Source organism: Typha angustifolia, chromosome 9, assembly GCF_048772165.1.
Source record: "Typha angustifolia cultivar Huaian chromosome 9, ASM4877216v1, whole genome shotgun sequence".
NCBI lineage: Eukaryota > Viridiplantae > Streptophyta > Magnoliopsida > Poales > Typhaceae > Typha > Typha angustifolia.
The window spans coordinates 9,436,551-9,508,639 of NC_133247.1; the positions used below are offsets into that span (position 1 = coordinate 9,436,551).

The following is a 72,089-nucleotide window of genomic DNA, read 5'->3' on the forward strand; positions in this document are numbered from 1 at the left end:
CTCACCCTTAGGGGGGTGGGTCTAGATCTTACAAGGGTCTCTCTGCTCAGCTAGGCTGGCAAGAGAGTGAGCAAGAGTGCTATTGCATCTACTCGTAAAGAGTATCTTGATACCCCATAGCTTGTGTATCCACCATCTGCATTTTTTGACCACATTTAGGATCTTCCAGCCAATATCCAAATCTCCTACAGCATTGACCACTTTAACCACCGTTTGAGAGTCACTAAAAAGCCAGCACCAAGAAGTCACTCTCATGTTGTGGATTTCTTTCGGACCTTCCAAGAGTGCCATTGCTTCCCCCATTTTTGTGTCGGAGCAGTGATTCAAGAATATAGATTTTGAAAAACCCCTAGACACACGTATGTATCTAACCTCTAGGCAATGATATTTCTCGTTCGCTTAAGTAAAAGTCGGAAGAAATATTAAAAACGAAAGTAGAGATGAACGCCAAGATTTTAACGTGGAAAACCCAAACGGGAAAAAATCACGGATCCAAACTCGAATCAAAACCAATCACTATGATAGTAGCAGTTACAAGACTGACTCACAAAACAACCCGTCGATCCAAACGACTTTGTTCCTCTCAGTCTTGATCGCTAGAACCCACGATTCACTGTTTCTTGTGATTGAAGTCCAATCTCAGTAGCCCTCGAGATTGATCTTTCGTCTAGATAGCCCTTAAGACGAAAGATTAAGATTTGTAGATGCGAAGGACCTTGTTTGTTGAAAAATCGATGTAGCCTCCAAAAAGTCTCCTTGAATAATCTTCTTCAACTCCCCTAGGTTAGGGCCACACTATCCTTACATATGATCTCCAAGATAGAGCCAAATCCAAGTCATATTCGTACTCACGAAAATCCAATAAATTGCAAACTTCATAGGTGCGTTCGAACGCGGCCCGAGTGCGTTCGAACGGCCTGACTTAATCTCAGGTGTGTTCGAACGGGCCCAAGTGTGTTCGAACGCGACACCTTGAATTTTTCAGGTTGTGTTCGAACGCGTTTATGAACGCTGCTCTCGGTCTGTGTGAACGCAGTACCCGCGTTCGAACGCGTTTGTGAACGCGGCTCTCTGTCTGTGTGAACGCAGTGCCTGCGTTCGAACGCGCTTGTGAACGCGACTCTCTATCTGTGTGAACGCAGTGCCCGCGTTCGAATGCGCTTGTGAACGTGGCTCTTTGTCTGTGTGAACGCAGTGCCCGCGTTCGAACGCGCTTGTGAACGCGGCTCTCTGTCTGTGTGAACGCAGATTTTGTGTTCGAACGCATTTGTGAACGCGACGGCTTTTCTCCAATGATCTTGCAATTCTTCACACCAGTGATATTCTAGACTTGTGTAAAGCTCATATACATGAAAAAATACACTTAGAATATTTTGTACAAAATTGCCAACAAATAAAAAACCTAACAATCTCCCCCTTTGGCAATTTGTGACAAAACACCTAGGTTACAAGATATTACAATGACTTCAAACTGAGCAATCAACAAGTCTAGAATATTTTGCACATCAATCCCTGCAAGGAAACATATACCAATCCAAGATCAAGTGAAAATAACTTGAAATAAAAAAATCAAAACACAAGTTATCACAAGAGCAAAAATTTAAACAGACAAAGATTAAACACACGTTATCACAATTACTTCAAGTTAAGTTCAAATGCCAACGACACTAAGACAAAGCAAAGTTTAACCATCAAGTAAACTCCACTAAACTCTCCCTATGCCCATACTCCCCCTACACACCTAGACACCTAAACACTAAGACACTCTCCCCCTTTTTAGCACAAATGCCAAAGACTAGGAACTCGGAGGAAACTGACGATGAAGAATCGTCAACACGGAATCAAGTATAGTTCCCTGACGGACTTGCTCAGTACGTAAATCATTCACCGCTGAATGGAGATCCTGCACTTGAGTACAAAGTTGATCGAACTGGTCCGAGTACTGTGGTAACTCCCCCTCAGTGGGAGATGAGTCATCGGCAGAGCTATCATCAGAACTGTCGAGGTGCGATGACCTACCAGCGACGGAATAGGATGGTTTGAGAGGAGACGATTGGTCATGAGCTTGACTCCGCTTCAGAGTAATCCGATCCAATGGTTTCTATGAAGTAAGAGAAGGTTCCGAAGCATCCACTCGCACCCCACTCTGAATGCACAAATTTGTAAGAAAAATGTCAAATGGTAATCCCTCACGAGGTGCTTCTTTCTGTGCAGCTGAGAGAATCGAATCATAGATCACTGCAGCTAAGTCAATAGAGACTCCCGATAACATGGCATGAAGAAGAAATGCACGATCCAGACTAATACTGGAATGTCGAGTCTTGGGGGTAACATTGTACAGACAAAAGAGGTGAAGCATGCGAGCCACAAATGTCAGCCTTGCATACGGCATCATGTTACCTTTGCAACGTTCCCCTTTGATCAGGACTGTACCGGCATATTCATTTACATCTGGGAGTGGAGCAGACGTCGGATACTAAAACTCACCATCAGGCAGACTCAGTTCAGCACGAATAACATCAGAATCTAGGTATATAGATACACCACGAACAGTAGAACGTATACAGTGATCGAAAATCATGGCATTACTAAAGAATTCTCGAACAACTTCCACATAAGCAGTCCCGCTCATCCGACACACTGATAACCATCCTCGTTCAGTAAAGATCTGTTCAATCCCCAACTCAGAAAAATCAAATATAACCACGGGTCTTTCACAGATAACAGGACGGGTGCCAAAATTATGTTTGTAGCGACCTGCAGCCGTTGTTGAAGAAAACTTGGGAGCCGAGGATGGCGACGAAGGCAGCCTTGGATTCTTGGTCACTATCATTTTTTTAGGCATTCTTGAAAAGAAAACACGTTGCAATATTCAATACATGTCCAAAGCAACCAAAAAATAGCAAGAATTCCAAAAAAAATGGTAGAAACCATGAAGCCGCAAAAGGAAAAACATCTTTCACTTGAAAAACGCTAAGATATCACGTTCAATCTCACAAGAACCATCAAGAGTTTAACATTAACGTGATCAAAAGTTGAGAACGCACAAAATCACTCAAGATCAAGCTTGATTATTGAATAAAAAAACTAAGAAAATAATGGATGATCATACATTGCAAATGTGAGGAGAAACTCAAAAATTTGGTTTAAGAACACTAGATCCGGAGGAGATCTATCCCCAAAAAGGATTTGAAGTGAAAAATTCGATGAAAAACACCAAGATCTTGAAGATTTGAGAAGGGAAAAATAAAGGGTTTTTAGGGTTTGGAGAATGGAAGATGAAACCCTTGGGTTCGGACGCAATATTTAAAGAAACCACGAGTGCGTTCGAACGCACCAGTCCGCGCGTTCGAACGCGCCGCGTTCGAACTCAAGAATCCTCGTTCGAACGCCCTTTCTTTTTTTTTTAAACTAAAAACAAGTTACAAATCTTTTTGGATATGCACTGCTAGAATTCCAAAATATATTCAAGACATAGAATATGACAATCAAATAAAATAAGTCATACAAGATCAATCAAATCATCAAAAGCATATTATAATCAATTCGAATGCATCACTCAAAATTACATTAATCTTAATTGATCATAACGATATGCATATGCAAGATGAGCATAGAAAACATGAACCAATCTTCTTAAACAAACTTTACTATATAAACAACAATGCAACACAGTAGTCAAACCGACTTAGTATAGAAATTTTACACTTTTCGACTTATTCTCCATAACACAACAGGAAATTTTCCTGTATTTTTTTTTACTGAAATATATAGGTGCAATTATGGCTTTCACACATGAGTAGGTAGCCCTTTTCTTGTAGTACAAATCAAACGATGTGCAAGAAAAAATTCACATATATCATTTTTTTAAAATTTGCAAATAATGTACTGAGTCAAACTGGACTCGAAATAAGACGGCTTTCACACTAACTCATTGTAGCCCTTTTCATTGATCTTTTATAAAAATATATTTGATAACTAAGCATGAGGTCAAACTGTGCAAATCAAAGTTAATAGAGAGCTATTTAAAAAAATATTCATGATATCATGCTCACACAAGAATACACATACGTTATGAGGTATTAAAAATTTATTATTATAGAAGTCGAGGGAGGGACAAAATCAAAAATTGAAACAATATACTACAAGATGACAAAATTGACTATAATAACTCATAATCAAAAGAAAAATCATATTTTTATGTCAAGAGTATATTATTGAATCTAGGAGTGCATCAATTGTTTTTATTTTTATTTTTTTTTGATATGACAAAAACTCTCGACAAAACTGAAACTAAAACCAAAGAAAATTTCAGAGTAAAAGAGAACCTAAAAAAAACGAAAGAAACTCGCAAACTAAAAAGAACACAAATCCCAATAAAATCAATCCAAAGCACAAATCCCTAAAGAAGTACGAAGATACTCAAATCTCGGTAAATTCAAAGGTTTTGTAAATAAGTCACCCAACTGTTTCTCGGTCTCAACATGTTCTAGTGCTATTGTTTTGTCTTCAACTAACTCGCGTATAAAATAATGTCGGATATCAATATGTTTTGTACGCGAGTGTTGAATAGGATTTTTCGATATATTAATAGCACTCATGTTGTCACAATAAAGCACCATAGTATCTTGTTCAATGCCATAATCCTTGACTATCTGTTTCATCCATAGTAACTGAGAACAACAACTTCCTGCTGCAATGTACTCGGTCTCCGTAGTAGATAAATATATCGAGTTTTGTTTCTTACTATGCCAAGCAATGAGATTGTTTCCAACATAAAAACATCTACATGAAGTACTTTTTCTATCATCACATGAACCTGCCCAATCAGAATCCGTGTATGCCGATATGATAGCACCCGAGTCATAAGTAAACCAGATACCTAAATCAACTATGCCACTGACATATTTTATGATATGTTTCACAGCAAACAAATGTGACTCCTTAGGTTCAGACTGAAACCTAGCACACACACCGACACTAAATGCAATGTCAGGTCTACTAGCCGTTAAGTACAAAAGGCTACCGATCATGCTCCTATACACTGTTTGATCAACACTTTTTCCTGACATGTCCTTACCTAGTTTGGTAGTTGTACTCATAGGAGTTCTAGCATGTTTTACATTTTCTAAACCAAATTTAGTCACAAGATCCTTAGCATACTTGATTTGAGCGATAAAAATCCCTCTCTCCAATTGAGTAATTTGAAGCCCTAAAAAGAACTTCAACTCATCTATCATACTCATCTCAAAATGACTATGCATGAGATCTGCAAACTCCTTAGCTAATAATTGACTCGTCGCCCCGAAGACAATGTCATCCACATATATTTGTGCCACAACTAAACTCTTGTTTTCACGTCTAATGAATAATGTCTTGTCCACTCCCCCTCGAGTGAACCCCGCATTCACTAAAAAGGTGGTCAACTTCTCATACCAAGCTCTTGGAGCTTGTTTTAGCCCGTAAAGAGTCTTTTTCAATTTAAAAACATGAGAAGAAAATTTTTGATCTTCGAAACCCTTAGGTTGTTCCACATAAACATCTTCATTCAGGATACCATTCAAGAAAGCACTTTTAACATCCATTTGAAACAATTTAAATTTTAAATGACAAGCAATGGCAAGCAGTATACGAATAGACTCTAATCTAGCAACAGGAGCAAATGTCTCATCAAAATCTATACCCTCAACCTGAGTGTATCCCTGTGCTACTAGTCTGGCTTTATTTCGAACTATATTGCCATATTCATCACTTTTATTCTTGTAAATCCATTTTGTTCCAATGACATTCACGTTCTTAGGTCTAGGAAATAAATACCAAACATCATTCCTAGAAAATTGCTCTAATTCCTCATACATAGCATTAACCCAAGAATCGTCTAACAATGCTTCCTTCACATTTTTAGGTTCAAAAGAAGATGTATAACAAGTAAATGATACCTCACTTTGGATTTGTCGTCTTGTCTTAATTGGTTCATTCACGTCTTCGATCACTTGTGATAGTGGATGATTTGATTTCACTCTAACAGACGGTTCCGGTACGTTGCAGTCATTTTTGTTCATTTCAACTTTGTCCTCGTCCTGATTCTCAATTTTCAGATCAAGCTCCTTTCCTATTTCTTCGTAATATGTATCTACAGAAACAAAAATAGAAGTAGCTTTAGTTAAGTTAGTCGAGGATTCATCTATCATAACATTAGCAGATTCCATAACAGTAGAAGTGTCAAGATTAAATACTCTGTAGGCTCTACTATTATTCGAGTACCCCAAGAAGATGCCTTCGCTACTTCTAGTGTCAAATTTTGTCAAATATTCTCGATCATGCAAGATATAACATTTACTACCAAAAACTCGAAAATATTTAACACTAGGTTTCTTACCTTTCCAAATTTCATAAGCAGTCATATTTGTACCTGGTCTTAAATAAACACGATTTATCACATGTACCACTGTATTGACCGTCTCTGCCCAAAACCTTTGAGTAACCTTTTTAGCGTGAAGCATAACCCTAGCCATTTCCTGCACAACTCAGTTTTTTCTTTCAACAATCCCATTCTGTTGTGGAGTTATAGGAGCTGAAAACTCATGTTGAATACCAAGAGAATCGCAAAATATAAAAAAATTTTCATTTTCAAATTCTCTACCATGATAAGAACGAATCCTAACTAGGGTTGTAGATTTTTCATTCTGCAATTTTAAGCATAGTGATTTAAAAACATCAAAGGTTTCAGACTTCTCACGTAGAAAGGCAACCAGGTATATCTGGAGTAATCATCGACCATTAAGAATATATAGCGTTTACCTCTAAGACTTTCCGTTTTTGTTGGACCCATCAAGTCCATGTGAACTAATTGTAGCACACGGTCAGTGATAGCTGTATTTACCTTCTTGTGTGAGATACGAATTTGTTTTCCAATTTGACATGAACCGCACACTCTTTTTGACATATCTTTTATCTTAGGTATTCTTCTTACCACTTCATGTTTGGACAGAGTAAATAATTCCTTGTGATTCACATGTCCAAGACGTTGATGCCAAAGATCTACAATGTCGAAAGACGCACTGTTACATTTCAGTTTATGTGAAGTTTCAACGACATAGTAATTATCAGATATTCTAGATCCATAACATATAATATTACCATCATGATCTAGAACAGTACAATCATTTTTGGAGAATTTTACCTCATAATCTTCATCACAAAATTGACTGATGCTCAGTAGATTTGCTTTCAAGCCCTTAACATAAAAAACATTTTCGAGACTAGGAATCCCTAGAGTACTTACCTTTCCTTTACCGATTACTTTTGATGAATTACCATCTCGGAATGTCACAACTCCCCCTTCATGTTTTTCAAGATTAGAAAATAACGACTTGTCATCCGACATATGTCTTGAACAGCCACTGTCTAAATACCATAAATCAGAATTTAAAGCTTTCAAGGCTGTATGCACAACATAACATTTCAAATCACTTTTCTTGACCCATATGGTTTTTGTTTTCATCCCATAAATGAAAGCAGTTATAGGTTTTTGCAAAAATTTACAATGAGGTCGAATATGCCCTAGAATGCCGCAATGATAGCATGTCGGAACAAACCCTTTTCTACTCACCTTTTGTCGAGGAGTGTGACTAAAGTTTACCTTTGGTGCCGTCAAAGATTCACCAGTTTGTAAATTCAACTTCAATTTTGAAGGATTCATCCAGGATTGCTTTGAAAATGCGATTGATGGCTTCAGGTATTCTTCCTTTTGTAAACCTGCAGAAACAAAAATAGTTTTATTATTATTTGAGTTACCAGTATATCCAACACCATACTTGTCTTTTCCAAAGATCTGAGCTTTTAGAATCTCGTCCAGTTTGTTCTTCCCTTTTAGAAATGTAACTTCCTTATGCAATCGCTCTAGTTCAATTTTATCAACCTTCATTTTATTTTTTGCATTGTCAAGTTGTTCAGAAAGGTCTTTAACACGTTCAAGCTCCAATTTGTACTTCTCCTCAAATTGAATTCTTTCTGGTTCAATTTCCTTGAGTCGTTGAAGTAGTCTAAGATTGCTTTTCTTGAGTTTAAACGACTCCAAGTACAAGTCATTATATGCCTTTTGAATTTCAGATTCATCTTCCTCAGCTGGTAGCATATCAAGATCATCTGTACTATCAGTATCATCAACAGAGTCAGTATTAAGCTGAGAAGAGGCAAAGGCTACAAAGTTTTCTTCGTCTTTTTCAGAATCATCATTAGATTCATCTGAATCATCCCAAGTAACTTTCATAGCTTTGCCCTTTCTCTTAAGATGATTAGGGCATTCTTGTGCGATGTGTCCAAAACCAGAACATTCAAAACATTGAACTTTATTCTCAGAATTCTTATTTTTCTATTTGACATTGTTGTTGCTACCACCTGTATTCGAAGTCACAGTATTCTTCTTTTTCACAAAAGCTTTGCTTTTTTCAAACTTTTTAGTATTCAACTTATTTGGCTTTCGAAAGAATTTATTGAACTTTTTGACAAACATAGCCAACATCTCAACATCTAAATCACATTCATCTTCAGACTCCTCTAAATTTTGTTCAATAGTGGATAGAGCTATCCCTTTGGACTTCCTCGGTTTTGAAAGACTGGACTCAAATGTTTGTAGATTTCCTACCAATTGTTCAACTTTCATAGAGTCGATGTCCTTACTTTCCTCAATAGCTGTAACTTTCGCCTGAAACCTTTCTGGAAGAGACCTAAGGATCTTACGGACAATTCTATTTTCAGGAATTTTCTCTCCTAGGTCAAAACTGGAGTTGACTATATCACTCAACTTTGCATAGAACTCATCAAATGTTTCATTCGCCTCCATACGTAGGGTTTCAAAATTAGTAGTCAACCTCTGAAGTTTCGAAAGTTTTAACGCCATAGTACCTTCATGAGTTGTTTCTAAGATCATCCAGACTTCTTTTGCTATTTCACAAGTAGATATTCTTCTAAATTCTTCCGAGGAAACACAACTAAAAATTGCATTTATTGGTTTGTAATTCCAGCCAACTTTTTCATAATCTATTTTATCCCATGACTCAATCGGTTTCTCAACTAACTCATTATTCACCATGTACATTGGTGGACTCCAACTGTTCATAATGGCCATCCATACTCGCTCATCTATAGACTTCAAATAAGCTATGATCCTAGCTTTCCAATATCCATAATTTGATCCATCTAAAATAGGAGGTCTAATAGATGAGGGTCCATCTCTATGAAAATCCATGCCTATTTGATCTCTCTCAAAGGATGAGAGAACCTACTCTGATACTAATTGAAAAACCCCTAGACACACATATGTATCTAACCTCTAGGCAATGATATTTCTCGTTCACTTAAGTAAAAGTCGGAAGAAATATTAAAAATGAAAGTAGAGATGAACGCCAAGATTTTAACGTGGAAAACCCAAACGGAAAAAAATCACGGATCCAAACTCGGATCAAAACCAATCACTATGATAGTAGCAGTTACAAGACTGACTCACAAAATAACCCGTTGATCCAAACGACTTTGTCCCTCTCAGTCTTGATCGCTAGAACCCACGATTCACTGTTTCTTGTGATTGAAGTCCAATCTCAGTAGCCCTCGAGATTGATCTTTCGTCTAGATAGCCCTTAAGACGAAAGATTAAGATTTGTAGATGTGAAGGGCCTTGTTTGTTGAAGAACCGATGTAGCCTCCAAAAAGTCTCCTTGAATAATCTTCTTCAACTCCCCTACGTTAGGGCAACACTATCCTTATATATGATCTCCAAGATAGAGCCAAATCCAAGTCATATTCATACTCACGAAAATCCAATAAATTGCAAACCATTTCTCTCCACACTGATTCTTGCTCGAATGAATTTGGACCACCGAGAGGCTTCTTGGGTTTCGCCAACCATTTCTCTCCCCACCCTTAGAATCAGCTTTTGAGCGATGGAGGGTGAAAGATATTCCTTGAATAATCTTCTTCAACTCCCCTACGTTAGGGCAACACTATCCTTATATATGATCTCCAAGATAGAGCCAAATCCAAGTCATATTCATACTCACGAAAATCCAATAAATTGCAAACCATTTCTCTCCACAAGGAATGTGGACCACCGAAGGCTTCTTGGGTTTCGCCATGATCAGCTTTTGACTACACCCAAAAGGTGTAGTTGGTGAAGGACCAACTATCAATAGGGGAGTTAGGTGCAAATGGGGCTAGGATGAAGAGATCCATGTAGAAAGTCCATGGAGTTCCAAACTAGACTCTCCATTTATCTTTTTCCTTGTTAAAAGAAATTAGGAAGATGTTTTTGCTAGCTTCAATGAACTCCACAGACCCTTCCAAGTTCCAGGCCCGGGAGAGAGCATTCCTCAGGCCTAGAACATTGCCAGCCCTATCTGAGATGATCTTTCCAACCAGACACAGGTTGGGGTTTTTGTTGGGTAGAATATTTTCTTCTACAAGAGGAATGGTCTCCATTCTTTCCTCCTGGAGGAGGGCCGAAAATTTCTTCACAAGGTCATCGTCTATAGACTCCATTGCAAGTCCAAGGATGTAAAAGAAGTGGAAACCTTGTCAGGCGGGGAAGCTGATGCTGAAGGAAACTCCAAAGTCGGAGAGATGGAGGGTGGGTTGCCAAAACCCAAATCCCAAACGGAGGAGAGGGAAGGTAAGGTCAGAGATCACCAAAGATGCTAGCTCCAGGCTAATGCGGGAGGATTAGTAACAAGAAAGGTTGCCATTAAGGCTATCAGGTAAACTCTCCTAGGAGAGAAGAAAACTGGGGTGGGAGCCTCGGATTGGAGGAGACTAACACGACTCCTTTTTGACTTGTTTCTAATGTCCGCTATTGTTAATGATATCTTAATTATGACTAAGGTTAGACAAGGCAATGGTGATGTTATTAATAGTTTTTATTTTCTCGAATTACTAAGTAATTACCAATAAATTGGATAGCAAAAAGCAAGTTGGCATTTATTTCAGCTTTACAAAAACTCAGAAAACTCGAATAGCAAGTTGAGTGAGTGGAGTCAAGACTCGACGAGTATTGAGTGTAATATTGTTCTTTTCTTTTTCCTCAGTCCAAGCTGGTATTCAAAAGGCAAGCAATCATTGGCATTTACGGAGACTAGCAAAAGGGGGAGGGGGGGGGTCACAGGGGGTTAAACAACCCCCCCCCCACCCACCCACCCTCCCCCGGTATTCCCCATCCGAGGGAGGAGACGAAGGGAAGGCGGAGAAGCTGATGGGCTGCGGCGGCGTGGCACGAGGCCGGCGGCACAGCGTGGGGACGGCGACGGCATGGGTCCGGCACAGCACGAGGCCGAGGAGGGGAAGGAAGAAGGGAAGAAAGGAAGGAGGGGAAGGAAAGCTTACCGGAGGGGGGGGGGTCGGCGAGCTCGGCAGCTTCGGCGGCTGGCGGCAACCACGAGGAAGAGAGAGGAGAACGGAGGGGCTGCGGTGAGGGAAAGAAGAGATGAGGGAGATGGGGGGAGGATGGCGTGCATGGCAAAGGAAGGGAAGAAGAAGAAGAAAAGGGAAGGGTAGGGTGGCAGGCTGACAGGCTGATGCACGTGCTTGGCACGTGCGTTAGTCCGGTTTTTTTTTTTTTTTTTTTATAAATTGGGGTGTTACATCTACAGACTTAGAGTCATCTATTGATTTGAAAAATGTTTCTGATGCACTTAGTTTAAGTCTTTTTTTTATTACATTAGTTATTTATTTTTATTAAAATAAATTTTCTGTAGGTCACATTCGAATGCGGCCCCAACCACGTTCTACCGTTTTTGCGAACACCTGTACCAGGTTCGCAAAAATAGAACATGAAAAGCTCTGATACCAATTTGTTAGGCTCTAATACCAATTTGTTAAAGCTCGGATACCAAATTGATGGGATCTAGAACCAAAAGATCGGCAACGGAACAATTCCTTAAGATCTGAATTTATTGTAGGAAGCAGTTTGTACAACCGTGGAAACATATTCGTTAGATATTCTTCGATAGTTAGAAAATTATGAAACCAATTGGGTTGGATCTGTATCTTCCTAATCTACAACTTTCGTATTTACGCCCTTCACAAATTAAACTGTAGTAGGGACGAAAATATGGAATAACATTGGTGATGGTGGTGGTGACGTGTGGAGTGGATGTTAGGGTTATGGATGGGTATGGAGATGAGGGTGGATTGTGGAAGTGATTAAGGGAAGTAGACGAAGGGAAAAAAGTGGTCGAGATCTCAAAGAAGAGGTGTGGCTCAACAGTTGAGGGAAGCGAGGAGAACCTTGCCAACGGTAGAGGTGGAAGGATGGTGAAAAGGGAGGATGGAGGAGTCTAAAGAGAAGATAGGAGACAAGAAATCAAGAATCCAATAGCAATGTAAAGTTGGGTGCTATCCACATATTTATAGAGGCTAGACAACAAGTCCTAAAACAATATGAAACCCTAACAAACCAACTAAACAAGTATTCCTTATCTTCTCTGAATACCTTTTAGATTAAGCTTTCGTTTTGTCATAAATATATTCGGAATCTAGAGAAGTCATGAATATCAAAGTTGTAGATCTAGAGATTATCGACCTTATACAACTAGTTTGATATTATTTGGATATGTGTCGAATATTCTACAAATATGTTTCCGAAACTGTGCAGAGTTGGATTTAGCTAATTAGATAAAATCCTAACTAAGTGTATTAGCCCACCACGCTTCCCCCACCTTGCCCTCAAGGTGAAAAGTCTGGGAAATACTCTAAGATATCTGTGTCAAACTCCCATGTCACTACATCGGATGACTTGCCAAGACACTACTAGAATCTCCATCTCTAATCTCGTACCATGTCGTCGTCGGCGCCTGACAAGTACACGAATTACCTCTACAATCTCTATCTCCTTCAGTGGCTTTTGTAGAACTGGTCCAACAATCTCATTATCTCTAATGCACTCCCTCAGCAATAAAACATGGAAGACAGAATGCACTCTCGACCCCTCTGGTAGCTCCAAACGATATGCAACCGGACCAATACACTCCAATACCCGAATACATCCACGGTCTAGCAGCAAATCGCCTCAATTCCCCAACTCTAGATGGCGCTCTAAATAATACATCACCTCCTGCAACAATCTCAAAATATCTGGGTCAGATGTACATGCATACCTTAGCTCATCAAGGAAGGGAAAAGTAGGAGATGAATAGGCTGCAAGCTCGGCGGTATCAGGTTGGCGTGATAGTGCATCCGCCGCTCTATTTTCCTTTCCCTTCTTGCCAACTCCCGTCTTTCTTTCGAACCAGCAACACCGACGATGAGTAGGCACTTCTACTCAGTTGAATAATCCCTTGCTCTAGCATTTCTATCACCAATTTTCTGATCTCCTCCTTCTGGACATGAAGGTACCGATAGGGTCGAACATTTGCTAGTTTAGCCCCTAGAATGATCTAGATGCGATGGTCATGCTGACGGGTCAGCGGTAGTCCTCGAGGCTCCTCGAAGAGATCCTTGAATTCCTGCAGCAGCTCTTGCATGTCAACGGGTATTTCCCTTGATGGTGGATGTTTTGGTTCAGCAATAGCCATTTACAATAGTACAGCTCGGTCCCCTGCACATGGAAGTCCCAAAAGTGGTTGTAACGTCGGCCCTTGTCGCGGTTGGTTTCCATCCAGCAGTACTCTTCGACCATTTCTCCGAAATGTAAGTGTGAGATTTGAAAAATCAAATATTACGGGCCCCAAGCTTTGAAGCCATTGGGTCCTCAATATAATGTCGACACCTCGCAAGGCCAATGGATAAAGATCCAATGTGAAAGTTTGGCCTTGCACCTTCAATTCCACACCTCCACAAATGAAATCAGCTCACAAGGTGGTGCCATCTCCAATAGTCACATCGAACCCTTCCGTGGGTTCCAACTCGAGCCCAATCTTTCTAAGGAACCTCTTATCAATGAAGTTGTGGATGGACCCGGTGTCGATCAAGATTCTCACTGTGGTTTTCTTGACTACACTATTCACCCGTAAAGTCTTTGGGGGCGGTTGTCCCTGAATAGGCATGGAGGGATATTTCGACTATCATGTCCTCCACGGTTGCTCCTTAGCTACTCCTCCTTGCTGTCCAGCCACACCATCATCTTCAGCTACAATCTTATCATCTATCTCCTCCAATCTGTCTATTAGCATCACCGATCCCATCGGTTTAACGCAGCGATGTCCGGGTACAAACTTCTCATCACAACGAAAGCATAGGCCTTTGGCTCTTCATTCCTCCACTTGAGCAGGTGTGAGTGCTCATCCCAGACCTCTAGGTACGTACTTCACATCTTGGAGGCTTCAGGGGTGCTCGAGGAGGCACCATTGCAGCAGCAGTTCTTGGTGCGCCGATAACATTTCCTACCGCTATTGTTGGTTGAACTAGATTACGGCTTCCTTGGCTCGTCCAGTTTTGTTTGAGGTGTAACTTCATGGCTTGATGCTTGTCTTCTATGAGTACTGTATCGTCGAAGGCCTCCTTTAAGGTTCTAGGCCTTAAAGCCTTCACGTCGGCTTGTATGTCTCCCCGCAGCCCGGAGATGAAGGTGTTGCGTAGTTGTTGATCCGTCCATGGAGGTTGGCATCGGCTACTTATCCTCTCAAATTCTTCTTGGTATGCCCTAACCAGGATCCTTTGCACTGTCTTTGAGAGGAGAACATCGAAGTCCTCATACCCCGATACTCCAAATCATCTCGTGATATCGGCACAAAAGTCACCCCAAGTTTCAATCGTCTCATGGGCATTGGCTGCTCGAAACCAAAAAAGTGCCGCATCTTTAAGGTGGGTTCTAGCGATCAAGACTGAGAGGAACAAAGTCGTTTGGATCGACGGGTTGTTTTGTGAGTCAGTCTTGTAACTGCTAGTATCATAGTGATTGGTTTTGATCCAAGTTTGGATCCGTGGTTTTTCCCCGTTTTGGGTTTTTCCACATTAAAATCTTGGCGTTCATCTATGCTTTCGTTCTTAATATTTCTTCAGAATTTCACACAGACAGAGAGCCGCGTTCACAAGCGCGTTCGAACGCGGGCACTACGTTCACAAATGCGTTTGAACGCGGGTACTGCGTTCACAGACCGAGAGCAGCGTTCACAAACGCGTTCGAACGCAACTTGAAGAATTCAAGCTATCGCGTTCGAACGCACTTGGGCCCGTTCGAACGCACTTGGGCCCGTTCGAACGCACCTGAGATTAAGTCAGGCCGTTCGACCGCACTCGGGCCGCGTTCGAACGCACCTATGAAGTTTGCAATTTATTGGATTTTCGTGAGTACGAATATGACTTGGATTTGGCTCTATCTTGGAGATCATATATAAGGATAGTGTTGCCCTAACCTAGGGGAGTTGAAGAAGATTATTCAAGGAGACTTTTTGGAGGCTACATCAGTTCTTCAACAAACAAGGCCCTTCGCATCTACAAATCTTAATCTTTCGTCTTAAGGGCTATCTAGACGAAAGATCAATCTCGAGGGCTACTGAGATTGGACTTCAATCACAAGGAACAGTGAATCGTGGGTTCTAGCGATCAAGACTGAGAGAGACAAAGTCGTTTGGATCGACGGGTTGTTTTGTGAGTCAGTCTTGTAACTGCTACTCTCATAGTGATTGGTTTTGATCCGAGTTTGGATCCGTGATTTTTTCCCGTTTGGGTTTTCCACGTTAAAATCTTGGCGTTCATCTCTACTTTCGTTTTTAATATTTCTTCCGACTTTTACTTAAGTGAACGAGAAATATCATTGCCTAGAGGTTAGATACATACGTGTATCTAGGGGTTTTTCAATTGGTATCAGAGTAGGTTCTCTCACCCTTTGAGAGAGATCAAATAGGCATGGATTTTCATAGAGATGGACCCTCATCTATTAGACCTCCTATTTTAGATGGATCAAATTATGGATATTGGAAAGCTAGGATAAGAGCTTATTTGAAGTCTATAGATGAGCGAGTATGGATGGCCATTATGAACGGTTGGAGTCCACCAATGTACATGGTGAATGATGAGTTAGTTGAGAAACCGATTGAGTCATGGGATAAAACAGATTATGAAAAAGTTGGCTGGAATAACAAACCAATAAATGCAATTTTTAGTTGTGTTTCCTCGGAAGAATTTAGAAGAATATCTACTTGTGAAATAGCAAAAGAAGTCTGGATGATCTTAGAAACAACTCATGAATGTACTATGGCTGTAAAACTTTCGAAACTTCAGAGGTTGACTACTAATTTTGAAACCCTACGTATGGAGGCGAATGAAACATTTGATGAGTTCTATGCAAAGTTGAGTGATATAGTCAACTCCAGTTTCAACCTAGGAGAGAAAATTCCTGAAAATAGAATTGTCCGTAAGATCCTTAGGTCTCTTCCAGAAAGGTTTCAGGCGAAAGTTACAGCTATTGAGGAAAGTAAGGACATCGACTCTATGAAAGTTGAACAATTAGTAGGAAATCTATAAACATTTGAGTCCAGTCTTTCAAAACCGAGGAAGTCCAAAGAGATAGTTCTATCCACTATTGAACAAAATTTAGAGGAGTCTGAAGATGAATGTGATTTAGATGTTGAGATGTTGGCTATGTTTGTCAAAAAGTTCAATAAATTCTTTCGAAAGCCAAACAAGTTGAATACTGAAAAGTTTGAAAAAAGCAAAGCTTTTGTGAAAAAGAAAAATACTGTGACTTCGAATACAGGTGGTAGCAACAACAATGTCAAATAGAAAAATAAGAATTCTGAGAATAAAGTTCAATATTTTGAATGTTCTGGTTTTGGACACATCGCACAAGAATGCCCTAATCGTCTTAAGAGAAAGGGCAAAGCTATGAAAGTTACTTGGGATGATTCAGATGAATCTAATGATGATTCTGAAAAAGACGAAGAAAACTTTGTAGCCTTTGCCTCTTCTCTGCTTAATACTGACTCTGTTGATGATACTGATAGTACAGATGATCTTGATATGCTACCAGCTGAGGAAGATGAATCTGAAATTCAAAAGGCATATAATGACTTGTACCTAGAGTCGTTTAAACTCAAGAAAAGCAATCTTAGACTACTTCAACGACTCAAGGAAATTGAACCAGAAAGAATTCAATTTGAGGAGAAGTACAAATTGGAGCTTGAACGTGTCAAAGACCTTTCTAAACAACTTGACAATGCGAAAAATAAAGGTTGATGAAATTGAACTAGAGCGATTGCATAAGGAAGTTACATTTCTAAAAGGGAAAAACAAACTGGACGAGATTCTAAAAGCTCAGATCTCTAGAAAAGACAGGTATGGTGTTGGATATACTGGTAATTCAAATAATAATAAAACTATTTTTGTTTCTGCAGGTTTACAAAAGGAAGAATACCTGAAGCCATCAATCGTATTTTCAAAGCAATCCTGGATGAATCCTTCCAAATTGAAGTTGAATCTACAAACTGGTGAATCTTTGACGATACCAAAGGTAAACTTTAGTCACACCTCTCGACAAAAGGTGAGTAGAAAAGGGTTTGTTCCGACATGCTATCATTGCGGCATTCTAAGCATATTTGACCTCATTGCAAATTTTTGAAAAAACCTAGAACTACTTTCATTTATGGGATGAAAACAAAGGCCATATGGGTCAAGAAAAGTGATTTGAAATGTTATGTTATGCATACAGCTTTCAAAGCTTTAAATTCTGATTTGTGGTATTTAGACAGTGGCTGTTCAAGACATATGTCGGGTGACAAGTCGTTATTTTCTAATCTTGAAAAACATGAAGGGGGAGTTGTGACATTCGGAGATGGTAATTCATCAAAGGTAATAGGTAAAGGAAAGGTAAGTACTCTAGGGACTCCTAGTCTCGAAAATGTTTTTTATGTTAAGGGCTTGAAAGCAAATCTACTGAGCATCAGTCAATTTTGTGATGAAGATTATGAGGTAAAATTCTCCAAAAATGATTGTACTATTCTAGATCATGATGGTAATATTATATGTTATGGATCTAGAACATCTGATAATTGCTATGTCGTTGGAACTTCACATAAACTGAAATGTAATAGTACGTCTTTCGACATTGCAGATCTTTGGCATCAACGTCTTGGACATGTGAATCACAAGGAATTATTTACTCTGTCCAAACATGAAGTGGTAAAAGAAATACCTAAGATAAAAAAATGTCAAAAAGAGTGTGCGGTTCGTGTCAAATTGGAAAACAAATTCGTATCTCACACAAGAAGGTAAATACAGCTACCACTGACCGTGTGCTACAATTAGTTCAAATGGACTTGATGGGTCCAACAAAAACGGAAAGTCTTGGAGGTAAACGCTATATATTCTTAATGGTCGATGATTACTCCAGATATACCTGGGTTGCCTTTCTACGTGAGAAGTTTGAAACCTTTAAAGTTTTTAAATCACTATGCTTAAAATTGCAGAATGAAAAATCTACAACCCTAGTTAGGATTCGTTCTTATCATGGTAGAGAATTTGAAAATGAAAATTTTTCTATATTTTGCGATTCTCTTGGTATTCAACATGAGTTTTCAGCTCCTATAACTCCACAACAGAACGAGATTGTTGAAAGAAAAAATCGAGTTGTGCAGGAAATGGGTAGAGTTATGCTTCATGCTAAAAAGGTTACTCAAAGGTTTTGGGCAAAGGTGGTCAATACAGCGGTACATCTGATAAATCATGTTTATTTAAGACCAGGTACAAATATGACTGCTTATGAAATCTGGAAAGGTAAGAAACCTAGTGTTAAATATTTTTGAGTTTTTGGTAGTAAATGTTATATCTTGCATGATCGAGAATATTTGACTAAATTTGACACTAGAAGTAGCGAAGGCATCTTCTTGGGGTACTCGAATAATAGTAGAGCCTACAGAGTATTTAATCTTGAAACTTCTACTGTTATGGAATCTGCAAATATTATGATAGATGAATCCTCGACTAACTTAACTAAAGCTACTTCTATTTTTGTTTCTTCAGATACATATTACGAAGAAATAGGAAAGGAGCTTGATCTGGAAATTGAGAATCAGGACGAGGACAAAGTTGAAATGAACAAAAATGACTGCAACGTACCGGAACCATCTGCTAGAGTGAAATCAAATCATCCACTGTCACAAGTGATCGGAGACGTGAATGAACCAATTAAGACAAGACGACAAATCCAAAGTGAGGTATTATTTACTTGTTATACATCTTCTTTTGAACCTAAAAATGTGAAAAAAGCATTGTTAGACGATTCTTGGGTTAATGCTATGCATGAGGAATTAGAGCAATTTTCTAGGAATGATGTTTGGTATTTAGTTCCTAGACCTAAGAATATGAACGTCATTGGAACAAAATGGATTTACAAATATAAAAGTGTTGAACATGGCAATATAGTTCGAAATAAAGCCAAACTAGTAGCACAGGGATACGCGAGTTAGTTGAAGACAAAACAATAGCACTAGAACATGTTGAGACCGAGAAACAGTTGGGTGACTTGTTTACAAAACCTTTGGATTTACAGAGATTTGAGTATTTTCGTACTTCTTTAGGGATTTGTGCTTTGGACTGATTTTATTGGGATTTGTGTTCCTTTTAGTTCGCGAGTTTCTTTCGTTTTTTTTAGGTTCTCTTTTACTCTGAAATTTTCTTTGGTTTTAGTTTCAGTTTTGTCGAGAGTTTTTGTCATATAAAAAAAATAAAAAAAAAATTGACGCACTCTTAGATTCAATAATATACTCTTGACATAAAAATATGATTTTTCTTTTGATTATGAGTTATTATAGTCAATTTTGTCATCTTGTAGTATATTGTTTCAATTTTTGATTTTGTCACTCCCTCGACTTCTATAATAATAAATTTTTAATGCCTCATAACATATGTGTATTCTTGTGTGAGCATGATATCATGAATATATTTTTAAATAGCTCTCTATTAACTTTGATTTGCACAGTTTGACCTCATGCTTAGTTATCAAATATATTTTTATAAAAGATCAATGAAAAGGGCTACAATGAGTTAGTGTGAAAACCGTCTTGTTTTGAGTCCAGTTTGACTCAGTACATTATTTACAAATTTTAAAAAAAAAATAATATATGTGAATTTCTTCTTGCACATCATTTGATTTGTACTACAAGAAAAGGGCTACTTACTCATGTGTGAAAGCCATCATTGCACATATATGTTTCAGTAAAAAAAAAAATACAGGAAAAATTCTTGTTGTGTTATGGAGAATAAGTCGAAAAGTGCAAAATTTCTATACTAAGTCGGTTTGACTACTATGTTGCATCATTGTTTATATAGTAAAGTTTGTTTAAGAAGATTGGTTCATGTTTTCTATGCTCATCTTGCATATGCATATCGTTATGATCAATCAAGATTAATGTAATTTTGAGTGATGCATTCGAATTGATTATAATATGCTTTTGATGATTTGATTGATCTTGTATGACTTATTTCATTTGATTGTCATATTCTATGTCTTGAATATATTTTGGAATTCTAGAAGTGCATCTCCAAAAAGATTTTTAACTTGTTTTTAGTTTTAAAAAAAAAAGGGCGTTCGAACGAGGATTCTTGAGTTCGAACGCACTCGTGGTTTCTTTAAATATTACGTCCGAACCTAAGAGTTTCATCTTCCATTCTCCAAACCCTAAAAACCTTTCATTTTCCCCTTCTCAAATCTTCAAGATCTTGGTGTTTTTCATCAAATTTTTCACTTCAAATCCTTTTTGGGGGTAGATCTCCTCCGGATCTAGTGTCCTTCAACCAAAATTTTGAGTTTCTCCTCACATTTGCAAGGTATGATCATCCATTATTTTCTTAGTTTTTTTATTCAATAATCAAGCTTGATCTTGATTGATTTTGTGCGTTCTCAACTTTTGATCACGTTAATGTTAAACTCTTGATGGTTTTTGTGAGATTGAACGTGATATCTTAGCGTTTTTCAAGTGAAAGATGTTTTTCCTTTTGGGGCTTCATGGTTTCTACCATTTTTTTTCGAATTCTTGCTATTTTTCGGTTGCTTTGGGCATGTATTGAATATTGCAACGTGTTTTCTTTTCAAGAATGCCAAAAAAAACGACAGTGACCAAGAAACCAAGGCCGCCTTCGTCGCCATCCTCAGCTCCCAAGTTTTCTTCAACAACGGCTGCGGGTCGTTACAAACATAATTTTGGCACTCGTCCTGTTATCTGTGAAAGACCTGTGGTTATATATGATTTTTCTGAGTTAGGGATTGAACAGATCTTTACTAAACGAGGATGGTTATCAGTGTGTCGGATGAGCGGGACTGCTTATGTGGAAGTTGTTCGAGAATTCTTTAGTAATGCCACGATTTTTTATCACTGTATATGTTCTACTGTTCGTGGTGTATCTATATACCTGGATTCTGATGTTATTCGTGCTGAACTGAGTCTGCCTGATGGTGAGTTTCAATATCCGACGTCTGCTCCACTCCCTGATGTAAATGAATATGCCGGTACAGTCCTGATCAAAGGGGAACGTTGGAAAGGTAACATGATGCCGCATGCAAGGCTGACATCTGTGGTTCGCATGCTTCACCTCTTTTGTCTGTATAATGTCACCCCCAAGACTCGACATTCCAGCATTAGTCTGGATCGTGCATTTCTTCTTCATGCCATGTTATCGAGAGTCTCTATTGACTTAGCTGTAGTGATCTATGATTCAATTCTCTCAGCTGCACAGAAAGAAGCACCTTGTGAGGGATTACCATTTGACATCTTTCTTACAAATTTGTGCATTCAGAGTGGGGTGCGAGTGGATGCTTCGGAACCTTCTCTTACTTCACAGAAACCATTGAATCGGATTACTCTGAAGCGGAGTCAAGCTCACGACCAGTCGTCTCCTCTCAAACCATCCTCTTCCGCCGCTGGTAGGTCATCGCACCTCGACAGTTCTGATGATAGCTCTGTCGATGACTCATCTCCCACTGAGGGGGAGTTACCACAGTACTCGGACCGGTTTGATCAACTTAGTACTCAAGTGCAGGATCTCCATTCAGCGGTGAATGATTTACATACTGAGCAAGTCCGTTAGGGAACTGTACTTGATTCCGTGTTGATGATTCTTCATCGTCAGTTTCCTCCGAGTTCCTAGTTTTTGGCATTTGTGCCAAAAAGGGGGAGAGTGTCTTAGTGTTTAAGTGTCTAGGTGTGTAGGGGGAGTATGGGCATAGGGGGAGTTTAGTGGAGTTTACTTGATGGTTGAACTTTGCTTTGTCTTAGTGTCGTTGGCATTTGAACTTAACTTGAAGTAATTGTGATAACGTGTGTTTAATCTTTGTCTGTTTAAATTTTTGCTCTTGTGATAACTTGTGTTTTGATTTTTTTTATTTCAAGTTATTTTCACTTGATCTTGGATTGGTATATGTTTCCTTGCAGGGATTGATGTGCAAAATATTCTAGATTTGTTGATTGCTCAGTTTGAAGTCATTGTAATATCTTGTGACCTAGGTGTTTTGTCACAAATTGCCAAAGGGGGAGATTGTTAGGTTTTTCATTTGTTGGCAATTTTGTACAAAATATTCTAAGTGTATTTTTTCATGTATATGAGCTTTACACAAGTCTAGAATATCACTGGTGTGAAGAATTGCAAGATCATTGGAGAAAAGCCGTCGCGTTCTCACCGCGTTCACAAACGCGTTCGAACGCGAAATCTGCGTTCACACAGACAGAGAGCCGCATTCACAAGCGCGTTCGAACGCAGGCACTGCATTCACACAGACAGAGAGTCGCGTTCACAAGCGCGTTCGAACGCGGGTACTACGTTCATACAGACCGAGAGCAGCGTTCACAAACGCGTTCGAACGCAACCTGAAGAATTCAAGCTGTCGCGTTCGAACGCACTTGGGCCCGTTCGAACGCACCTGAGATTAAGTCAGGCCGTTCGAACGCACTCGGGCCGCGTTCGAACGCACCTATGAAGTTTGCAATTTATTGGATTTTCGTGAGTACGAATATGACTTGAATTTGGCTCTATCTTGGAGATCATATATAAGGATAGTGTTGCCCTAACCTAGGGCAGTTGAAGAAGATTATTCAAGGAGACTTTTTGGGGGCTACATCGGTTCTTCAACAAACAAGGCCCTTCGCATCTACAAATCTTAATCTTTCGTCTTAAGGGCTATCTAGACGAAAGATCAATCTCGAGGGCTACTGAGATTGGATTTCAATCATAAGAAGCAGTGAATTGTGGGTTCTAGCGATCAAGACTGAGAGGACCAAAGTCGTTTGGATCGACGGGTTGTTTTGTGAGTCAGTCTTGTAACTGCTACTATCATAGTGATTGGTTTTGATCCGAGTTTGGATCCGTGGTTTTTTCCTGTTTTGGGTTTTTCCACGTTAAAATCTTGGCGTTCATCTCTGCTTTCGTTCTTAATATTTCTTCAGAATTTTACTTAAGCGAACGAACGATATCATTGCCTAAAGGTTAGATACATACGTGTGTCTAGAAATTTTTTCACTTCCGCTGTACCCTAGTATACGAAGAATTGTTCTGCTAATACAACCAATCGATCGGATCACCACCTTTGAACTTGGGAAATTCGAGATGGATGATTTGCCCACGGATACTGTTGTCTCAATCCTAATCATATTGATAAGCTCTAATACCAAATTGATGGGTTCTTGTAGTAAAAGGTCGGCTATAAAATAATTCTTTTAAGATCTGATTTTATAGCAGAAAGTAGTCTGCGCAACTGTGGGAAAATATTCGTCAGATATTTCCCTGAAGTTAGAAAATTATAAAACCAAGTGGATTAGATTCATAACTTTCTGATCTACAACTTTCATATTTACGTCCTTCACAGATTCGAAATACAACTGAGATAAAAATATGGAATGACGTGGTAATGATGATGGTGATGGGTGGAGTGGATGTTAGAGTTATGGATGGGTATGAAGGTAAAGGTGGATGGTGGATGTGGTTAAGGGATGTAGACGAAAGGAACAAAGTGGTCGAGATCTCAAAGAAGAGGGGTGGCTTGATAGTCGAGGGAAATTAGAAGTTAGAAAAAATCTTGCCAATGGTAAAGGTGGAAGGATGGTGAAGAGGAAGGAGGGAGAGAGTCTAGAGAGAAGATAAGAAGAAAGAAATCAATAATCCAATAGCATAATGAAGTTAGCTGCCATCCACATATTTATAGTGGCTAGCCAACAAGTCCTAAAACAATTTGAAACCCTAATTCTAGAGGATTCCCGTCAATCGCGTTCGAATGCACCCGATCATGTTTGAACGCACTCAAAAGCTCCATATCTGTATGTGCGAATGTGATGCAGGCGTTCGAACGCAGGTGTTCAAACTAGCCCGACTGCATTCGAATGCACAATATGCGTTCTCTATATTTGCCAACCTGATGCAGGCGTTCGCAAGGGCGTTCAAACGTGACCCCTCCTACATTCGAATGTGACCTACATGAATTTTATTTTAATGAAAATAAACACTAATATAATAAGAAAATATCCTAACTAAGTGTATCAGCCCACCACGCTTCCCCCACCTTGCCCTCAAGGTGAAAAGTCAGGGAAATGCTGCAAGATATCAGTCTCCAACTCCCATGTCGCCTCATCCGATGGCTTGTCAAGCCACTCAACTAAAATCTCTATCTCCAATCTGATACCATGTCGTCGTTGGCGCCTAGCAAGTATACGAACTGGCTCTATGATCTCTATCTCCTCCAATGGCTCTAGTAGAACTGGTCCAACGACCTCATGATCTCCAATCCGCTCTCTCAACAATGAAACATGAAAGACTAGATACACTCTCAACCCCTCTGGCAGCTCCAAACGATATGCAACTGGATCAATACGCTCCAACACTCGAAACTGACCAAAGTAGCAATAAACTAACTTTTAGTTTCACATCGGACGCAAGGTCACTTGTCGATACGGTTGCACCCTCATAAACACGCAATTGTCAATGTCAAACTCCTGTTCCCTATGACTACGATCATAAACTTGCTTCATGCGGTTTTGAGTAAGTTTAAGATGAGCACGCAACCTCCTCAATGTGGCGTCTCTATCCATCAATGCTAAGTCCACATCTGTCCGATCTACAGATGCCACTGGATCATAAGCACGTAACGTCGGAGCCGTGCATTTATACACCACCTCAAATGGAGTCATGCCAATGCTGCTATGGTAGGCAGTGTTATAAGACCACTCCGTCCACAGTAAAAACTCAAACCATTTTTTTGGCCTCTTTCTAACAAAGCACCTCAAGTACTGCTCAATGCCTTGATTGATCACCTTGATTTGGCCGTCCGTCTATGGATGGTAGGCCGAACTGAAGTTCAATCGAGTCCCATACCCTGAAAAACTCCATCCAAAAGTCACTCATAAATACACGATCACGATTCAAGACAGTCGTATATGGCATGCCATATCACGGAGCAACATCTCTATCAAAAACTTCAGCCACTGACTCGGCTGAAAACGGATGTGACAATGCCAAAAAATGCGCATATTTACTCAATCTGTCAACCACCACAAAGATAACGGAATAACCACATACCAGTAGACCATCTATGAAATCCATAGAAATTTCTTCCCAAACACAGTCCGGTATAAGACACATGCATCTATTATATAATAATTTATCATTACAAAGTAAAGAAAGAAAATATCAAAGATTAGAAATTGTACAATCATTATTAGATGTATTATCAAGAGTGAGAGAAAAAACCTTATTTTAGATATTATAACTTGTTACTCTTAAATAATAATACGAGAAAGATATTCACTAGTATGACTCTCATCAAGCTTTCGAAAAGAAATTATTTATTTTTGTATTTTTCAATTATCATCAATAAAATGTGCGGTTGTACACATAAAAGACCAAAATTGGCATGAAGTCTAAATATCACTAGTAAAAGAAATTCTAAATTTTAATTTTGCAAAATCTAAAATTAATTTTTCTTTTTCTTCAGCAAAATATTTTAAAACATCTCTTTTAATTGTATGACGAGAAATTTTTTTAAAAGCCGGATTAAAATCTTTTTGTAAACAACCTTCAAGTTCTGGATCATCACTCGTAGCAAAAGGTTTATTTCTACGAATAATATATTTAACTATTTCTTTAGGAGCATTTTCATAATTCCATTGAAAATTAGAAATATTTTTGGAACCACCTTGATTAAGCAATATTTGACCAATATCAAGTTGACATTTTTTATGCTTATTTTTAATATGCCTCATTAGGTGAGTAGTGCCATTCTTAGTTAATGCAGAAAAATCATGATTACATTGAAGACATTTAGCTCTACAATCTATAACAATACCTTAGCCATCTTTCGTTTCAATACTTCTGAAATAATTCCAAACTTCAGACTTTAATCTCTTAGAACTGCCTAATGATGAAGCCAAAGCCAGAGTTTCCAGATCAGGTTGAGGTTGAGATGAGGGTGTAGGATTAATTGAATCTTCACCCTTCAATTGCGATTCTATATGATCATAATCCATATTGGAGAGGATTTGCTAATTTGAAGACTAAATTTTGAAACCTTTAATTTGGAAAGAACTTGAGAGATTAGAAAATTTGAGAATGTGTAATGAATTTAGAAAATTTATCATCTATTTATAAAATGAGAAAAGTTAAAATTACCAAAATACTCCTATAAACTAATTATTTATTTCAGTTAAAAGGGTAAAATGGTAAAAAAAAGTGAAGATCCTATTTTGGTAATTTTCAGAATTTTTTTAGCTATTTTTAGAATATTTTTTACCATTAGATATTTTTTTTAAAAAATATTTCTGTTCTTCTCTGTTTAAAAAAAAGTATATTAAAAAAATTAAATAGTATATGTTGGGCTGATATGTGATGGGAGAGGGAGAGGTGGGCTAAAAAATTTAAACAGTACTTATACTTGGGCTAAAAAATTTCTCGTTAGTTTTCACTGTAGCAGGAGGGCCGAATGGGCAAGCCAAGCGGGCGGGCGGGCTGAACGGGCGATCCGAATCGGTAGGCTTTCGGGTTGGGCCAAACCGGCGGACTTTTGGGCCGGGCTAAACGAGCGAGCTTCCAGGCTTGGCCGGGCGGGCAAAGGATTGGCCCATGCTGCTCATTTCTAGTTAAGAATCAGTCCGGGCTGGGCCCAAATCGGGTTCGGGCCGGGCTTAGCTCGGTCCAAACTAAGCCGGGTCGGGCAGGGCACGGGCGGGCTGGGCTCGATGATCACGTCCGTCAACGTCTCAAATACTTGACCGATCCTGGACTGTGGTTTAGTGTTTGCCTCGTGATTCGGAATCCAAAGGCAAGTCGGCGACGGGTTTTGTGATACTTTACTTGCGCAACAAGTGATATAAATATATATTGCCTTTCAACGACTCCTCCCTGTTTCCCTCCGAGTCCTAAGAACAGCAAGGAATCGCCAAAACCCATTAAGAGTATCTACTTAGAAGGTAAAGCTAAAGTTATCTTCTTTCTCACTAATTATTATTATCTACGTTTTAAATGATTTTTTCATGCTTTGCTTATCTTTCATGTAATGATGTGTAGAATTTTTGTTTTTTGTTTTTTTTTTCCTCTATTGATCATGGTGATGGGGATCTTATTCCATTGAGAAGATCTTAAAGCATGCCAATTTATAATGCGTCATGCCTAATTTAGTTGAGTCCAATAACCCGTTTACTAAAACATCTTCGCTCAGGCGACCCTTTCGTTGTTCTCGCCGTTCCAAGCCCTACATCTATATCGCGGTGGCGATCTCTTCCTCCTCTCGTGACGAAGGCTGAGTCGGCAGCCGTCGGTAAAGGTCTGTCTTTCTCTCTGTCTAGCGTGTAGGGGAAGCGACACGCCGGAGCCCCTTCGCGGTAATAGTTTAATATATATATAGGAGAACTTTCTATCTTTTTCTTATTCTTTATGGAAATTTCTGAAGAAGTAAATGTGTGTGCCTTGTTGGGACATCCCTAGGTTGTTTCGACCTAGTTGTTGTTTGTTATTTTGTATTAACTCCCCTGTTTTACCTATAAAATGCAAATAGTATACAATGTTAGTCTTTTGAAGCATTATGTTCAATTGATTATTTGCATGCAATGTTCTTATTCTATATATTACATGATTTCTAGCATATATATTTCATTTATTGCTGTATGTCGTACCGCTATATCAGTGTCCATACTTTGTTGGATGACAATAATCTTAAAAGGCTGGATCATACCTGATTGGGATTGGAAATTCTTTTGCTCATTGTTTTGTAAATAAAGATGTAATTTAGCACAATAGCAGCTACCTATTTATGAGATATCTCATTGTATTGCGATGTTGACACTATTTTGTAGTGCGAGCGCATCACTTGGTGAGACGGTAAGGCTTGTCCCTTGTATCCAAAGATTGTGGGTACAAGTCTTGGAAATAACCTCCTTAGATATGAGGGTAAAGTTGTGCACATTACCTCTCTCTAGGCCTTGAGTATAGGAGCCTATGTACTAGAAACCAACGATGGCCATGCCACAGGCACGTGCCACGACAATTACCTATTGTGCCATAAGAGGATAGAAAAAGGTAGAGGATACTCACCTTTGCGTTCGCAGTCGCCGTTGCCGATCGCTTTTCACTGTTGCTTGAACTTTGTCAGGTGCCCTAGCCTGATAGAGAAGAAAGATCAAGAGAGAGAGAGAGAGAGAGAGAGAGAGAGGAGTTAAATATTTAAGTTGCAGATCTAGGCCACCCAACAAAGCTCAGGCTATGGCAATCGGTGAGCGGGGAAGCTATTAAGAGGGGTGACGTGCGGCACCCCTCGTGCCACGTGCCGGTTGGCATAGCCATCCATGCTAGGAACCATTTTAATACTATCTTCTAGTGCATAGAGCAAGATATACTATTTAGTACTAAGAAGTTGGAATTATGTCATATCACTATTAATTTCTGAGTATTCCAGTAAGGCAAACTGGGATATTAGGACACCTACATAATTTTGCTATTACATTTGTAATGTTTCTACTACTTTTGTGAACAACTGACAACATAGATTTGGATGTTGGTGTTGTTACCTAATAGAGTAGTTAATATTCTTGGATATGGTTTTCATGGTGTTTTTTTCCTTTTAAATGGTTATGTACGTATCTCTGTTTACTTTTATCAGATCAGAATTTTGAATCGCTTGCATTGATTCCCTAGAGTTGAGTGAGTATTGTCTTAATATTGTCTCTTTACAGGTTTTTGTTCATTTCTATTTTCTACAAAATGTCTACATTAGCTACAACATTACCTACACATGTATATCTACCAATACTTCCATTTACATCAGCAAGATCTACAGGTACGTAGTTATATTTTTCAGACTTACTATTGTTGTTACCCTTTGTTTCCCTTTTAAGATTTCAAATTGAATTTATCCATGCTAGCATGCACCTATTGGGGTAATTACATTTTCCGTTATTTTTGTCCTCTTATTTGGTAAAGTAAATACACGCTTATTTCCTTGTTCTAGTTATGTTACATATTTTTTTGTCTTGATCACATTCTTTGCCGCTTAATGATGTGAGATCTATGCAAATATACCAAGGTTCATTCTTGCTTTTAGAATTTACAAGCAACTAAAAAGGCAACTGAACTCGTTTTTCCCTAATCTTAGTAAAGGCATTATCAGATTTTTTCCTATTGTTTTTATGAGTGAAATTCTCCATTGTCATCTTCATACAGGGTGCAACATAGTCTTTTTTAGCATGTTGCACCACACTAGGAGGTCAATGATGCCTTTTTGGCTCACACTTTTACAATGCTTCAACCATGTATGTCTAGGCTTCGGTAAGTAGTGTTTAGGTGTCATTTGGCATTGTGTCAAGTGACATTTCATATTTGTCAATTGTTGGCACGAGAAATGCCCCTTGGCTTTTCCATTCAGTGTACTAGAGATGGTGTGTGGTCTCCTATCCTTTGTCCACCGAATATTCACTATGTACTCTTTTCGACATCTGCCTTGTGTCCCCATCATTATGGAGGGAGGAAGGAAAGGTTGGAGTGCTCCACCCTCCTTTGGATATCATTGGCTAAGGAACATGAATAAAATGAAGGTGGGTTTGCTCTTTTGCTTAGTTCAAAGTTTCAAGTTTAGTTTCAGGTTGGTTGAAAAACAAAATGTTTTGGTTAATTTTGGTCGGTTTCATTTCTAGTTTCGTTGTATTGTTTTCAAAATTTTTTAGTAAATAGTCTTCTTTATCTTATTTTTCAATAAATCATATAAGATCTAATAGCATTTAAGCAATAAGGTTGATATTGAGTTAGGTACAATTTAGATTCAAGTCAAATCCAGCTTTGAATTTAAAACATACATTAAGAAATTATTATTATGGTTGTCTCGGTTGAATGCTAGTTTCTTAGGATAGTTCCAGATCGAATATGACCAAAATGCGAAATGTTTCAGAGAGATATCTCAATTTGATTTGAGACGAAACTTAAATCCATGGAACTGCCAGTCTTTTGTTTTCAATTAATTGGGTTTCAGGCCCACCTAACATAAATGATATTGAGAGTAGATTGCACTTGAAATCCACTACTCATTTAACTTAATGGATGGATTATCCTAACTTGAAATTGAAGCTAAGGTTTGAAATAGTATGAGTCGCTTTTGCCTTTGATGGCGATGCGACATTGACCATCTATTTCATGGTTTTTCTCACTTCTCTTACCTGTAATTCCATCTTATCTAATATCTTGTGGCAATGTTGCACCATCTCTGTGTTAGATGACTCTATGTGCTAATCAGTAAGTGTCACGCTCATAGTATTAGCGGCCCATAAATCCTTGGATTACCAAAGTGTTACACGAACCAGATTTGGACTAATCCAGGTGTAATAAAATTATAAAAGTTTAGGTGGTAGTAGCCTTACGAGATAGGGTTCTAATTACTCTAGTTTTACGTCAATCAAATGTCTAAATGAAAAGATATAATTAAATTAATAGAGCAAAGTCAGAACAGGACAAAATGATAAGTATCAGGCATTACGGCGGTCGTCGGAGAGTGGCAGATGGCCAAGGGCAGTGGTGGACAGCCGTATAGTAGGATGGTTGTTGGAAGTGATGGTGGTTATGGGTTGGAGGTAGAATTAGGTTTCTAACTTAGAGATTTACTCCTAGAAAAATAAAGACGATTTAATAACTATGATAAAACCGGTAAATACGAGAATAAGAAAATAACTAAACTCAATTAATTCTCAATGCTTGGATGCTTGGATGAATAAAGCCTAACTCCTCTATATATAAAGGTTGGGTACAATGAGTTTTACTCGGATTTAGCCCTAAAGGCTTATGCGATTTAAACCAGGACTTGTCTTAAAAGCTTACATAACTTAATTGAACTTATCTTAGTGGTTTACATGATTTAACTAGGCTTGCCTTAAGGATTTATATTAAAGATAAATATGACCTAGAGATAAACATGACTTAGCTAAATCAATCTTCCTTATCTTTCTTGGAATGTTTCTTTATTATGCCACAGATGGAGTTCTAATTTGGAGAAACCTTGAATATGAAAGTTGTAGATTAGGACATCTTCAATCTTCTCTAGGTGATTTTATAATATTTGGTCAATTGATGAATATTTGCAGAATATTTTTCTGAAATTGCATAGAAGTATGAACTTAGCTTATTAAATAAACTCTAACCTACTTAGATTTTAACTAGACTACATAAGCAGAATAAATAAGATAACTAGACTCGATTCATTGAATCCAATGTTAAGGTGAAACAAAACGAATAGCCAATGCATTCTATATCTATTGAGAAGTAGTTAGACCATTTATGATTGATATAACCTCTCCTATAATGTGGCAATTAACTAGCTAAAAGTATATTATTTTGATGTGATCTTGATTTTAATGGGGAATATTTGGGTGTAAGGAAGAGTCGAAGAAGAAGAAGAAGAGGATCTTCTCTAAGGGTCTAGGGGGATAAGCCAGTCAAGAAAGTTAGAGGCGGCGTAGCAATGGTGGGAGAGAACGAGAGAGGAGAGAAGATTTAGGGAAGAAATTCGATTTATTTAATAATGATCATAAGATTATCTTCTATATATTTAGAGCTAACCTAATAAACAAAACAGTAAAAAAACAGCCATAGAAACAGTGCAGTTTTGCCGATCGCAGTCGAGCGCGTTTGAACGTACTAAATACGTTATTTGTATTTGCGAACATATGCAGACGTTCGGATGAGGGTATTCGAACGCGTTAAACACGTTCTCTGTATCTGCAAACGTATGCAAACGTTCGAACGGGGATTTGACCCAAATCGCATCACAATGGCACATTTTCTCATGAGTCTCTTCTCGAACATATCTTCCTTCATGTTTAGACTTTCTATACAGCAAAAAAACTCTTTTTTCTGTCTGAACTATTTGCTGAATGGTTTTGGTTTTCCCTAAAATATTTAATAGTTGTTCTGAACTCAAGTCAATTGCATTTTGCTTCAAAGAAGAGATGATCCAACAACTTTTAGTCATGATCCTTGTACAGTATTTTGTTTTTAAATTATCAGAAATTTCTTTCAATTTTTTCCTATCACCTTGAAAACAGAAGATGTCAAGCTTGTTACTGAAATTTTTAGTGGCATCCTTGAAAGCTGCTGAGCACTTCATTTTTATACTAAACTATTTAAGAGAATAAAAATATATAACTTAGGTCTATGTTTTTTTGTTAGAGGCAAAATCAATCATTAAATAAGAATTAGGGTAAAACTCGAGTTTTTATGGACTTCATTGGTCTGGAGATGGAAAAGATGGGAATTTTGACTGTCCCATTAACTGCCTTTGCAAAGTCCATTATTTTGACCTCAAATTACATGTTGATTTCATTCATGAGGTCTCTCAAAGATGCATCAGGGTGAGGTATTAGCATACTTTGGTACTGGTTCACATTGATAACAACAATTAACTAAATCTTCTGAAGATGAAAAGTAAATGGCAGGATGACTATAAGAGAGCTCAAAACAAAGAACGGTAGTTAGGATAATTCACAACTTCAATTTTTGTTTTTCTTATAATTCCACATGTCATAGTCTAAAGTGCATCTCTTAAGGAAGTCGTAGTATTACTAGATTATATGCTTGATTATAAAATGTTAAAAGCACACAGCCTGTAGGCATTTTACAGCAAGAAACTTTGATAAAATTTTAACATAAATTTGAGATGCTAGTGAAGGGGCATGAAATAGCCTTTGCTCAGAGTTAGTACCATTTGATTTTCTTTAAGCTTCACATTTGATAATTTTTGGCAACTATTTCGCAAGTCGGAAATTTGACTTATAAGTTCTCTATATCTTGTCCTTGTGCCAGTTATATATTACAGATTCTAATTTTATACCTTACTACATCTTCTAAAAACATTGATAAATTTATGGAACATAGTAGGTTTGAGTTCCGTTTCTTGCAGAACATTTTCCAATTTAGTCAAGAACCACCTTTCCAACAACACTAATGCAAACTTAATCTTCTAGTAATGTAGGAATAACTAATTATGCTCAAGGAGTTTGTTACATGATTTTTAATTTGTAAATTGCAACTGTGATATCTATTCTGGAAAATGGCCTGAGAGAAGATCTTTTGTGTTGATTCTAAAGGTAATTTGGGGGAGGCCTTATCATGTTGCTTCGTTAACAGCTTGTTGCAAAGATTAAAGTGCATAGTTAGCTTACGGCAAGTAATATGAATATCAAGGCGAATGGTGACTGGTTGAACTTTGAATGTTCTAATTGGACCCGTATATGTCCAATTCAAATTGGAGAAGCTTTTGTTGATGACCTGAAGTTGGTTACATCAGTTCCGAATTTGGGAAATAGTACATCTTAAGGAGCATAGACACAAATCTGGGATATGGATACATGGCACAATACTAACATGGCTATATGCCAAATCATGAAAAAATGGGACAGGGCACATTTAGGACATGGCTAGATAGATAAATAAATAAATCATATTATTTCTTGATATATCTAAAACCATAGTTTGCTAAAATATATAGTTTACTTTGCAGCAAATACTTCAACTAATGAGGAACATGTACTTTTGAATGTTATATATTTGTAGGTATCAAAATATATTCCCACAGTGGTTAGTACATAAGAGAAGAAAATAATATTTGTAGAATGTAAATGCATTATTTTCTACTCCAGAGAGGATGGAAGAAGAAAAAAGGAGTATTTAAAAGAAAATGTGAGACATAAAAGGAAAGGAAATTTCAATGGCACCGTTTCCATTAGGCGGAGAGAGAAAACTTTCATTTAATGGGCTAATGTATTTGTGGGCTAAGCTACTAATTATACATAAACTAGGTCCAACAACCCACATCCACTATTTTCCTGTGCCCACAATGTTTTCCTCATCCTATTGATTCTGTCATTGTTATCTCATCTTTTCAAAATACAAGATACATCCATTGAGTATCAGGCACATGTCCCAGGAGTTTCCAACTGTGCCAGTATCAGAGTACATGTTTTGGACATAGACACTGAATAGTAATTGTGGTGTCCGTGCTTTCTGTATGCACTTCATTTAGTCCCTAACTAGTATTCAAGCAATATTTCAATCTCCTAGTATCAATCCAGTATAGTTATTCCAATTAATTTGGTGACTTAGTGCTATTATTAAATCTATTTACTGTTTGATATGAGTTATGCTCTTGATACAACAGCTGAACAATACAATGGCTGAAAAAGTTTGATGCTTGTTGGATGCATGAAGCGTGAATTTCTTCGAGCTTCTTATAGAGTTAATTTGTCGTGCTGAAGGAAGCTTAGTGGTATGTTTGCATTTTGATTGTTCTATAGACATTGGGGAAAGCAACTAAGATACAGAATCGTCAAAACAGTGGTACGATATCAACATCCTGTTCACGATGGATGGCAATTAGTCTTTTGATGTTTTCCCCTGAAGTGGAAACTGGAAAATGCCCTGAGATGGATCTGAATGGCTTTCCAGTGGGATTTAGTATCATATGTACTATCTAATCAGGGTGAAGTCTTAACGAATTGTTAGGAATAGAATGTAATTATCAACTAAGGTTGAAGTTTATGTGAAGTACCACAAAGAAACATATATGCACTGCCTCTAAATTCATGTTTCCCATCCTTTGGACAACCAGGTCACAGAATTTTCTTTGAGTTACTAATCCGCATCTTTATTTGATGAAGTTTACATTATGGGGTACAGTTTATTGTGGTTTCATTCTTTTCTACAAATTTACTCCACTATGGCAACATTTATTCCTGTACACTTCAATAAAGAATATTCCTAACTCATCAATATTCTTGTTTTATTGCAGGCAAACTAGCAGCCCCCAAGAGAGGATGTCTGCAATCTCAAATGATTACCGGTTCACTTCCATGGACAGTGCCTTCCAAAGCAAGGATATGCGCCAAAACTTTGGTATGAGATTTTTCTTTTTCTTTTTCTTTTGTGTGTTTCGCTTCGTTATTACCACAACATTTTAGCTATTTTTGTGCAACTCTCATACTTATGTAGCACTAAGAAAATGACCTCAATTTGATTATCTTATTAGCTATTTATTTATGAAGCAAAATCTGCAGGAAGTATTACTTTTTGAACCTTGAGACTTTTTCTTGTTCTTGTGCTACTTGATACAATACTTTGTGTATTTCAGGTGCAGTAAATAAATTTGATATCAACACTTGCAAAATGTTTTTTTTTCTTTTTAAGGGACTTTTATAAATCAAATTTTACATTACTCTATTTTGTGATTTACGCCGCTTTAAGAATTCTGTAATCCGACTCCTTTTTTTTTCCTATAATTTTTATTTAACATTTTGATGTTACTTTGACTAACTGATATTAACCATGTTATATGATTTATATAATTACAATTATCCAATTACTAAAATACCCTCATCACCCCATCCTTCCTCTCTACCCTATTTTGTGGAGTTCGGAGCTTGTCTAGGTGGGTAAAGGAGGAGGTGAGCTCAGTGGCTGAGAGAGTTAGAGCTTTATTGTGAGTTTCCAAGGTTTTTTTTCTTTGGATGCGTGAGGAAGATGATAAGGAGTACAAGAGAGGCTTCCTTTTTTGTCTTGGCTTTGCTTGGCTAAAGAAAGAAGGAGCTTAATGGAAGGTTTTTTTTTTTTTTTTTTTGGCTTTGAAAAAGAACAATTGGAGGATCATTTTTTATAAAGAAATTTGCATACTAAGTTAACTATACTAAAAATATTACAAAAATATTCTCAACCAAGTCATACTAAGGGCATTTTAGTCATTTTAGAAATAAATTTCTACTTTACATAATATTCTCACTGTGTTAGTTCAAATCTAACCTATAATATTTTCTGCATATATTCGGTAAATTATAGAGCTCGATTTATAAATAGTGAAAATGTAGGGTGTAAACTATAATTATGTCATAAAGCAAGGTGTTATATATAAATTTTCCTTTTTTATAAGTCGAAGATAGAAGGGGTAATTTAGATATTCTATAAAATTAGTATATTATAATGGAAAATTAGGTAAAGTTAACTCAAAGGATTAAATAAAAATTATAAGAAAAAATAAAGGGTTGAGTTAAAAACTCCTTAATGACAAGGTATAAATCACAAAATAAAATAAATAAAATATAGAGTGCAATTCATAAACTCCTTTTCTTTTTCTATGAATGAGGCACGCAAGCCTCTACATGTCTATCAGAAGTGCCATTTGATGGTTGGTACGAATGGAGTGCATTACTTTTGCTTAGTATCCTATTGTTGATTCTGCAAAATGTTTTTGCTGCAGCATGTAAAAAGCTTTGCAACCCAAACCCAAAGTATGCAACGGAAATCATCGACAATCACCAAATCTCCCATTGCTCCAGTCAAAGGTAATATATAATTCTTCGTATTATCATAGTTATCCATTATTGTTCCCTGTTATCTTTGTACGGAAGATCCAATGAAAGGGCTCTGATATTTAGGGAATGTTAAAGTGCCAAAACTTGATGATGGGGGTGCAGGATTTCCCCCATTTTTCGGTGGTGGCGGTGGTGGGGGTGGTGGCGGCGGCTTTGGTCCATCCTCCGGTGGATTTTTCCTTTTCACATTCATTGTATTATTAGATTTCATCAAGGAACTTGAGAAAAAATGGGGGCATAGGCACATCAAAGAAGATGATTATGAACGATTGCGTTCATGACTATGAAGATTTAAGAGTTTATATTTTGCCAGCAATTTTGTAATTCATACTTTTACTGACAAAAATAAAAGATAAAAGAAAATCTACGATGTACTTTTCTTTGGAGCAACATTCACGTATCTCATGGTTGTTAGTAATGTAGTTAAAGCTAGTCGTAATGCATACCTTGCAAGTTGCATTAACGGCACTTTGTGAATACAGGGAATTTTTGTTTTTGCACCATAAGTTTTTTATTAGCTTTTATAGTTCACAAGCCATGTTTGTACTATTCATAATTGCTAAAAGATATCCTGGCTAACGTATGCACCCAATGCCTGATGAATGGTAACTAATTGTTTGTATATTTGTATTGAAAATTATCTGTCTTGATTACGAAAAATACTTTCGCGTTAGACTTCGTTTCGCATTCTTACTTCAGATAGAGGTGGAGATCAACTTATTAATGAATGTTTAAGAAGTTTGCATAATTTAACAAATTTCATTGTAGAACTTTGTATTTATATTATGGTACGGTAGGGCCCATGCCTGAGGCTCGGCATTTAGATCCTAGAAAATTATGCACTTTGTTTGCTGGGCATAGACACTACTATTTGATGAGACCCTTCCTAAAGATAGTAATTGATATTAGGTTTTTGTGATTAGCAAATTTATAAGAAAGTAATCTTTCATGATATAAATCCTTTAGATTTATTGTAAACATCAATAGCACAATCTCTTTTGTTACCATTCGGCTAGATATGGCTTTGACCTAAGTAATCCGCCTCGAAAGAAACAATTTTTACTTTTGAAGAATAAAGATTTTTTCTTGTTGCGTTCGAACACGAGAAAGTTGCGTTCAACATTCAAACGTCTGCACATATTTGCAAATACAGAGAACGGTTTTTGCTCTATCGAACGAGTTCACACTCCATTCCATCACGCTCAACAAGGATGCATTATTTTTAGGATTATCTTTTTTTTGTTTGCTTATTATGTTAGCTTCTAAATATGTGGAAGGCAACCTTATTGAACTTATTAATGAAATATTAAAGTTTTTCCTTTGTACCTCTATCTCCTTACGCATCCATCATCAAACCCCGTCTTCTTTCTCCTTCAATACGATCGTGTTGCCTATCCAGGAGCGATCCTCCCTTTATCTCTTTGTCTAACTTAATGGTCTATCCCACCATCGTTGTTATCGTCACTTCCCAATACCCTAATCCTTTTTCCACCTTTCATTAAGTAGGACCATCACATCACCATCTGACCATAGGTCAGTATTTTCCCCATCACATCTAATCTACACCTCCGATCAATGTGATTTTAGTTGCATTAGATTCCTTACTTCAAGAGGAATAAGCCATCAGAATCTCAAATCTTTTGGACGGATAGATTGTCCATAGTTATTCTCCAAATTTCCGCCTTATATTGGAACCAAGTTGATTTCAAATTACGTTCATCGCTTCCCAAGTGTGATTTCTCTCAACGAAGGCACACAAATAGTGGTAACAGAGTCAGGCTGACCTCGGATGCACCATTAGTGGCTGACCTTGGATGCACTATTAAAGGCATCTTCCTCGGACACACCATTAATGGTGATGACTAGAGCAAACAAACAGAAGATTTAAATGCATTGGATGAAGGCACATGGAAACACCAAAGAGCAAGTCTCGGGATAGGGCATTCGAACGCCCTCAAGGCTGTTCAGACACATTTACCCTAGAGTTGAAAGATTAATAAGGCGTTTTAATGCTCTCAAGGCCATTCGAATGCATTTACCCAAGAGCCAAAAAATAAATTAGACATTCGAACACCCTCAAGACCGTTCAAATGCCTGCTAGCGAGGAACCCTAGTTTAGGTGTTTTAATTAAGTCTTTTTGCTTATGTTAGGTAATAAGATTCCAGCATATTTGATCCTAGTGCCAAGTCTAATCAAGTCAGGTAGCCACCTATAAATAGATGTGGCATGCACCTAGATAATCATCTTGGATTATTGAAGTTAATTTGCATGATCGTCTCCTTCCTCTTTGTTTGACTACCTCTAAGTTTTGGAACCCTAGCCATCATCTAGAATTTTCATTGCGGCCTTCCTCTTCGTTTGGCCCCACCCCCTTGACCCTAAGAAATGACCCTACTTCTTCTCTATCATTTTCCTACTAACTACCTTGACTTCCACCATTATCATCTACATCACCTTGCCATAACCCTAGGTTGTTCACTACCATGCCTCTTCGACCTCTCCTTTTCAAGATCCATCTCGATAGATTCGTTCTCCATCTTGAATTTATCTCAATCCAAAAAGTACTTTACCATCTAACCATTTAATCTAAAGTTACATCTTAACTTTTAAGATCCACAGTAATCCTAACTTTTTGCTCGTGAGTCAAAATCTAATTCCATCTTCGGATTTGGACTCATAGTGATTGTGGTGTTAGTAAGGTGATCATTATAGTGGTATCAGAGTTGGTCAGATCTTGGACCATCTTGAAGCTCCATTAATGGTGAAAACAAAGTCTTGAAGGAATTTAGAAGAAATGACAAACATAGAGGTGATTCAATCGCCATGAACCATGAAGAAAGATTGGGGGGATACTTCGATCGACCCTAGCCAATCAAAACCACCAATGGTTGGCTTGGTTAGATTGGAGGACATGCTACTCCTTTATATGTTGGAAGAGATGAGGGAAAAATGGGAAGGCGAGGGCATCGCAAGAGAGGATCTTTGCACTGTTAACCGATGCACTTGTGGTTAAGATGATCGTCCTGAACCCTCAACCGGCTGCCACAACCATGGAGACCACCCCCACGGATGTCCACAACCAAGGAATGAACAATTGTGGCCCATGCCACAAAGGGTGAGAAAGAGAAGTAGAAGGGGAGCTGAACCATTGCTAACCATCCCGAACCCTCCATCGGTTGCCAAAACCATGGAGACCACCCCCACGTAACAACCTCATAGATGTTCACAGCCAAGGAATGAACCATTACTGCTCATACCATAAGGGCAAGAAAGAGAAGTAGAAGAGGAGCTACCCCACTCCATCACCGAGCATACCGATTTATCTAAAGAACCCAAGGGACTTCTGCTGAAAATGGAAGGTGGCACTACTCTAAAGAGGATGAACCACATCATGTAGACATGAGAGGCTACCACCGAATAGGCCAAGGACGCCCTTCTTATAGATCTGTATTGTGGCGTCCACTTGTCGAAGATTGGGGTATTCACACCCGAACGATGAGCATTGACTTTCCTAAATTTAAAAGTGGAGACTTGGTCGAGCAGTTGTATTATTTTGAGAAATTTTTCACCTTCCAACGGACGAAGGAAGTTGCCAAGATATTTCTAGCAAGTTTTCATTTAGAAGGGCATGCCCTTCATTGATACAAGTCGGCTTCTGCTAACAGCAGGTTGGAACGTTGGGAAGAGTTTAGTGCTAGAACTTTTCAACATTTTGATGCTAAAGAATATGAGGATTTTGATGCACTCCTCACTAAGCTTGTGCAGTGAACTACTATTGGCACTTACCAAGAGGAGTTCAAGAAAATCAGTAGTAAATGCAACTTGACTTGGCTAGATGTGCTTCTATGAAGTTCTTTGTGTTAGGGCTGCGATGAGAGATCCAAGCGGACATCAACTAAAACAACTAATACAAGAGTACACTATGATTCGACCTGTATTATACAAATCATCGTCTAATACAAAAGAATACAAATATCAAATATTGGTACAACTTAATTTCTATATAAACTATCATTTATACCGTCTCGCATCTATAGCTCACCTTATTATCGCTCTAAAATAATTTCCCAAGATACCTCGAGTCGCTATTACATACCACATATCTGAGGGGGTTAAAAAAGAAATAAAAAGAGTCATGAGCAAAAGGCTCAGTGAATAGACCTTACCCCGAATCAGTGATGCCAAACAGAGAGTAAATCATGTACTGGATAATATGAATCAGAAAGAGCATCATGTCATGAATGAGTATATAAATGTATCCTCAATAATATATAACTAAAAAGTTGATAACATGTCATTACTGATAAAATTATATAATCCTCAACAACGAGTAAATAAATCTCTATGTCAAACTATCATCATAACTCTCTCTCAAATATGACACATGATGCATGCTAACCATGACCATGCTATGATATTAAATGCAACCATATATGATGTATATTGACCACTAGATAATCAGGTAATTAGATGATAATGAAATCATATGCATTTCTCAATATCTTAGTCATCAATGTCATCTCTATATGTCATCATCATACTAGACCACTGTGTACAGTCAACACTCGGTATCCGATCTCAACATCATGCCCGAACGCTCAGAACATACTCTGCCATCTACAAGGAGTATCTTAAAGGTAACCATACCCTGCCATCCGCTAAGGGTATTAACATTAGTCCAGATTGGGTACCCTTCTAGCTAATAGAAATCTCCCGAGGATAACTCGCCATATATGTCCTAACAAACAGCATGTGTCCGAATGTCTTCTGCACATACAGACTAACGACCTCGGACGTAAGGCCAACAAGATCGCGACTATGTCGAGCGATCAATCATCCACCAAGCACGTCCTAACCCTCGTGCCCACTCGAGTATCCTTACGCTTTCTATCAACTATCCTATCAATCACATTTCATACTTTCTTTCTAAATGATAGATTATATACATATATCCAGTACGATAACGAGTCAATACATAACAGGAATTTAGGTGGAATAGGAATCAAGAGAAAAATGATGCAATGTAGACTCCAACCATGTATCCAACACATGCATACTTCTGCTAGTCTATCACATGCACACTCATACTAGAAGATCATCTTGATATAAAATCATAACAGTATAATCATTTCTAATAATCTTTATTTATCATCATCATACTCATATCCAAGATCAGCCTAATTATATGCATGATACAAATATACTCGACTGTAATCATCTCTAGATAAAGTTATATAATCATGTTGGAGACCAAAACATGCATGTACGTAATATATAATATAACCTAATTTGAGAAAAGCGTCTAGAGGATAAGACTACTCATAGTCTGATCAGAAGACACAAACCACGCATTTCTCACGTCTGTCAGTCAAACATCAATTCATCATCAAGGTCCATGGGGTCTCACATAAGGGGGTTCGGGGTCTGAAAATATTTAAGTACCATGAAGTTAGTCGTTTATCCAATTGGGATCCGTTTGTGTAACATATGATGATTTATTAGGTTTAAAATTTCTTATTTTGTATTTATTAAATAATTTGATCTATATCATATATTTAATTATAATAATATTAATATGTTATTATTCTAATTGTAGATTTATTTATAAAACCATAGTATGCTAATTATATATTAAGTATATAATAGTTAATCTTTTTTGATAAAAAAAGAACGTAAAAGAGCTTAATGAATAATAATATAATTTAAAATACAAGCACCTATATTATATAATATTATATAATTATACTTTAATTATTTTGTCACTACTACCCTTACTAAACAAATTAAGAGTTACATATAAAATAATCTTTACTTAATCATGTAATATAAACATTAAGTAAGCCTACTATTATATTACATGCATAACAATGTATAATAAGTTGTACACACACACACATATATATATATATATATACCTAATTATAAAGACATGTATTAATCTAATAAGAATATATAAAGTTAAAAATATATTTATGTACATATTTATAATTATAATTAACTAAAATCACACTAATTACACTTATCTAATAACCATGTTACTAAATATATCTATTCTTGAAAAATTAAACTAAAAATCTAATTTAGATTAACTAAATAACATAAGTAATTTAGACATGTGTTTTATTGCCAGAGAGGTAAAATGAAGAGAGGAAAAAGAAGTAGAGGAAAAGAAGAAGAAGAAGAAGAAGAGAAGGGAAGGGAGGGAGGCACACCTATGCTACGGCGACGGCGACGACGACAACGGCAGGCCGGAGTCGGTAAGAGGAGAGAGAGAGTGAGAGGGAGAGGGAGAGAGGTAGGTGATTGAGAGAGAGGAGGGTTATAAAGAGAGAGAGAGAGAGAGAGTACGAGAGTCTTAGAGAGAGAGAGAGCTATAGAGAGAGAGAGGCGGTGAGGGGGTGTGGTGGCGGCGGCAGCGACGGCGACGACGGTAGGCTGGCGTCAGTAAGAGAAGGGAAAGAGAGCTCGAGAGAGAGGTGATTGAGAGAGAGAGAGAGAGAGGAGAGAGAGAGAATGAGAGAGTTAGAGAGAGAGCGCTAAAGAGAGAGAAGGTGGTGAGGGGTGGGGCGGCGATGATGGCGACGGTAAGAGGCTGTCGGTGAGAAGGAGAGAAAAAGAGAGCTCGAGAGATAGAGGTGATTGGGAGAGAAAGAGAAGAGTAAGAGAGTGAGAGAGAGAGAGAACGAGTCTTAGAGAGAGAGAGAGCTATAGAGAGAGAGACGGTGAGGGGGGTTGCGGCGGCGACGATAGCGACAGCGGCGGTAGGTCGGCGTTAGCACTTAAGAGAGAGAGAGAAAGAAAATAAGTGAGAGAGAGACTGAGAGAGAGGGAGAGAGTTTTAGAGGGAGAGAGAGAGGCGGTGAAGGAGAGGAAGGGCGGCAGTGGGCGCATGTGGCGCCCTCGACGTGCGCCCACAATTTGCATGGCACGAGCTCAACACCAAATTTTTTTTCTTTTTCTCTCTTTTTTATTATTATTTAATTTATACATTATTATTACTATAATTATTATAATAATAATAATAATAATAATATTATTATTATTATTATTATTATTTCTGGGTTATTACATTAGTGCAGCGATGTCTGGGTACAAACTTCTCATCATAATGAAAACATAGGCCTTTGGCTCTTCGTTCCTCCACTTGAGCAGGTGTGAATGCTCGTCCCGAACCTCTAGGTGCGTACTTCATATCTTGGGAGGGCTTCAGAGGTGCTCGAGGAGGCACCATTGTAGCAACGGTTCTTGGTACGATGGTAACATTTCCTGTCGCTATGGTTGGTTGAGCTGGATTACGGCTTCCTTCGCTCGTCCAGTTCTATTTGAGGTGTAACTTCATGGCTCGATGTTTGTCTTCCATGAGTACTGTATCTTCGAAGGCATCCTTTAAGGTTCTAGGCCTTAAAGCCCTCACATTAGCTTGTATATTTCCCCTCAGCCCGGAGATGAAGGTGCTGCGAGTTGTTGATCCATCCATGGTGTTAGTATCGGCTACTTATCTTCTCAAATTCTTCTAGGTATGCCCTAACTGTGGTCCTTTGCACCGTCTTTGAGAGGAGAGCATTGAAGTCTTCATATCCCGACGCTCCAAATCGCCGCGTGATATCGGTGCAAAAGTCGACCCAAGTTTCAATCGTCTCATGGGCATTGGCTGCTCGAAACCAATGAAGCGCCGCATTTTCTAGGTGGAAGCTCACAAGTGTCACCTTATATTCTTCTGCTATACCCTAGTACGCGAAGAATTATTTCGCCCTATACAACCAATCGATTGGATCACCACCTTTGGACTTGGGATATTTGAGATGCACAATTTGCCCACGGATATCGTTGTCTCGATCCGGATCATATCCCAGTCCTTGTCTAATTAGAGGTGGATGCACCATGAATGGTTGATGATCCCTCCTTCGATTTTGGTTGACTTGATGTAGTTCCGGTTCATATTGCCCCGCCCTCGGATCTAGATCTCCATGACAATCTCCATAGTGGTTCTCTCGTCGGATGGGCTCACCTACAACTGGGCTTGATATAACCATCCTTGCTTGTCTTTGCCCATAGGGGTGGACTTGCGTTGTGGGGTCGATGGTGCATTTCCATTCACCATGGCTTCCTTTGTCGCCCGTAATTTCTACATCATCTCCACCATCATCTGGTTGTTGATGGCCATTTTTTTGGAGAGAGACCCAAACATGGCTTGAACGCTAGGCTCTTCCGTATTCCGATTTGATTAGGCAGTTTTGCGGGTGGAAGTCCCCACAACCATTTCCCCCTCCTCTATTGGGGAAATCTCATCTTCCTCATCTCGTTGTGTAGCCATGACTCTGGTTGTTGTCATAGGACCATGTGTTTGAGAAACGATGGCTCTAATACCAACTTGATATGATCTCCCCTTAGGTCAAGGCTCGATCTATCCCGTTCTTAGATCTAGACAAGATTTGACACAGAATTTTAAAAATAGATCCCAAAATACGCAGCCATCAGATCGATGTAAAATTTTGATATGTTGTAGTCCTGGAAAATAGATTTTCAACAAATCTAGTTGCAGGCGAATCGGACGGTGGGATCTTTAGATATCATCTAAATAGTAGACAAACATCAGGAAGTTCGTCTTTGGATTCATGGATGGAGGCACGAGATCCTAGGTGAATTTATTATAAGAAGATGTGAATTTAGGTTACGAAACGATTCCTTCAAGATCTGAATTTATTATAAGAAGCAATCCGCACAACCGAGGAAAAATATTCATGAAATATTCTTCTATAGTCATAAAATTATGAAACCAAGTTTAATCGATCCATAACTTCCTGGTCTACATTTTTTGTATTTATTCCCTTCACAAATTTGAACTATAACTAGGACGAAAATACGATATAGTGCGGATGATGATGGTAGTGACGGGTGGAGTGGATGTTAGGGTTATGGATGATAATGGATATGAGGGTGGATGGTTGATGTTGTTTAAGGGATAAAGATGAAGGGGAAGAAGTGGTCGAGATCCCAAGGAAGAGGGAGGACTCGATAGACGAGGGAGATTAGAAGTTAGGAGAGACCTTGCCAATGGTATAGGTGGTAGGTTAGTGAAAAGGGCGGAGGGAGATTAAGGTAGAGAGACTAGAGAGAAGATAGAGAGGCAAGAAATCAATATTCCAATAGCATAATGATTTTGGCTGCCATCCACATGTTTATAGAGGCTAGCTAATAAGTCAAAATAATAATTATTAATCCTAATTCTAGTGGACTCCTACTGATCGTGTTCGAACACACAAAAAGCATTCTCTATCGATGCGATCGTGATGTAGACGTTTGAATGTGGCGTTCGAATATGCCCGACCACGTTCGAACGTGCATTTCACGTTCTCTGTTTTTGCGAATCTAATGCAGGCATTTGCAAAGCCGTTCGAACGCGCCCCTAACTGTATTCAAACGTGACCTACATAAAATTTATTTTAATAAAAATAAATAAATAATGCAATAAAAAAAGACTCTAACTAAGTGTATCATCTCCACTCTCCACTCTCCAACCGCCTCACCTAAATCACTCTACCGTTGAATCTCTTTAATCGCCTTCGTCTACGGTGCCTCCCACCTCCGTCTTTGCATGTCGTCTGCCCTAAGAGTTCACCAGCGGATCTCCTCACCATCTGCACTTAGCCTGTCACCCTTGTCAGATCTCTCCTTTTGGTCCTCAAATGCTCCAGCACCCGGGACTCCTCCTGCTCCCGCGGGTCGACGAATCCGGTAGTTTTGGCCAATGCCTTGGACATGAGCCACTCCGGCTACTTCGAGAGGAACGTCGCTAAGGAGTTCATCCTTTTCGTCAACCGAACCGTCGCCAAAAGGATGGCACCGGGACAACGCCAGTCCGTGCAACACGAAGGTGACCCTAGGGTTTCTATTCTTGTGATGTGGATTTCTTGGAGGTTTTATGAGAAATCATACAGGTTTGTGTTTCGTCTTCCTTTTAAATGTGTCTAAGTTGTTTCATGTGGGGGACGGGAGGATCATATTGCCAGATATGGAGTCAATATGACTTTTCGCTACCATGTTGGCACATGTAATTTCTCCCACATTTGGAGTTTGTGAATAGGTTTCCTCTACCAAGCTTGTCTACAATGGTTATTTTGATTGATATGCGTTGTATCTCAATGTTGTTTGCAAGAACTGATTGATGATTTTCCATCACCACATCAAAATAGGGGCACAAGAGGCATATGACTGGAAATGGAAGAGCTATTGTTGGTGGTATTCCATACCCCTGGGTACAGAATGATATGGAGATCCAAGTCCATCGACTTGAGCAAGAAGTATATAGTTCTATTCTTTGAGCATTTAAGTCTCAACCTGATGGCATTACTTGGGTATACATCCTGCATCATCTGAGCTAAATACTTTCCTATACATTCTTTTTATTTCTTTTTTTAGTGTTCATCATAAGTTGGCTTCCACTAATTTCTTCAAGAGAAGTAGAAGGAAGGTCTAATAACTGAACCTAGGAATAAGCTGAGAGTATTTGATCAGGAATTGCATTATTGATGTTGTATTAGTTTTGAGTTGAAAATATATTGTTTTGTTTGTATGATACACCATTTAAGAGTAGTTTAAACTCCATTGTATAGACTTTTGTTATGGTGAACTATAATTTTGATGTTGTATGAGTTTTGAGTTGAAAATAGGTTATTTTATTTGTATATAATAAATTAGTAAATATTGAATTTTATATAGAATATATTAAACATGTTAGACGGGTTGTGTTAATGTGTCAGGTTAACACGACCCATTTAAGTATTCGGGTTAGACGGGTCGTATTAATGTGTCGGGTTAACATGACCCATTTAAGTATACGGGTTAGACGGGTCATGTTAACCTGACCCGTTTGGTTGGGTGAGTCGGGTTGTGTTACTCGTTTATTAATCGGGTCGTGTTCATGTCTACCAAATACAACCCGTTTATTAATCTGGTCATGTTCGTGTCAAGGTACAGTTGACCTGATCCGAATTTGATCCAACCCCAACCCACTTAACTCGACCCGATTGCGACCTCTACGTCGAACGCGTTCGAACGCACCATATGCGTTCTCTATATTTGTAAATGCCTATAGGCGTTCACAAGCGCATTTGAACGCACCCACTCGTGTTCGAACGCATAATTCTTGTTCTCTGTATTTATGAATGCCTGTAGGCGTTCGCAAGCGCGTTTGAACGCACCCACTCGCATTCGATGCAACTTACAAAAATCTTATTTTTCTCTAAATAAAATACTAAAACAATAAGAAAAGACACCCATAAGGTATATCCATGCTCGAGACGACATCGGTGAAGTCTGAATCGTATCAATAATGCTAATAGATGGTCATGAAGATGCTATTTAAGACATGGGAGCTTTAGATAATGATGGATTGTTTGCTTACTCTACAGCTTGAGGACAAGGTGGAGAGGCATTGTGGACTATAAGAGTTATCTAATAGTTTGTTTGTAGAAGAAAAAAAAGTTCCAATTAGTCAAAGGAGCAAACATTGGGATAGGGCGTCTCAACGCCCTCAAGGGTGTTCAAAATGCATTTACCTAAGAACCAAAAGATTAATTAGGAGTTCGAACGCCCTCAAGGTTGTTCGAATGCATTTACCCGAGAGCTAGAAAATAAATTAGGCATTCGAACGTTCTCAAGACTGTTTGAATGCCTGACGGTAAGGAACTTTGTTACGGTCGCTTTTGGTTAAGATGATTTTCTATCCGATTTAATAATCTAGACAGAATTTAGCATGAAACTTGTGAAGGTAACTGGGTTCAATCCAACCGTTGGATCAAAAGTTACGTATGAAAAAATGATTGAAGGTCAGGAGGTAGCGAGATGGATATGGATTATGTGGTTAGGGTTAAGGGAGATGATTATGGTGTGGTGGATGGGTTAGTGCTTGGAACTAGATAAGAGGGGAGAAGAGAGCTTTTAGGTATGGCTGGTCGCTGGAGGGAGGAGGGAGGAGGGAGAAGTGACAGAGGATTAACCTTGGCTGTAGATGAGAACTCATGTTTGATACCGAGGGGAAGGAAGGAAAAGGGAGAAGATGGCTAAAGCCTAGATGAAAACTAATTCAATTGTTCAATAATCGAAAGAGGCTGCTGCTTTTCCACATATTTGGAGGGTAGCCAAACATCTAAAAGCCCTAAACAAATCCTATTACAACTCAACTAACTCGTCGTGTGTTCGAATGACCAAAACGCTTTCTCTGTATGTGCGAATGCGAGATCAGGTGTTCGAACGGCCAAGATGCGTTCTCTATATGTGCAAACACAAATCAGGCATTCGAACACTATCCATTTGTGTTCGAACGTACTTGCTAGAAACTATTTTATTTTCCTAATATATGAATAAAAATTAATACAAATTGAAGCAGTTTAATCATATTTATTATGCATTTAAACCAATAACCACAACAATCCCTAGTTTAGGTATTTTAAGTAAGTATTTCTGCTTATGTTGGGCAATAAGATCGAGTATATTCAATCCTATTACAATGTCTAGTCGAGTCAAGAAGCCACCTATAAATAGATGTGGTGTGTATCTCAATAATCATCTTAGATTATTGAAGTTAATTTGCAAGATCGTCTTTTTTATCCTTGTTCGACTACTTCCATGCTTTGGAACCCTAGCATTGCTGTCTTCCTCTTCGTCTGGCTGCAACCCCTTGACCTTAAGGAACAACACTACTTCTTCTCTATCTCTTTCCTATCAACTACCTCAACTTCCACGTCAGTCATCTACACAACCTTCCCATAACCCTAGGCCATTCACTACCATGCCTCTTCGGCCTCCCCTTTCCACGATCCATTCTGATAGAATCGTTCTCCATCCCCAATCTATCTCAATCCTAAAAATACTCTACCATTTAACCGTTTAATCTAGAGTTTTATCTTCACTCTGAAGATCCACAATAACCCTAACTTTCTAATCATGAGTCGGATGTCATTTCAATGAAAGGTGTACCAGTTAATCCAAGCAAGGCAAGGGGTATGATCGATTGGCCAATTCGAGGATTGTGCATGAGCTATGTGGATTTCTTGGGTTGACAGGCTACTACTGTTGATTTGTTGTTGGATATGGAAAAATTACAGCACCTCTTACTGCCCTTTTGAGGAAGGATTCCTTTGTGTGAATGAACAAGGCGACAACAGCCTTTGAAGAATTAAAATCTACTAATATTTTAGCACCAATGTTGGCATTGCCAAATTTTCAAAGGGAGGTTGTTGTTGAATGTGACACCTCCGGAGTGGTAATTGGTAATGTCCTAATGCAAGGGGGCAGACCTATAGCATTCTTTAGCAAAGCTTTCTTCGGTAGATCATAGCAACTCTCAACTTATGAGCGAGAGATGTTGGTGATTCTTCATGCTGTGACAAAGTGGAGGCCATACTTGGTGGGAGTCACTTCATCATTCGCACTGACCAGAGGAGCTTGCTATATTTTATGAATCAGTGGATACACACATCAGCACAGAAGCGGTGGGTGACAAAACTTTTGGGGTACAACTATGAGATGCAATACAAAAAAGGAACAAAAGTTTGGGCTGCGAATGCTCTTTCACGCCAAGCCATGGGCCAAGTGGTCGTACAACACCGCTCACCACAGCAGCACCGACATGACCCCATTCGAGGCGGTGTACGAGTGGGTGGTGCTAGCGTTGTGGCATGGGTATGATCTGGCAACTTTGTTGGAGTAGATTGAGGTTGATATGGTGCTGATGGATCACGATGATATTCTTAGGAGGTTGTAGGTGCATATGAGAGTAGCCTAGAACCAGATGAAGCAAATTTATAACTGACATCATCGTGAGAACGAGTTTAGAGTGGGCGTTTGATGTGATTCGAACCTCACCGAGTCATCTCGAGTAGGGATACACCCTATGGGAGTCTTTACTTATTGTATTTAGTTGTTTATTTCAGAAAATAAGGATTCTGTATGTCGCATTCGAACACGGGAGGGGGTGTGTTTGAACGAACCTTGCGAACGCCTACATATGTTCATATCAACAGAAAACGCAAATTGTGCATTCGAACGCGTGGATCTGGTTCAAACACTCACGTGCGAACGCCTGTATACGTTCGCATCGGCAGAGAATGTGAAATGCGCGTTTGAATGTGCTCGACCCCGTTCGAACGTGATCGACGAGAACTCACTATTTCGAGGGTTATCATTTGTCATTTTTGGCTTGTTTGGTTAGCTTCTTAAGGTGTGGATGGAAACCAAAAATATTCTGATGAATGAATATTGAGTTTTATCCTTTTTCTTGCCTCTCTACCCTAATTTTCCTCCCCCTTCATTTAAGCCCAAGCCATGTGCCATCTCGACGTCGGTGATCTTCTAACCTCTCTCCTCCTTGGGATCTCGACCCTTTCTCCCCCCTCATCCTTATCCCCTAAACACCACAATCTATCCACTCCCATCTCCATTATCATTCCTAACCTCATCATCACCACCAACCGCCACTTCCACCACCATCCTTACTTTTACATATTTTTAGATCAAAAAGTGGGCATTTGGTCCATATCAAGTGGTATCAGAGCCACCGTTCCTTAGCCACCATGCCAACCACCAGATCCATGGCAACGAGACCCAATTAAGGCACCTCCACGGAGGGAGAGGCCACGGAGATTATTAGATCGGATACCAACTCTAACTCACTGATCGAAACATCTCCAACAACCTCTACGGTCAACTCAGATCTGATCAAGATGTTTGTAGATATGATAGAGACACAATGAGCCATGCAAGCATCAATGGAAGTCATGACTTAAGCCCTCCTAGGTGCACCAAGGGGTACGGTGATAACCGAGTTCCCTACTTGAGCCCGAGCTGTACCACTAAGGGAACCGCATTTTCGCCAAGGGACACCTCCTCCAAAAGTGAGTGAACCTTCTAATAGGCTCTGATACCAATGATAGGGCTTTGATACTAATTGATAGGCTCTGATACCAATTGATAGGCTCTGATACCAAATTGATAGGCTCTAAAACCAAATTGATAGGTTCTGGAACCAAAAGATCAGCTACGGAATAATTTCTTAAGATCTGAATTTATTACAGGAAGCAGTCCATGCAACTGTGGGAAAATATTTGTCAAATATTCTCTCATACTCAGCAAATTACAAAACTAATTGTATTGGATCTGTAACTTCCTAATCTACAACTTTTGTATTTATGTCTTTTACAGATTCGAACTGTAGCAGGGACGAAAATACGGAATAACATGGGTGATGGTGGTGGTGACGGGTGGAGTGGATGTCAGGGTTATGGATGGATATGGAGATGAGGGTGGATTGTGGAAGTGATTAAGGGAAGTAGTGATACGATCTCACCTTAGGCTAAGTTTCGATCTCTTCTAATTCTTTGATCTGGACTAGATCTAGCATAGAAGTTTGAAATAAGATCTCGAAAGATGCCACCGTTGGATCAACGTGAAAGTTTTATATGTTGTAGCCTCAGAAAAGATCTTTCCAACAAATATAATTTCAGGTGAATCGGATGTGGGGATCTCGGGATATCGTCCGATTAGTGGATGAAGGTCAGGGTGGTCTATTTTGGATCCGTGGATGGAGGCATGTGATCCTAGGTGATGGTGGTTGGTGGGGGACCAACATTAATAGGGTGGCATCGGTGAAAAGTGGTGGAGGAAGGGTTATGGTCGATGGAAGGGTTAGGGCAAGTGTTGGATAGATTGGAAGAAGGGGGAGGAGAGGGCCACCCCTAAGGGACTAGGGTGATTGATCGGTCGAGGGAGGTTAAAAGCGGTGTCGTCGGAGATTGAGAGAACGGGAGCGAAGAAGACGAAGGAGGCAAGGCAAAACTCAATTCTCAATAATCAATAATGACCTCTGGTTGCCATCTACATCCTTTTAGAGGCTAACCAACAACTCAAAATTAACCCTAAACAATACAATTTTTGTCGACCACGTTCTAATGCGCCCGACTGCATTCGAACGCATCGAGTTCGCTATTCTCTGGATTTGCGAACGCGATGCAGGCGTTCAAACGTGTTATCGAACGCATCTGTTTCCCACTTATCTGGATTTGCGAACGTGATGCAGGCGTTCACAGTGCATTCAAACGGGGCGTTCGAACGCATAATGCACACTCTTCACCCACGTTCACAACCGCGCTAGAACTCACTTCACCCGCGTTCGAACGTGACTTACAGAAAACTTATTTTTCTTGGAAATTAAACACTAAAGCAAGAAACAAAGACACTCCTATAGTGAATCCATGCTCGAGACGATATCGGTGAAATCCGAATCGTATCAAGTAGACGAAGGGAACGAAGTGGTCGAGATCCCAAAAAAGAGGGGTGACTCGACAGACGAGGGAGACTAGAAGCGAGGAGAAACCTTGCCAACGGTAGATGCAAAAGGATGGTGAAGAGGGAGGAGGGAGGAGTTTAGAGAGAAGATAGGAGGTAAGAAATCAAGAATCCAATAGCATAATAAAGTTGTCTACCATCCACATATTTATAGAGGCTAGCCAACAATTCCTAAAACAATATGAAACCCTAACAAACCAACTAAACCATTATTCCTTATCTTCACCGATTACCTCTCGATTAAGCTTTCATTTTGTCATAGATAGATTCTGAATCTAGAGAAGTCATGAATATCAAAGTTGTAGATCTAGAGGTCAGAGACCTTATAAAACTAGCTTGATATTATTTGGATATGTGTAGAATATTCTACGAATAGTTTCCCAAAACTGCACAGAGCTGAATTTAGCTAATTAAATAAAATCCTAACCTACTATGACTCTAACTAAACAAAATAACCAAATAAGATAATTAGACTCAACCCATTGAGCCTAATCTCCTTCTGATGTGATCTGATTTGATCCGATTCGTATCAATCCACCACGCTTCCCCCACGTTGCCCTCAAGGTGAAAAGTCGAGGAAACGCTCCAAAATATCAGTCTCCAACTCTCATGTCGTCTCATCAGATGGCTTGCCAAGCCACTTAACTAGAATCTCCATCTCCAATCTGGTACCATGTCGTCGTTAGTGCCTAGCAAGTACACGAACTGGCTCTACAATCTCTATCTCCTCTGATGGCTTCGATAGAACTGATCCAACGATCTCATGATCTCCAATGCGCTCCCTTAGCAATGAAACATGGAAGATGCGATGCACTCTCGACCCCTCCGGCAGCTCCAAATGATATGCAACTAGACCAATACGCTCCAACACTCGAATGCATCAACGATCCAGCAGCAAACCACATTGATTCTCCAACTCTAGATGGAGCTCCGGATCATCCATCACCTCCTGCAACAATCGCAAAATATCGAGGTCAGATGTAGATGCATACCTCAGCTCATCAAGGAAGGTAAATGTAGGACAAGAATAAGCTGCAAGCTCAGCGGTATCGGGTTGGTGCGATAGTGCATCCGCCGCTCTATTTTTTGTTCCTTTCTTATATTGGATTTCATAATCATATCCTAACAATTTTGTGACCCATCTCTGCTGTGCTAGAGTATGTATACGCTGTCCTATAAAGTATGGAAGGCTTCTTCGATCGGTTTAGATAATGAATCGTGTACCGGTCAAATAAGGCCTCCAATTTGTCACGGCATGTAGGATTGCCAACATCTCTCTCTCATAAGTCGATAATTGCTGAGATTTCTGAGATAAAGCCTTACTAAGATAGGCAATGGAATGTCCTTCTTGCATTAGTATGGCTCCTATGCCAACACCCGATGCATCACATGCCACAATGAATTCTTTGGTGAAGTCCGGTAGCGCTAAAATGGGTGTCATCGTCATTGCTGTTTTTAATTTTTCAAAGGCTGTAGTGACTTCATCCGTCCATTTAAAAGAGTTCTTTTTCAACAAAGAACTGAGAGGAGCAGCGATCTTGCCATATCCAGCGATGAATCGATGATAATATCCAGTCAGCCCCAAAAATCCTCTCAATCTGGTGATAGTAGTAGGAATAGGCCAAGCGATCATACATGCAACCTTTTGTGGATCCACCGCTATACCATCCGCTAAAATAATGTGGCCTAAATACTCCACCTTTGGTACCCCCCATAGGCATTGGACTTCTTGATCTTCAATTGGTTTTGCTTCAATAAAATCAACACGTCCTCCAAATGCCGCCAATGCTTAAATTCAATCCTGCTATACACCAAAATATCATCAAAAAATACCAAGACATACCTTCGCAATAGAGGCCAGAATATATCATTCATGAGGCCTTGAAAGGTAGCTGGAGCATTGGTGAGATCAAAAGGCATCACTCGGAACTCGTAATGCCTGTCCGGAGTCCGAAGCACAGTTTTGTGCACATCCGCCGGGTGAACTCTAATTTGATGGTACTCGGCCCTCAAGTCGAGCTTACTAAATATAGTTGCCCTTGCAAGCTCGTCCAACAACTCCTCGATAATCAGAATAGGATACCGGTCTTTGATAGTAATAGCGTTTAATGCTCGATAGTCGACACAAAAATGGCATGTTCCGTCCTTTTTTCACACCAATGGCACGGGGGATGAGTATAAGCTATGACTTGGTTGTATGAGGCCTTGCTCCAAAATCTCGGCTACCATCTTTAAGATAACTTCCTTTTGCACATACCGATATGGCTTCACATTCGTCGGTGCAGCCCCGAGTACAATCTCTATGCGATGGTTCGCCGCTCTCCTCAGTGGCAACTTCTCTGGCTCTTCAAACAGTCCGGAAAAGTTATCTAATAAATTAGACAATTCAATTGTAATACCTGAACTCGTTTGAGGCTCATCTCCTGTTGGTCCTAACTGAAGAAGATAGGCTAAATCATATGCACCAAGCAGCCCCACCATAGGCTGCATCGTAGGAATCAGCGAAGACCGAACACTATCAAGCTGCATATCTTTGTTTCCTTATTTATATTTCATCCACATGTTCTGGAAATCAAATGTGATGGGTCCTAAACTCTGTAACCACTAAGCACTAAGGAAAATGTCCGCTCCTCGCAACGCTAACAGATATAAGTCCACAATGATGTCGTGTCCTTGCACCCGTATATCGAGTCGATGACACAAGCTCTTCTCCTTAAGCTTCGTGCCATCTTCAATAGCAACGTCAAACCCCATAGTCGGTTTGACATCTAGATCCAATCTCCTCAATAGCCTCTCATCTAGAAAGTTGTGTGTACTCTCTGAATCGATGAGGATGTGCATACAATGCTTTCTAATGACTCTGTCTACCCGTAATGTCCTCAGTGCGGAAGTACCCGAATATGCATGTATCGATATTTTAGCTTGGATATCTTCCTCCACGCCCTCCTCAACAGTCTCTTCATGGATCTCCTCTGGACACTCTCCATCATCAACTACCTCATCATCCTCCTCAGGACCATCGATAAGCATCATACTCCCAATCGGTTTAAAACACCAATGATTGGGGTGAAACGCTCATCACATCGAAAGCAAAGGCCCTTCGCTCTTTGCTCCTCCACCTAGGCAGGAGATAGGCTCTGATACCAATTTAATAGCCTTTGATACCACTTGATAGGCTCTAACACCAATTGATGGGTTTTGGAACCAAAAGATCGGCTACGGAACAATTCCTTAACATCTGAATTTATTGCAGGAAGCAGTCCGCGCAACCATGGAAAAATATTCATTAGATATTCTCTGGTAGTCATAAAATTACAAAACTAATTGGGTTGGATCCGTAACTTCCCAATCTACAAATTTTGTATTTACACCCTGCTCATATTATAACTTTACCAGAGAAGAAAACACGGAATAACGTGTGTGATGGTGGTGGTGACGGGTGGAGTGGATGTTAGGGTTATGGATGGGTATGGAAATGAGGGTGGATTGTGGAAGTGATTAAGGAAAGTAGACAAAGGGAACAAAGTGGTCGAGATACCAAAGAAGAGGGGTGGCTTGACAGTCGAGGGAGATTAGAAGCGAAGAAAAACCTTACCAACAGTAGCGGTGGAAGGATGGTGAAGAGGGAGAAGGGAGAAGTCTAGAGAGAAAATGGGAGGCAAGAAATCAAGAATCCAATAGCATTATGAAGTTGGTTGACATCCACATATTTATAGAGGCTATCCCACAAATCCTAAAATAATATGAAATCCTAATTCTAGAGGATTCCCGTCGATCGCGTTCGAACGCGCCCGATCGCGTTCGAACGCACTCAACCCCCTTCTCTGGATTTGCAAATGCTACACAGGTGTTCACAAGTCGTTCGAATGCGGGCGTTCACAAACGTGTTCACGAGGCGTTCACAAATGCGATCGTTCACAAGCGTTTGAAAGCGACTCCACCTGCGTTTGAACTCGACCTACAAGAATTTTATTTTAATAAAAATAAACAACTAATGCAATAAGAAAAGATCCTAACTAAGTGTATGAGCCCACCACGCTTCCCCCACCTTGCCCTCAAGGTGAAAAGTTAGGAAAACGCTCCAAGATATTAGTCTCCAACTCCATGTCGCCTCATCAGATGGCTTGCCAAGCCACTCAACTAGAATCTCCATCTCCAATCTGGTACCATGTCATCGTCAGCGTCTAACAAGTACTCGAACTGGCTCTACGATCTCTATCTCCTCTAATAGCTCCGGTAGAACCAATCCAACATTCTCATTGATCTCCAATGCGCTCTCTCAGCAATAAAATATGAAAGACAACGTGCACTCTCGACCCCTTCGGTAGCTCCAAATGATATGCAACCGGACCAATACGCTCCAACACCCGAATGTATCCGTAGTCTAGCAGCAAACCGCCTTGATTCTCCAACTCTGGATAGCGCTTCGGATCATCCATCACCTCCTGCATACCTCAGCTCATTAAGGAAGGGAAAGGTAAGAGATGAATAGGCTGCAAACTCGGTAGCATTGGGTTGGAGCGATAATGCATCCGCCACTTTATTTTCCATTCCCTTCTTGTATTGAATTTCATAATTATACCCCAACAATTTTGTGACCCATCGCTACTGTGCCGGAGTGTGTATGCGCAGTCCTATAAATTATGGAATGCTCCTTTGATTGATTCAGATAATTAATTGTCTAGCAATCAAATAAGGCCTCCATTTTGTCACCGTATGTAGAATTACCAACATCTCTCTCTCATAAGTCGATAATTGCTGACATTTTTGTGATAAAGCCTTTCTAAGATAGGCAATGAGACGTCCTTCTTGCATTAGTATAGCTCCTATGCCAACACCCGATGTCATATTCAACAATGAATTCTTTAGTGAAATGTAATAGTGCTAGAACGGGTGCCGTCGTTATTGCTGTTTTCAATTTTTCAAACGCTGAAGTGGCTTCATTCGTCCATCTAAAAAAGTTCTTTTTCAACAAAGAAGTGAGAGGAGCAGTGATCTTGCCATATCCGGCGATGAATCGACGATAATATCCGGTCAACCCTAAAAATCCTCACAATCCAGTGGTAGTAGTAGGAATAAGCCAAGCGGTCATACATGCAACCTTTTGAGGATCCGCCGCTACATCATCCTCTGAAATGATGTGGCCTAAATACTCCACCTTTGGTACTCCCCATAGGCACTTGGAATTCTTGATCTTCAATTAGTTTTGTTCCAACAAATTCAGCACGTTCTCCAAATACTGCCAATGCTCCAATTCAGTCCTGCTATACACCAAAATATCGTCAAAAAATATCAAAACATACCTTCACAAGTGAAGGCAAAATATATCATTCATGGGGCATTGAAAGGTAGCTGGAGCATTGGTGAGACAAAAAGGCATCACTAGGAACTCGTAATGCCCGTCCGGAGTCCGAAATGCAATTTTGTGCACATCCGCCGGGTGAACTCTAATTTGATGATACCCAGACCTCAAGTCAAGCTTACTAAATATAATCATCCCTGCAAGCTCGTCCAGCAACTCCTCGATAATCAGAGTAGGATACCGATTCTTAATGGTAATAGCGTTTAGTGTTCGATAGTCGACACAAAAATGCCATGTCCCATCCTTTTTTCGCATCAAAAGCACGGGGGATGAGTATAAGCAATGATTTGGTTGTGTTAGGTTTTTATTTATTGGCAATTGTGTACAAAATATTCTAAGTGTATTTTTTACATGTATATGAGCTTTACACAAGTCTAGAATATCTCTGGTCTGAAGAATTGCAAGGTTATTGGAGAAAAGTTGTTGAGTTCACACCGCGTTCACAAACGCGTTCGAACGCGGTGCGTTCACAAACGAGTTCGAACGCGAAATCTGCGTTCACACAGACAGAGAGCCGCGTTCACAAACGCGTTCGAACGCGGGCACTGCGTTCACACAGACAGAGAGCTGCGTTCACAAATGAGTTCGAACGCGAAATCTGCGTTCACACAGATAGAGAGTCGCGTTCACAAACGCGTTCGAACGCGGGCACTGCGTTCACACAGACAGAGAGCCGTGTTCACAAACGCATTCGAACGCAACCTGAAGAATTCAAGTTGTCGCGTTCGAACGCACTCGAGCCCGTTCGAACGCACCAACAAAGTTTAAAAATATTGGACTTTCATGAGTACGGATAAGATTAAGATTTGGCTCTATCTTGAAGATCATGAGTACGGATAAGACTCGGATTTGGCTCTATCTTGAAGATCATGAGTATGGATAAGACTCGGAGTTGTCTCTATCTTGAAGTTCATGAGTACGGATAAGACTCGGATTTGTCTCTATCTTGAAGATCATATATAAGAATTGTGAAACCCTATCTCAAGGGGTGTTGAAGAAATATTATTGAATGAGACTTCTTGAGGCTACATCGATTCTTCAACTAACAATGTTCCACTCATCTACAAGAATTTAATCTTTCGTCTTAAGGGTGATCTAGACGAAAAATCAATCTCGAGGGCTACTGAGATTGGACTTCAATCACAAGAAGCAGTGAATCGTGGGTTCTAGCGATCAAGACTGAGAGAAACAAAGTCATTTGGATCGACGGGGTGTTTTGTGAGTCAGTCTTGTAACTGCTACTATTATAGTGATTGGTTTTGATCCGAGTTTGGATCCGTGGTTTTTTTTCCCGTTTTGGGTTTTTCCACGTTAAAATCTTGGCGTTCATCTCTGCTTTCGTTTTTAATATTTCTTCCGACTTTTACTTAAGTGAACGAGAAATATCATTGCCTAGAGGTTAGATACATACGTGTGTCTGGGGATTTATTTTTTCAATTGGTATCAGAGCGGGATCTCTCACTCTTTGAGAGAGATCAGATAGGCATGGATTTTCATAGAGATGGACCCTCATTTATTAGACCTCCTATTCTAGATGGATCAAATTATGGATATTGGAAAGCTAGGATGAGAGCTTTTTTGAAGTCTATAGATGAGCGAGTATGGATAGCCATTGTGAACGGTTGGAGTCCACCAATGTATATGGTGAATGATGAGTTTGTTGAGAAACCGATTGAGTCATGGGATAAGACAGATTATGAAAAAGTTGGCTGGAATAGCAAAGCAATAAATGCAATTTTTAGTTGTGTTTCCTTGGAAGAATTTAGAAGAATTTCTACTTGTAAAATAGCAAAAGAAGCCTGGACGATCTTAGAAACAACTCATGAAGGAACTATGGCTGTAAAACTTTCGAAACTTCAGAGGTTGACTACTAGTTTTGAAACCCTACGTATGGAGGAGAATGAGACATTTGATGAGTTCTATGCAAAGCTAAGTGATATAGTCAACTCCAGTTTCAATCTAGGAGAGAAAATTCCTGAAAACAGAATTGTCCGTAAGATCCTTAGGTCTCTTCCAGAAAGGTTTCAGGCGAAAGTTACAGCTATTGAGGAAAGTAAGGACATCGACTCTATGAAAGTTGAATAATTGGTAGGAAATCTACAAATATTTGAGTCCAGTGTTTCAAAACCGAGGAAGTCCAAAGGGATGGCCCTATCTACAGTTGAACAAAATTTAGAGGAGTCGGATGATGAAGATGATTTAGATGTTGAGATGTTGACCATGTTTGTCAAAAAGTTCAATAAATTCTTTCGGAAGCCAAACAAGTTAAATGCTAAAAAACTTGAGAAAAGCAAAGCCTTTGTAAAAAGGAAGAATACTGTGAGTTCAAATACAGGTGGTACCAATAACAATGTCAAACAGAAAAATAAGAATTTTGAGAATAAAGTTCAATGTTTTGAATGTTCTGGTTTTGGACACATCGCACAAGAATGCCCTAATCGTCTTAAGAGGAAGGGCAAAGCTATGAAAGTTACTTGGGATGACTCAGATGAATCTATTGATGATTCTGAAAAGGACGAAGAAAACTTTGTAGCTTTTACCTCTTCTGTACTTTATACTGACTCTATTGTTGATACTGATAGTACAGATGATCAGGATATGTTACTTGCTGAGGAAGATGAATTTGAAATTCAAAAGACATATAATGACTTGTACCTGGAGTCGTTTAAACTCAAGAAAAGCAATCTTAGACTACTTCAACGACTCAAGGAAATTGAACCAGAAAAAATTCAATTTGAGGAGAAGTACAAATTGGAGCTTGAACGTGTCAAAGACCTTTCTGAACAACTTGACAATGCGAAAAATAAAATGAAGGCTGATGAAATTGAACTAGAGCGATTGCATAAGAAAGTTACATTTCTAAAAGGGAAGAACAAACTTGACGAAATTCTAAAAGCTCAGATCTCTGGAAAAGACAGGTATGGTGTTGGATACACTGGTAATTCAAATAATAAAAAAACTGTATTTGTTTCTGCAGGTATACAAAAGGAAGAATACCTGAAGCCATCAACCGCATTTACAAAGCAATCATGGATGAACCCTTCTAAACAGAACTTGAATATACAAACTGGTGAATCTTCGACGGTACCAAAGGTAAACTCTAATTACTCTCCTCGACATAAGGTGAGTAGAAAAAGGTTTGTTCCGACATGTTATCATTGCGGCATTCTAGGGCATATTCGACCACATTGCAAATTTTTCAAAAACCTAGAAGTGCTTTTATTTATGGGATGAAAACAAAGGTCATATGGATCAAGAAATCTGATTTGAAATGTTATGTTGTGCATACTGCCTTGAAAGCCTTAAATTCTGAATTGTGGTATTTAGATAGTGGCTGTTCAAGACATATGTCGGGTGACAAGTCTTTATTTTCTAATCTCGAAAAACATGAAGGGGGAGTTGTGACATTCGGAGATGGTAACTCATCCAAGGTAATAGGTAAAGGAAAGGTAAGTACTCTAGGGATTCCTAGTCTCGAAAATGTTCTTTATGTTAATGGCTTGAAAGCAAATTTATTAAGCATCATTCAATTTTATGATGAAGGTTATGAGGTAGAATTCTCTAAAAATGATTGTACTATTCTAGATCATGATGGTAATGTTATATGTTTTGGATCTAGAACATCTAATAATTGCTATATTGTTAGAACTTCACATAATCTGAAATGTAACAAGACAAAACAATAGCAATAGAACATGTTGAGACGGAGAAACAGTTGGGTGATTTGTTACAAAACCTTTTGATTTACAGAGATTTCAGTATCTTCGCACTTCTTTAGGGATTTGTGCTTTGGATTGATTTGTGTTTTAGTTTGCGAGTTTCTTATTATTTTGTTTTATTTTCTTTAGGTTTTATTTTACTCTGAAATTTTCTTTGGTTTCAGTTTTAGATTTGTCGAGAGTTTTTGTTATAAAAAAAAAATTGATGCACTCCTAGATTCAATAATATACTCTTGACATAAAAATATGATTTTTCTCTTGATTATGAGTTATTATAGTCAATTTTATCATCTTGTAGTATATTGTTTCAATTTTGATTTTGTCACTCCCTCGACTTCTATAATAATAAAATTTTAATGCACTCATAACGTATGTGTATTCTTGTGTGAGCATGATATCATGAATATTTTTTTAAATAGCTCACTATTAACTTTGATTTGCACAGTTTGACCTCATACTTAGTTATCAAATATATTTTTATAAAAGATCAATGAAAAGGGCTACAATGAGTTAGTGTGAAAGCCGTCTTGTTTCGAGTCCAGTTTGACTCAGTACATTATATGCAAATTCAAAAAAAAAATGATAGATGTGAATTTCTTCTTGCACTTTATTTGATTCGTACTACAAGAAAAGGGCTACCTACTCATGTGTGAAAGCCATCATTGCACCTATTTTTTTTAAAAAAAAAATACAGGAAAAATTCCTGTTATGTTATGGAGAATAAGTCGAAAAGTGCAAAATTTCAATACTAAGTCGGTTTGACTACTGTGTTGCATCATTGTTTATATAGGAAAGTTTGTTTAAGAAGATTGGTTCATGTTATCTATGCTCATCTTGCATATGCGTATCGTTATGATCAATTAAGATTAATTTAATTTTGAGTGATACATTAAAATTGATTATAATATGCTTTTGATGACTTGATTGATCTGTGTATGACTTATTTCATTTGATTGTCATATTCTATGTCTTGAATGTATTTTGAATTTCTAGAAGTGCATCTCCAAAGTCTATTGATCTTGATTGATTTCGTGTAGTTTCAAGTTTTGATCACGTTAAAGTTAATATCTTGATGTTTTTTGTGCGATTGAACGTGATAATTTGCATTTTTAAGTGGAAGATGGATTTCACTTAGGGTCTTCATGGTTTCTAGAATTTTTGGATTTTTTTTTTTGTATTCTTTGGGCATATGTTGAATCTTGCGACTTTTTTCTTTCTCTAGAATGCCTAAAAAAGCTACAGTTACCAAGAAACCAAGGCCGCCTTCTTCACCTACCTCGACTCTGTGTTGACGATTCTTCATCGTCAGTTTCCTCCGAGTTCCTAGTCTTTGGCATTTGTGTCAAAAAGGGGGAGAGTGTCTTAGTGTCTATGTTAGTGTCTAGGTGTCTAGGTGTGTAGGGGGAGTATGTGCATAGGGGGAGTTTATGAGAGTCTTAAGTACTTTTGAACTTTGCTTGAAGTAACTGTGAACTTTGTCTACTTAAGTACTTTTGAATTTATGCTATATTGAGAACTTGTGTTTAGATTGTTTATTCATTTCAAGTTATTTTCACTTGATCTTGGATTGGTATATGTTTATTTGCAGGGCTTGATGTGCAAAATATTCTAGACTTGTTGATTGCTCAATTTGAAGTCTTTGCAATATCTTGTAACCTAGGTGTTTTGTCACAAATTGCCAAAGGGGAAGATTGTTAGGTTTTTATTTATTGGCAATTGTGTACAAAATATTCTAAGTGTATTTTTTACATGTATATGAGCTTTACACAAGTCTAGAATATCTCTGGTCTAAAGAATTGCAAGGTTATTGGAGAAAAGTTGTTGAGTTCACACCGCGTTCACAAACGCGTTCGAACGCGGTGCGTTCACAAACGAGTTCGAACGCGAAATCTGCGTTCACACAGACAGAGAGCTGCGTTCACAAACGAGTTCGAACGCGGTGCGTGCACAAACGAGTTCGAACGCGAAATCTGCGTTCACACAGATAGAGAGTCGCGTTCACAAACGCGTTCGAACGCGGGCACTGCGTTCACACAGACAGAGAGCCGTGTTCACAAACGCGTTCGAACACAACCTGAAGAATTCAAGCTGTCGCGTTCGAACACACTCGAGCCCGTTCGAACACACCAACAAAGTTTAAAAATATTAGACTTTCATGAGTACGGATAAGATTAAGATTTGGCTCTATCTTGAAGATCATGAGTACGGATAAGACTCGGATTTGGCTCTATCTTGAAGATCATGAGTACGGATAAGACTCGGAGTTGGCTCTATCTTGAAGTTCATGAGTACGGATAAGACTCGGATTTGTCTCTATCTTGAAGATCATATATAAGAATTGTGAAACCCTATCTCAAGGGGGGTTGAAGAAATATTATTGAAGGAGACTTCTTGAGGCTACATCGATTCTTCAACTAACAATGTTCCACTCATCTACAAGAATTTAATCTTTCGTCTTAAGGGTGATCTAGACGAAAAATTAATCTCGAGGGCTACTGAGATTGGACTTCAATCACAAGAAGCAGTGAATCGTGGGTTCTAGCGATCAAGACTGAGAGAAACAAAGTCGTTTGGATCGACGGGGTGTTTTGTGAGTCAGTCTTGTAACTGCTACTATTATAGTGATTGGTTTTGATCCGAGTTTGGATCCGTGGTTTTTTTCCCGTTTTGGGTTTTTCCACGTTAAAATCTTGGCGTTCATCTCTGCTTTCGTTTTTAATATTTCTTCCGACTTTTACTTAAGTGAACGAGAAATATCATTGCCTAGAGGTTAGATACATACGTGTGTCTAGGGATTTATTTTTTCAGGTTGTATGAGGCTTTGCTCCAAATCTCGGCTATCATCTTTGAGATAACTTCTTTTTGCACATATGGATACCGATATGACCTCACGTTTGCTGGTGCAACCCTGGGTATAATCTCTATACGATGGTCCGTCGCTCTCCTTAGTGGCAACTTCTGCAGCTCCTCAAATAGTCTCCTTGCGGGAACTACGGGCGACAAGGGAAGCAATGGCGAACGGGAAGGCACCATCGACCCCACGACGCGAGTCCATCCCCTTGAACCCACCGCCACCGATTCAGCCTTTGCAACCACAAGAGCCGCTCTTCCACCACCCTATGGGCAGAGGCAAGCAAGGATGGTTACACCAGGTCCAGTTGCAAGTTAACCCATCCGACGAGCAAACCACTATGGAGACCACCTTGGAGATCAAGATCTGTGGACGGGTCAATACGAACCGGAACCACAGTGAGTTAATCAAAACCGAAGGAGGGATCATCAAACCTTCATGGTGTATCCTCCCCCGGTTAGACAAGGACTTGGATATGATCCGAAACGAGACAACGGCATTCGTGGACAAGTCGTGCGTCTCGAATTCCCCAAGTTCAAAGGTGGCGATCCGATCGATTGGTTGTATAGGGCGGAGCAATTCTTTGCATACCAAGGTACGGCGAAAGAATACAAGGTGACGCTTGCGAGCTTCCATCTTGAGGATGCGGCGCTTCATTGGTTTCGAGCAGCCAATGCCATAGAGGCCATCGAAACTTCGGCTAAATTTTGCGCCGATATCACACGGCGATTTGGAGCATTGGGGTATAAAGACTTTGATGCTCTCCTCTCAAAAACAGTGCAAAAGACTACGGTTGGGGCATACCAAGAAGAATTTGAGAGGATTAGTAGCCGATGTCATCCACCATGGACAGATCAGCAACTTCGCAGCACCTTCATCTCCGGGCTGCGAGGTGACATACAAGCCGATGTGAGGGCTTTAAGGCCTAGAACCTTAAAAGAGGCCTTTGAGGATGCAGTGCTTATGGAAGACAAACATAGGGCCATGAAGATACACCTGAAACAGAGTTGAACGAGCCAAGGAAGCCGCAATCAATCCCAACCAACCAAAATGGCAGGAAACATCACCGGAGTACCAAGAGTTGCTGCTATAGTAGTACCTCCTCGAGCACCCTTGAAGCCATCCCAAGATGTGAAGTATGCACCTAGAGGTCCGGGACGAGCACTCACACCTGCCCAAGTAGAAGAAAGAAGGGCCAAGGGCCTATGCTTCCGTTGTTATGAGAAGTTTGTACCCGGCATCGCTGCGCTAAATCGATGGGATCAGTGATGCTAATCGATGGATTGGAGGAAGCTGAGGATGAGTTTGCAACTGAAAGTGCAGATGTGGCTGGACATCAAGGAGAAGAAGCTGAGGAGCAACCCGTGGAGGACATGATAGCTGAAATCTCCCTCTATGCCTATTCGGGGACAGCTGCGCCAAAGACCTTACGGGTGAACAGTGTAGTCAAGAAAACCACAGTGAGAATCTTGATTGACACTGGGTCCACCCACAACTTCATTGACAAGAGGCTCCTTAGGAAGATTGGGCTCGAGTCGGAACCACGAAAGGGTTCGGTGTGACGATCGGAGATGGCACCACATTGCGAGCAGATTTTATTTGTGGAGGTGTGAAATTGAAGGTGCAAGGCCAAACTTTTACATTGGATCTTTATCCATTGGCCTTGTGAGGTGCCGAGATTGTTTTGGGGACTCAATGGCTTCAAAGCTTGGGGCCCGTAACATTTGATTTCTCAAACCTCACATTGACATTTCGGAGGAATGGACGAAGGGTGCTGCTGGATGGAAATCAACTACGGTAAGGGCCGACATTGCAACCACTTGTGGGTTTTCCTTGTGCAGGGGACCGAGCTTTACTATTGCAAATGGTTGTTGCTGAACCAGAACATCCACTACCAAGGGAAGTAGCCTCTGACATGGAAGAGCTGCTGTAGGAGTTTCAGGATCTCTTCAAGGAACCCCGAGGACTACCATCGAACCGTCGTCATGACCATCGCATCTAGATCATTCTAGGGGCTGAACCTGCAAATGTCCGACCCTATCGGTACCCGCATGTCCAGAAGGAAGAGATCAGTAAATTGGTGGAGGAAATGCTCGAGCAAGGGATCATTCAACCGAGTAGAAGTGCTTACTCATCGCCGGTGCTGCTGGTTCGGAAGAAAGACTGGAGTTGGCGGTTTTACGTCGATTACCGAGCCTTGAATACAATTACTATCAAGGACCGGTATCCAATACCGGTGATCGAGGAGTTGCTGGATGAGCTCACAGGGTCAGCCTACTTCAGCAAACTTGACTTAAGAGCGGGGTACCATCAAATCCGCGTCGACCCGGAAGATGTGCACAAAATGGCGTTTCGAACTCACGATGGCCACTACGAGTTCCGAGTCATGCCATTTGGGCTCACCAATGCACCGGCCACCTTCCAAGGGCTGATGAATGACCTCTTCCGCCCACTTTTGCATCGGTACGTGCTCGTCTTTTTTGATGATATTCTAGTATATAGTAGGAATTGGAGTGAGCACTTGCGGCACGTACGGGAGGTATTAAATATCTTGCGACAAAACCAGTTAAAAGTCAAGATGAGCAAGTGTCTTTGGGGAGAGTCACGAGTGGAGTACTTGGGGCATATAATCTCAGAAAAAGGAGTGGAAGCCGATCCAAGCAAGATCAAGAATATGGTGGACTAGCCGATTCCTACTAATCAGCGGGAATTGAGGGGATTCCTTGGATTGACAGGGTACTACAGGCGATTCGTTGCCAACTATGGCAAAATTGCTGCCCCGCTGACCTCCTTACTCAGAAAAGGTGGGTTTGAATGGACGGGCAAAGCAACGGAGGCCTTTGAAGCCTTGAAGACAGCTATGTCTACCGCTCCGGTTCTAGCACTACTAGATTTCGGTAAGCCCTTTGTGGTGGAGTGCGACGCTTTGGGTGAGGGCATTGGAGCAGTTTTGATGCAAGAGGGCATACCTGTGGCTTATATGAGCAAAGCATTGTCAAATCAGTCGTGACAGCTATCCACCTATGAGCGCGAAATGCTAGCGATTCAACACGCCGTCACCAAATGGCGACCCTACTTGATTGGCCAACAGCTTACTATCCGCACGGACCAGCGTAGCTTACCCTACTTCATGGAGCAATGTGTGCACAACCTAGCCCAACAACGGTGGGTCACGAAATTCCTTGGGTATGACTACGAATTAGTCTACAAAAAGGAGATTGAGAATCGAGCGGCCGATGCTCTTTCGCGCCAACCGGACACGAGTGAGCTTGCCTCTTTCTCAGCACCAACATTTCCTATACCTTCAGATATGTGGGGAACCAATGCAGAAGATCACACCCTGGAGGAGCTTGAGTCAGAGTTCAAAGATCGCTTCCCAAATTTCAAACCTTGAGGACAAGGTTGCGGAAGCATGGTGGATTAATAAGATTCGGACTTCACCGACGTCGTCTCGAGCATGGATTCACTTTAGGAGTGTTTTTGTTTCATGTTTTAGTGTTTAATTTCCATTAAAATAAGTTTTTTGTAAGTCGCGTTCGAACGCGGGTGGAGTGAGTTCGAACGCGGTTTGTGAACGGGGTTGTGAACGTGGGTGAAGAGAGTGCACTGTGCGTTCGAACGCGGTGCGTTCGAACGCATTGTGAACGCCTGCATCACGTTTGTAAATACCGAGAGGGGCGTTCGATCGCGCATTCGAACGCCTGCATCGCGTTTGCAAATCCAGTGGAGTGAACTCGGTGCGTTTGAACGCGGTTAGGTGAGTTCGAACGCGGTCGACGAAAATTGTATTTTTAGGGTTAATTTTGATTTGTTGGTTAGCCTTTAAAAGGATGTGGATGGCAACCTAAGTGAGGATTGATTATTGAGAATTGAGTTTTGCCTTGCCTCCTTCATCTTCTTCGCTCCCGTTCTTTCAATCCCCGGTGACGCCACTTCTAACCTTCCTCGACCGGCCAATCACCCTAGTCCCTTAGGGGTGGTCCTCTCCTCCCCCTTCTTTCAATCTATCCAACACTTGCCCTAACCCTTCCACCACCACTTTTTACCTGTGCCACCCCATTAATGCCGGTCCACCTTCAACCACCATTACCTAGGATCACATGCCTCCATCCACGGATCCAAAAGAGACCACTTGACCTTCATCCACTAATCGGACGATATCTCGAGATCCCCATATCCGATTTGCCTAAAACTAAATTTGTTGGAAAGTTCTTTTCTGGGTCTACAACATATCAAAGTTTTACGTCGATCCGACGGCGAAATATTTCGGGATCTTATTTCAAAGTTCCGTGCCAGATCTAGTCCAGATCAGGAAATTGGAATAGATCGAACCTTAGCCTAAGGGGAGATCGTATCAATTTGGTATTAGAGCTCCATAGCCCGAGGCGTGATCGTATCAAATAATATTTGGAAAAGTATTTGTTTGGTATGAAAAATACTGTAACATTGCATATGTAGAACCCTACATGTGTATTGCATACCTATTGGCATCATTGTGCATACCAAGCTACCAGCGTTGCATATGTAAATATAGCATTTCATAAGTACCTCCCTACATGTGTATTACATACGAATTGGCCTATTTGTGTATATCGAGCTAACTATATTTCATATACGTAAATATATCAATGCATAAGTACTACCTTACATGTGTATGGCATACCTATCGGCCTAGCTGTGTATACCAGGCTAATTGCATGGCGACATAAATATAGCAACACAAAAGTACCGCCTTTGCTTGTGTATGGCATACCTAACTCTCTATATGTGCATACCGAGCTAACCCTATTACATACTTATATATAGCATTGCATAAGTACCACCCTACATGTGTATTGCATGCATTGCATACATAGATTATTTTATTTTATTTACTATCTATTTTATCAATCTACTTTTGATCAAATCAAATGGATTTTAGTAATATTTTCTTCTTTACCTTCACTTTATATCACATCAAATATAATAGTTACACCATTATTCTAGAATACAAGTAAATATAGAAATTGTTATTCTTAGAATAAATCCCTCAATTTGGTATTAACAATTCCTACTTCATTATTACGAATTAGCCTAATCCGATCCGCAACAGTTTTAGACTCGATGAAGCACGTAACTTCCAAGGGGATTTGTGAACAATCTAACCAATGGATCCTTCTGAATTTTAGATATATTGTTCTCTTCGAGAGAGCTTTCCAACGAATCCAAGATCACAGGATTCGGATGGTTAGATCTCAAGATATCGACCAAATAGTGGTCGAAGGTCAATTAGATACTAGATTGATAGCCCACCAATGGCTAGATAGATGTTAGGTTTAGTTCTTGGTGTGAAGGGGAAGAAGTTGTTGTGGAAGAGGGTGGTTAGAAGCTGGAAGAGGCCGACCAAAGATTTGGGCGGTGGAAGAAGGGAAAGGAAGAGGGTGACAATGGCTAGAGACAAGTAGAGAAGGAGATAAAGGCCAAAGCCAATTCCAATATCATCATCATCATCATACTCCAATTAGGGTTTCCTCCACATATATATAGAGGCTCACACTAGGGACTTATCAACTAAATTAAACAACTCCAACAAATCCTAACAAATCAACAACTAAGTTAAAACCCGAATAAGCTAACTAAAACCAGTCTTCCTTATCTTCTCGGATATCTTCTCAGATTAAGCTTTCATTTTGTCACATATAGATTCTGAATCTGAAGAAGTCATGAATATTTCTAGATATGGAGGTTACAAACCTTATGCAACTAGTTTAATATTATTTGGATATGTGTAGAATATTTTACGAATATTTTCCTGAAACTACACAGAGTTAGATTTAGCTAATTAAACAAAATCCTGACCTGCTAAGACTCTAACTAAACCAAATAACCAAATAAGATAATTAGACTCAATCCATTGAACCTAATCTCCCTTTGATGTGATTCGATCTAACCCAGTTCACATCAATCCACCACGCTTCCAACCACCTTGTTCTCAAGGTGTCCATGGTGGTTCCCAAACCTTCCGTATTTGCCAAAATATTTCCCACCAACATCCCGAGTCCAAGAGCGCAAAACTTGTGGAAGAGGCCATGGCTCGGCCAAGTGTAACACAATGTATCGCGTTGATTTGTGCTCTACCAATTAGTCCAAGACTAAGATTTAACTCACCCATAATCTAATGTACACTTGAGTCTAATCAAGGCCTCGCGCAAGGGCTGATCTATTTAGGCTTTGACACATTGCTTATGGGCCGAGGAGGTTGTCCTTTAGATCAGTAAGAAACTTGATATGCAGCAATGACTAAAGGATCGGGCCGTCAACGTATCGGATCCTTGATATTTTTCAAAGCTTCAATGCCCTCAATCAATAGCTCAGGTGGCAATTGGTGATGGCAGACGACCGCTTTGGGATTCCTAGCTATTGGTGTGGGCATCAAGGTTTCTTTTGATGGTAATGCATACCTTAGTGGTCCTTCATCATGTTGTGGAGGTGCCCTCGATGTAGGTTCAACCCACGTTGCCATGGCTTGATCTAGTTCGATGGTTGCGCTTGCTCTCGTCAGTGTGCCACCTTGATTACCTTCCCCACGGTTGGTATGATTAGGTGTACGCCTTGGACAACTTTAGTTCATGTCCACAAGGATCGCCTTGATCTCCAACAACATTTGTGCCATGAGTGCTAGGGTTTGCGAGAGATAGGGAGGGCCTTTCGTCCGACCTCGTGAGCTCTGTTGAGATGGCAATCTTGATAGAGCTATGTGATCTGTCTCAATGCCTTGCTCGCTCATTTGCTTTACTATCTTTGATCTTGTCGTAGCCATGACGGTCCGAGGATTGTTGGCTCTGATACCAGTTGTTACAAACCAGGCTAATTCAATCTGCAATGGTTTTGGACTTGATGAAACACGTAACTTCCAAAGGGATTTGTGAACAATCTAACTAACAGATCCTCCTGAATTTTGGATATATTATTTCTCTTGGAGAGAGCTTTCTAATGAATAAAAGATCATGGCATTCGAACGGTTAGATCTCAAGATATTGAT

At 39.5% G+C, this 72,089-nt stretch overlaps 1 protein-coding gene across 4 annotated transcripts; it reads left to right on the forward strand.

Moving 5' to 3' along the window:
* The first annotated feature begins 27,236 nt into the window (after positions 1 to 27,236).
* LOC140766508 (protein YELLOW LEAF 1, choloroplastic-like) lies at positions 27,237 to 37,165 on the forward strand. 4 transcript variants are annotated; one of them, XM_073105889.1, is made up of 6 exons: positions 27,237 to 27,368; positions 27,617 to 27,779; positions 29,127 to 29,230; positions 35,219 to 35,322; positions 36,677 to 36,761; positions 36,855 to 37,165. In XM_073105889.1, the coding sequence occupies exons 3-6, from the start codon at positions 29,155 to 29,157 to the stop codon at positions 37,070 to 37,072; spliced, it is 483 nt and encodes a 160-aa protein (XP_072961990.1). In that variant the 5' UTR covers positions 27,237 to 27,368; positions 27,617 to 27,779; positions 29,127 to 29,154; the 3' UTR covers positions 37,073 to 37,165. The 4 variants fall into 4 exon arrangements, with proteins under 4 accessions (XP_072961990.1, XP_072961993.1, XP_072961991.1 ...); XM_073105892.1 differs by having other exon boundaries at positions 36,894 to 37,165; XM_073105890.1 differs by having other exon boundaries at positions 27,617 to 27,721.
* Positions 37,166 to 72,089: the final 34,924 nt, after the last annotated feature.

Coding starts and splice junctions, on each gene's coding strand:
- LOC140766508 (XM_073105889.1), top strand. CDS start 29,155: ATGTCTACATTAGCTACAACATTACCTACACATGTATATCTACCAATA. Junction 29,231..35,218: donor TACATCAGCAAGATCTACAG/GTACGTAGTTAT, acceptor GTTTTATTGCAG/GCAAACTAGCAGCCCCCAAG. Junction 36,762..36,854: donor TCCCATTGCTCCAGTCAAAG/GTAATATATAAT, acceptor TCTGATATTTAG/GGAATGTTAAAGTGCCAAAA.